We start from the raw sequence: 64,447 nt of genomic DNA, 5'->3' as shown, positions 1-64,447 counted from the left end.
TTCTTGCGGCAGCCTTTACACAGACCGTCATGAGAGTCCGGTCCGTATCCGATCGTAATCCTCCGTACTCCCCTTCCTCACTCAGTCGAGTCAGCCTCGATTCCTTGTAATCTAGTGCTGCCATGTGAATGCTGACTATCCTAAGCACCCTCCTGGCAGCCCACGTAACGGACTACAGCACAGAACACGGACGCGGCATCAATCCACTGTAGTTCCTCCCACGTAGCCATGGAGGACCTTCCGCCTCCGCGTTGTCCTACTGGATACTCACCTAGATCCGAGAAAACTGTCATCAAGCCTTCACGACAACATTCAATACTCCCGTACTTGATAGAATGACAACTTTCTCATTGCCACCATACGAAGAACGTGCCCCCGAGGGCTTAACACAGGGCTGCTTGGCGGGTGAAACTCATCGGTCAGAGTGATGTTTCCGAGCAATAGTGACTCGTCTTTCATTTCCCTCCTCTGGATGACGACTGTTTCTCCGGGAAGTGTGGATGTACACGAATATGGGTGGAACTAGTGGGATCAGAGAAGACGTCCTCTTCCTTTTCATTGCGTGCACTAATGAGGAACCCACAAAACTGCCTTCCCCAGGGTCGCGCCCTATACGTCCTTTCTCTCTCCCTTTCCATCGCTTGCCCGTCGAGTTCGCAGGGTGATCGTTTCTCCCTACCCACCTTACTTCCAAGAGGCTGTCGCTTCTCTTGAATCGCAGATGCTACGAATGAAATAAAACTGCTGCTTCTAATTCTTGTCCCTCCCGTTTCAAAGAAGGATGGCTTTTTCTCTTCTCAAGAGAACCCGTGCGGACTGTTTCCTAGTAAGAAGGCCCAACAGTCTCATAGTGGCGTAGTTTTGTTTGAGGGGACGTTGAAAGAGTTGCGTGTTCCGTTCGACTGGTTTTCCTTTTCTCCTCTTCGTGGATCGTTTCGCATTCATTCATCCATCATCCACCACCAACACATCACCATCCCGTCATTTCCCTCGTTCTCTTCTCATCATCTCCCACCACAACCACGCGATTCGAAGGAGAAAGACAAAAAGAAATCGACGGGTTTCCTTCGCGAAGTCCATCGGTGTTCGATTATTGACTTTTCTTCTACTTTTCTTCGCTTTCCGTATTCTCTCAAGCTCACATCACCACCATCGAGGTGTGTGCAGCACCTATCCCGTTGTGGTCTTCTATCTGACACAAACGCATAAGCGTGTTCTTCGAGAAGTTTCTCCCTCGGCAGTGGTTGTACTGGGTGGTGTGTGATCGTATCCATCGTAGGAAGAACTAGAGAGTCTCCTCTTTTCCTTCTCATATTGTCCTGACGGAGGAGGTTTCGCCGTTTTTTTCAACTGTGTGTGTATCGTCCTTTTGTCGGTTTCCTTTGTGTGTTTGCAGGACCAGGATTGGTTTCTTCTTTCTCTCGCATCCCGAAGAGAAACATTCACACGGCTATCTCTCTTTTCGTGTTGTGTCTCTTAACGCTTTTTCCTCCCCATGCCTGCGTATTACTAGTGGCAAAGCAAGAAAAGAAATGAAAAGGACGACGAGCTGCTATTATTGCTACTCTTGCGGGGCAGAAACTTCCTTCGCACTGTATGACGACACCACTTCATGAACTTTCTTTTCATCCTGAGAAATTTCTTCCTCCCCTCCCCTCTCATAAAAAACAATAATACTCGACTTCAAAACTCACCTCCTTGAAAGCACTGGAATCAATCAAGCTCAAAGCCGTTGGTGTATTTGACCTTAACTCATTTTTCTTCGTTCTCTTCTCTTCTCTGAGTTCTTCACTGAAAGGCACCTGTGCCGTTCTTCACTCGCCTCTTGCAATCTCTCATTACTTCACGTTCTTCTCTTTGCCTTTCCTTCGCTTTCTTCCCCTCTTGCATCATCATATTATTGGTGATTATTTACGGTTGTTTCTTCTCTCTCTCGTGTCGGTTTCTCTTGTCTCTCCTTTTGTCTTCACTTCACTCACCGTCATCTACTCAACAGCCGATAAATTCCTGGTCTCCACATCTCGGCTTTCTTCTCGCCTTCCGTGTACTCGTTTGTCTCTCTCAGTGTCCCTACTAACTCTCTTTTCGACTCTACGGCTCGTTCTTTCTTCTTCATACATCATTTTCTCTTCCTTAAAACAACAGACGTCGCAACGATGGCGGTCCTAGGGATTGATCTAGGCAGCTTGAACAGCGTCATGGCGACAGTCCAGAGAGGGACTGTCTCCGTCGTTACAACTGAGCTCTCAGATCGCGTGACGCCGTCTCTTGTCGGATTCACTGAAGACCAACGTCTTATGGGAGATCATGCTCTTGCTCAGGTCAGTCTTCTTTCTCCCCTCTCTCCGTTTGAAATCTCCAGGGACACCTCGTTAAGTTTTCTTCTTCAAAGTCATACATATGTATATACACACATATATACATATTCATTCCTACATACATACGCACGTCCATATTCATTCACCGTCCGTCCATCTCTTTTCCCCTATCTACTCCTTTCTTATGGGGAAGGTAAACTTCACGAAAAGCCACCCAGAAACGACAAGCAAGGATAGCCTCTTTCTAGCGCATATCGCTTCGTGCCTCTTTCTTCCGTGTGACCGTATACAACTATTTACCATATGCAGTCAGTTTAGTTGAGATGAGTAGACAGAGAGATTCTCACGTACAGTTGGTTTTCTGTGCATGTCCTTACCATCCTTTGTTTCTTTCACTTCTTTCGTTTGTCATCTCATTCCATCTTCACCTCACTGCGTAGTGTACATACACCGCGTTCCGTCATGCTACGAAAAGATGTGGGAAGAAATGCTATTCTTCGTCATCCTGAATCTATTCCAGTCTAATGTTGCCACCTACACTTTCTTGAATCTCCCCTTTGAGAGTGAAGAATCTCTCTCCGTTTCTTCTTGAAGACGAGGGAGAAAAGTCTGCTGACCTTCGGATCCCTTCATCCATTCTTCTTCAATGACGGTAGTATGTTAACTCTAGAACTGTAGGATACGTACAGCCTTACGTCCCTTTGATAGATACACGCATTGATGGATCGGTAGATTTATACATCGATAGAGCTCAGAGGAAGGTTCTGTCTTGGTATTGCTTTACACATGCATATCTTTCTTTCCAGGCTTGTTGATCTTCTTTCCTCGAGCTCCTTGGCTTGCGTCGTGTTCTTAGCATGCAGAAGAAGGGTGTAAAGATGTCTCTCTCTATATATGTATATGAATGAGATGGTTTCTGTTAGTGCGTGTGGATGTGTATAGATTGTGCTATTCGTTTCGTAGCAGTGGGGATCGTATGGGTAGTGTGTATCTACCTTTATATGTGTTTGTGTGTGCGGTGTATGTACAGATGAAAAGTAACGCGAAGAATACTTGTCGATACTTTAAGAATATCCTTGGAGTTGTCCATGATCCCAGCGATTCATCTCTCCAGAAGGAAGTTGGCATGTCGCTTCAAAATATGGCTCCTCTCTCTCCTAACGGTCTCATGGGCTATCAGGTAAAAGACATCTACAGGCACATACACACTATACATACAAATCGACATACATTCTACTATCCAGATATGTGTAGATGTATCTATATATATGCATGTATATATAGTATATACATTTGAATGTCTGTTCCTGTGTGAGTGTTGCCTGGACAGGGAGGGGGAAGGGTGAGAACCTAAGTTGATTGCCTCGAGTGTCGATGCTCCCATCGGTAAAGAAATGATTAGGTCGCCTTCTCTGTCTATCCATGCATTATAATAATACTAGTAATCGCCCTCCTCTTGACATCTTCCTAATCTTGGTTTCTTTGACAAGAGATACAAAAGGCATTGCTTTCCCTTTAGACAGAGGTAGACATCAGCTAGAGACAGATAGATGTTTCCGCCTGTCCGTATCTTTCTTTCTTCCTCCTCTTGTCTTCAATTTCTATCATTCATTCTTCGTCCATTCCGGAGAAAGACATGATGGTGATATCGTGCCTGTCTATCTTCCTTTTTTGACTTCTCTCCTTCTTTTCGCTCTTCTTTTTGTGTTGCTTTCGCAATGAAGATGTATTTTCTTCCTCCTTGCCTCCTTCATCTGTTGTCCGTGTATGTGTGGGGGGGTCTGTTGTATCTAGGTTCAATACCGAGGGAAGGAGATGAAGTTTTCAGCAGAGAGAGTGACAGCCGCTTTTCTGACAAAACTACGTCAAGTAGCTGAAGGAAGTCTTCAGAAAGCGATAAGCGAAATTGTCATTGCATGCCCTTCATGGTTTCGAGATTCTCATAGAACGGCCCTCCTCAATGCCTCGCAGATCGCGGGATTGAAGTGTCTACGCATCATCTCCGACATGGCTGCAAGTAAATCCACATACGACACCTTCTCGTCTTCACTCTCCTGCTCTCTCTCTCTCTATATATATATATTGCTACATCCACATAGATTTGTGTATGTGTGTCTGTAGATGTGTACATGATAACACCTTGTATAGACATACGTGCAGTTGTAGATATCTATACGTAGTTATTTATTAGCAGTACTCTCGCTCTCAGATGGTAGGTAGAAACCTGAGGATACATGATGGAGCAGAGAGAGAAAGAGGTGTCTCACAGACAGCTAAGGTAGACATGTGTGGAGACCAATGAGATGTCTGGGGCGGAGATACAATGTCGATGATTAAGGAAGGTGCATCGATCTGTTTTTTCCTCGAGTTTCTTTCAGCATGAGTAAACGGTAAACACTACGAAAGAGCCACCACTATAGATAGTATCACTATAGATACTGCTTAGTCTTTCAGGGGGATGAGGAGTACGAGAGCAACTCACTTCTTTCCTCTTGCAATGAAGCTCCGCCTAAAAAATCTCGGAGGCTCTCATATCCATCATAACAAAAGCACCATGGGTTGTCTCTCTCTGTCTCTCTTCATTTCGCTGTCTCTGAACATACCTACATGCGTGAATCCATCTATGTATAGATATCTCCGTAGATCAATCGCTAGATGTGTGTCTGTCCGTATCTAGTCTCAGGTCTCTACTCTTTTCGTCCGTCACTGCATATCTGTTCTACGTGTATTATCTCTCAAGGTATCTATCATGTATGTATCTATCTGTATGTCTGTTACGTTCATCGCCATTGTGTGTACCTGTGTGTTTCTGTGTATGTACAGCATGCTTGGACTATGGGATGTATCGTCGCCAGCACTTTTCTCCAGATCATCCTCATATAGCAGCCTTTGTGAATGTAGGGCATTCAACAAGCTCATGTTGTATCGCCGCGTTTTGGTCTGATCGTCTCCGTATATTAGCCGAAGTCTCAGATAACGAGCTGGGAGGTCGAGATATGGACTATGAGATTATGAAGCACTTTGCCTCCGAGTTTGAGAAGAAAACGCAGACCAATCCCTTGGCAACTCTTAAAGCCAGACTGAAGTAAGATGAAAGAGAACAATGAAAAAGAAAGAGAGAAGAGGAAAAGCTGGGGGTACAAGAAAGAAACAAGAAAGAAAAAAAGAGAGAATGAAAGAAGGAAAGAGAGAAAGAAAAAGACGAAAGGTGTCGTGCTCCACCACCCAAGAGCAGCAGTAAAAGATTAGCAGTAGTAGTAGTAGCAGTCACGTCATTGTAGAGGTAGAAAATCGAGCGTGGCGACGGTTCCTTCCTCATGTTGAGAGCTCTTCGGTTTGAGATAGGTCATGTAGAGAGATAGAGGATACCTGTCTGGTTCAGGCCTATCTGATGCTCGTTCTCTTCTATTATTCCCTTCGTTTTCGAAGCTTTACGAAATCGAAGAAGTAGATCTCATATCAGCCCATCTCCCTCTTTCTCTCTCTCTCTAGATCTTGCAGAAGCAGAAAGGTGAAGAGAGAATGTTCTTAACTGTGTTGGTATAGACAGAGAGCTCATACAACAGCCATTCGTCAATGTACATCTCCCGCTACTATCTCCGTGTATCATGTCTCTACATGTTTGCTTGTGTGAAAGGTAATGATGTGAAGAGACTTTGCCTTTTTTCTTCTTTTCTTCGATTCTGTTCTCTTCTTGCTGGGGGATTGTTGCATAGGTTGGAAGACCAGGCAAACAAAGCGAAGAAGATTCTCTCAGCTAATCTGGAGACGGGCTTTCATGTGGAATGTCTAGTGGAAGACCAAGATTGCTCGGGTCTCCTAACTCGTGATGTCTTCGAAGATCTCTGTTCACAAACCCTCGCACCCAAACTTCAGAAACTTCTCCAATCTGCTTTAGAAAAAAGCGGTACAAAACACTATACCATATATATGTATATACGTCTGTATACATCTGTATGCGTATCTACCTTCGTACACCTATACGTATGTGTATATATAGACATCTGCTCTGTCCCTGTCGGTGTATATATCTGTGTATATCCACATCCGGACTGGTAGACTTGGTAGATCCTCGTGTCTTCGTATCATGTCTGAAGGGAAGAATAGAGAGCTTTCTGTTCGATGGAGAGGAGGAGGAGGAGAGAAGAGTAGTCGAGGGTGTTTTCGTGACTTGTAGTGACCTTCCTGGCTGTGTTAACGTCTATCGCGCGATCTCTATGGAAGAAGGGGTCACCGTGTGTGAGCTGTATTTCTCCGTGTATGAAGGAGAATCTCAATGTATGTACTACCTCTCTCTCCGTTTCTAGGTATCTGTCTGCTATGCGAGGAATTCCGATGAAAAGAAAAACTTACATAAATATAGATGTATGCATGCTTGTGTGGCTAGCTGTCTTTCGCTAGACGTGTGTCTGACTATGTAGATAAGTTATGCAGCTTCTGCTGGACAGAATGAAGGAGAGGGCGAAGAATCGTATAGTAGATACATACGCAATCTACGTAGTCATACAGACGTCTAGAGAAAGACAGGTAGCCGCCAATATATATACATCTATACATATGTATTTTTGCGTATGGATATGTGTAGAGGTTATTAAGTATGTATATATGTGTGTGTGTTTGGATAAGGTGATGAGAGGTCTGTTGGTATGTCTCTTCATATCTGTCTATATCTTCGAATATGTGATACTCTAAAAATGTTGTTCTTTTGTGCATGCATGTGTGTATCGATCTCTCTATCTTTACTTCATCTATCTGGCTATACTTTGTCTATCTACCGGGCTATCTTTATCGTTCTATATCTCTCCGTCTTTAGTGTATCTGTTTCTCGGGGTTTCTCAGGTTTGAAATCGAAGGAGGAAGTTGCAAGTGTGGAGATAGCCGGGGGTTGCACTCGTATTCCTTGGGTGCAGCGGTGTATCTCTTCTGTCTTTGGCCTCGACCTCTCACGTACTCTTGCTGGAGATGAAACCGTTGCTAGAGGATGCGCGCTCCAGGTACATCAAAAAAACGTCTCTCTCTCTCCCTCTCTTGGATCCAACATCTCTACGGACAGAGATATATGTGTATTGCCTTGTATCGGTATATCCTTCATACATATATAGCGTATGTATGGAGGTTTGTCGATGCATGTACATGGTTACAGGCTAGGTGTCCAGGGCGCCACAGAAGTAGATTAAAGAAAGATAGATCGATCTGTGGTAAAGGCATGCGCAGTCGTGTATGTTTGTATGGAATCAGTCATGGTAGTAAAGAAATACATACATAAACGTACATGCATAGATCCATATTCAAAACATCTCTATACACGTATATGCTGTCTCTCTTCTTGGGAGTATCCCTGTGTGTGTTCTGTGGATGTATCTCCACCTTCCGATGGTGAATCTTAACATGATCATAACAGTCTTCTTTCTTCCTCTTTTTCATCTTTCTTCTATCTATCTATCTATCTATCTATCTCTGGTTTTCTCCTTTTGCTTCTCTTTCCCGTTTCTTGATCTTTTTTTTCTCACTGTTGTCTTTCCTTGCTCTCCTCCGTCTCTTCTCCTAATGCTTCTCTTTCATTTTTCTTTCTTTTCTTCAGGCAGCGATGGCGTCCGCAAGCTTCCGTGTGAAGGAGTTTGGGTTTGGAGAGAGACTGCAATATCCTATCTGTATCACATGGGATGGAGAGAGAGTAGAAGATCGGCCCTCTGCTGTACAGACACTTACAGGCCAAGGTCACTATATCATTCCTGAAGCAGAAGGGGGAGGTCTGCAAACGCTTTCTTCTTCATCTGGGTCATCTTGCTGCTATATGATTCCACCAGGAGCAGAGACAGATACCATCAGAAAGTTCACGTTCCTTCGATCGTCTTCTTTCACGGTTAAAGCCTCCTATGCTGATCTACCGCCAGGCTCTCCACAAGCACAGTTAGGTAAGGTGTAGATACAAAAGAACCACTGCATGTCTCCCTCTGTGTGTTTTTCTCTGGACTTCTAACGCCATCGCGCAGATTCCTGTGCATATACACATCTTTCTCTCTATATATATGTATATCTATCGCACATAAGTCCTCCTGTCTCTTAGGTGTGTGGTTGATCTGAATCTAGCCATCTTTATGCATGTGTTCATTTGTATGTCATTTTTCCGTGGAAGACTTCTAAACCCTCCGATCTTTTTCTGTTGACCTCTTTGTCATCCGCCGGTCTTCCTCTGTTTGTGTCATTCAGATACATGCCAGATATCGTTAACGAACAAATCATCATCTTCCGGAGATCTCCCTCAAGAAGTTCAGGTGTATGTACACCTGAACTACTATGGGTTACTTCGTTTCGTCCGTGTTTGTGTGAAAGAGAAGAGAGAGGAATTGGTCCCACAGGAACAAGGAGATGCTTCAATGAAACCAGAGGTTCCTTCCTCTCAACAAGAAGGAAGCACAACGAGCAGTACTACGGCTCAAGATTCTTCTTCTACCTCTTCCTCTTCAGCAACAGGCATGGAGGAGAAACACGAACACCCGTCTTCCGAGCCTTGTCATCATCCATCCCAAGGCAAGTCATCTCAATCAGATGGTGGAGATACTTCTGTAGACGCTGTTATGACAGATGCTTCTTCTTCTTCATCCTCTTCTTCTTCACGTGTAGTTGTGAAGAAGATAGATGTTCCTTATCAGATCCAAGAGGCGGCTTGCCGCACCACTGGAATTGAGTTGAGAGACTATCGCGAACAGGAGCTGAATATGGAGAATGACGATCGCGTGGCAAGAGAAAAGCTCGATAAACTCAATGAACTCGAGACCTATCTCTATCAATTCCGCGACCACTTGACTGGCAAATGGAGAGATTTCGCGTCTGACGCAGAAAGAAAAGCGGGAGAAAAACAGTTGGGAGAAGTTCAGACATGGATCGATGATGTCTTGTATGATGTAAGCTCTGTAAGTAAAAGCGCGGTTGTCTCAAAACTTCAAGGTCTTCATGATATCGGCGATAAAATTCAAAGGCGATATGAAGATCATGAAGGCAGACGAGAAGCTGAGCAACACCTACATGCATGCATCTCTGTAAGTTCGTGTGATGATCCCCCCTCTCATCCTCTTGCTTAGTACTCTTTGTATGTCTCTTGCTTCGTAATGACTCTTCTTTCTTTTTTTTCTTAGTATGACGAGGTTCGTCGCGATGGTGGGTATTCGGCTTATACACGGATAAGAGGCGAATAGAACAGTAGAAATGATGACAAGGCGGGGGAAGACTAAGAAATATACCGATACCACCACACCCACGTCTTCGTATATGAAGGAGTAAACGCCAACACACCTGATCCAGTCATACACATGAGACACATACAGACGTATCCATATGGAACTTAAGAGTGACTAGGCCCCTGGGGTGCATCTAGACTGACAAGGTTTGGTCATATACATCCAAATATATACATACATGAACGCGTGTCTGTATGTCCGTGTACATAGAGAGAGTGTGTGTTTAGACGGCGTATGAGAAGAACAAAGAAGAGATAGCCGGAGGTATAGAGATGTCTGGACACGCACGTCGACACCATCAGCAGTGAGGAAGTTAAGCTTGTGTTAGCTAGTCTTTCGATGTCAAGCGGATGATGTATGACCATAGATAAAACGACCCCTCCCTCATTGTCAGATCGAGATGTCTTGAAGTTTCTTTCTTCTTTTTCTCTTCTTCCTCATCTTCTTGAAAGTCTTCGACATCCTAAGAAGAACGCCAAGAAGCCGCGTGTTGCATGCCTATATAGAGAGAGATATGTATTTGTGTAGATATATAGAATTCTATAGATGTATATACATAGATATAGATGTGTGCTGTTCGTGTGTGTATGACTGTGCATATGCGTACACATTTAGTTACGTAGAAAACATCCTGATTAGATACTATGTATATGTATACATGGATGTAGATGTGTGAAGAGAGGTATGCTGTATGTGAGTGTGTATGTATGTGGTAGGCGATTTATTTTGTTTCGATGGCGATGTATGTCGCTTCGACCCTACAAGCTTGCTGTCTGCCTCTCTTTCTTACTTTCTCTGACTTGATTTGAGGACGCCGTATACATTTGTGCATCATGTGTGTGTGTGCTGGTTATTCATCGTTTGTGCATGTCGATTGTCATACAACAGGAAAGTCGATTGTTAGCTCAGAGTAATGATGAAGAGTATGCACATGTCCCTGTTGAAGAGAGAAGGAAAGTACATGACCTCGCCAACCAAACAGAAGCGTGGCTATCTGAGATGGTAAGTTACAGAGCAACACGAGGTAGCTAACTCCCTGAGAGAAACAAAGAAAGATTGTAGTAGCGGTGAATGTATGGAAAAGAGAGAGAGAAGTTTGGAGTTGATGGACTTACGCCCTTCAAACCTTCTCTGCTTTCGTATCTCTCGTCTCCTCGTGTCCGGGACTGCTTCTCAATAAGAGGCGAAGATGACATATAGACAATATACATATTACCGAGTCCTCCTACTCCTCTCTCTTACTACTGTGGTCGTTAGTATAGCTGTCTGTCTACTTCCATGAGAACACCTATCTATCCATCTAATGCCTGCGTCTTCCTATGCGGATGTGCCTATGCATGTACAGTAGATATTGATGGAGTCAGCAAGAGAAGCTATTACGAGCATGAGAGAGGAAGAGGAGAAGGCTACTTCTTTTTTGAACCAAGACACGATATCTTCTTTCTCTCCATACAGACTACGTAGATAGATAGATACACATCTTTGGGACATGTTTCTTTTCTCTTTCGTTCATTCGTTCTTTCTGCGGTACAAAGATTGAAGACAGAAATGAAGAAGCCGTCTTGCCTCTCTTTGTCTTTTTCTTGTTTTCTTCATCTTCTTGTTCTTTAGGTGGCGAAGCAGAGAGATCTGCCTTTATATGTGGACCCCGTTGTAACTGTTCGAGATATGCAGAGGCGTCGCGAGGATCTTCAGTATCTCGTTCATCAGGTTTTCTCTCAGAGACACCACAAGTCATCTAGTAAACATTCTCCTGCAGGAGACGGTAAGGCAAGGAGTGAGGTGGCATCTATATGTCTCTCATAGAGATTCATATCAGTGATGGATGGGTGCCAAGCCTATACGTGTATATATATGTATAGATGTATAGAGACGAAGAAGAGGAAGAGACCCTTGTCGAGTTGCAGCTTTGAATATTGGGTTCCATATGTCTATATAAGTGGGTGCAGATCTGATCTTGTGTACATATATATATATATATATCGCTGCTCTACCCCTAGTACGTCATAATCCAGTATCGATACCTGGAGATATATATCTGTATATACGTAGTATGTATGAGGTATATGCTAGGGAGTGATAGTCTTGGTCCAAGTTTGAATGAGTTTCCTTCACAGCATGAAGAGAGAAACAATGTCGTTTTCTCTGTCCTCGTTATGTTGCCTCCGTCCTCCACTCACGTATCTCCAGATCCCACCACTTCTAGGGTGTACATACACCTGAAAACTGCACATACACCTGATAACTGCGGCTCCTCTCTCTCCTACTATTCTTGCTCTCCGTAGACTCCTCCTCCCTTCTACATCTTGTCTTTGGTTTCTTCCTGCTTCCTTTTTCTCGTTTTATGATAGCGACAATGATAACTCTCCCCAATGATAAGAAGAATACATTTATCCAAATCCATTCTCAGTCGCAGTAGCCGCTCCTAATCATCGGTGTTGTCCATATCTCTTCATTCTTTTTTCTGTTGTTCCTTCTTTCCTCATTCTTCTCTTCCTTTCTTCCTTTCCTCCATCTTTTCTTTCTTTTCGGCTCTTCTTGAAATCTTCTATTCCTGCAGGAAACCGGGGTGGTTCATCGCCGAATGCGAATCCATCCCAAGAAGGGACGAAGAATCCTTCAGGAGGAGCTGCAGGAGAAGAGATCGAAGAAAAGGCGAATATGAGTGGCAGTCAGCAAAACCCCCAGGCCTCGCCGTCGTCTTCTTCAGGGGGGTCTGACGGAGTGAATGATCATCATAATAATACTAGCGGTAGTGGTCAAGAGTATTCTAATTAGAGGTTCCCTCAGTCGTCTTCTCAACAGCAAACACCCGCGTAGGGAGAGAAGGGAGACAGGGCAAGAGGAGACACGACAAGAGATGGAAAGGATGAAAGGAAAGAGATGTGGAGGGGAGGGGATACTAAGAAGAGTCTGTTCGAGAGAAAGAGGAAAAGAAGGGTGAGGGATGAGTAGACTAAAAAGAGAAGGCCGAGAGGAGAGAAGAGTAACTCCCGCCACTATTCCTGTTCCTGCGATACTTACGATGAAGATGAAGAAGATCTGTATGGAATTCTGAAGAAACAGATCGATCAATCTAGAGAGATAGAAGATAGTAGAAAGCGATTGCATGAAAGAAGAGAAAAAAGATAGAAGAGAGGGGGATTTACATAGAGAGGGAAGTGAGTTCTATCATACACATAAATGAATTTGATATGTGTATGTGTATCTGTCTGCATGTGAATGAACGGCTTGTTTTCTTCTTGGTGAGTTGTGTGTGTTCCTCACTACAGCATGTCTATTCTCAATTTGCTTTGCTGTGGTGCCTGTCTTTCTTCTTCTTTTCTCTTTCCTTGTGTCCGGGTCTTCTTTCTTTCGTGGAGAGAGAGACAGGAAGATAGGGATGGAATGAAGAAAGAAGAGTGAGAGAAGAAGAAGAAAGGATTCTTTTCATCTTTCTTTCCTTCTCTCCAGCAGCGTTTCTTCGCTTTTTTTTCCTCACTTTCTCATCTCCATTCATTCATTCTTTCTTCGTTTTCACCCTTCACCTCTCGATTGACGAGAGACAGACAAAGAAAAGGAATATCTCTCTCCTCTTCGTATTCTTACCATACGCGACAAACAACGAGCACATCCGCGCCTTGATAGCGACAAGATGAGGAAAACACCTCTTCTTCACATTGATCTGTCATTCCATACTTCCCGATATATGATACATACATATCTATATACAGGGAAGAGGAGCGTATCTGTATCGTTCCATTGACACATCTTACTCTGTATCTTCTGTTACTGTACACACACAGACACATGCTGTCCACGTGTATTCATACAGATGATTGAAGGATACATAGGTGTGGTGTCTCTCTGTCTTCTGTCTGTGTCTTTAGTATGTCGCTGCGGTGGACGTACACCTGTATGGATGTTGTGTGGAGGGTAGGTGTATGTACACTGCACCCTGGTGGTCGAGGAGTAGTGTGAAGAAGACGAAGATAAACACACTTTAGAGAAGATTCTCGGTGAGAGAGGGAATAGAAAAGAACGATGAAAACCAACAGGATAAAATGAGAATGGTGGTGGACACGTTAGAGTTGAAAATGAATGAATGAGTGAAGAAATCGAATGAATCCAGAGTAGAGAGACAGAAAGTAAGAGAGGGAGAGGCAGAGAAAAACCAAATGGAGAAGAGTACGAGAGATTTCGGGTGTGTTTGTGTGTGTGGAGCTCTTTCTAGTTCGTCATTCATTCTGTTCTGTCTTGTCTTGTTCTCTTCTCTGTTGTGTGATAACTGTGTCTATGGAGTGACTGGCTGTCTGACGAGGTTCTTTTTCTTCTTTCTGATCTGAGGACCATAGGAACGGATGGAATGGAAATTCATCGACAAAACACAAGAGGAAAAGAAGAGGAGAATGCGTTCCTTTCTATCAAAAAGAAGTAAACCTGGTGGTGCCAGTGACGTGATAAAAATGAAAATTAGCAACCATCTATCTATCCTATTTCTTTCGAGGGTTACAATCCCTCACGACATCTGTTGTTCCTTGCTTTCTTAGAGAGTGACAAAGAAGATGATGAAGAGAAGGAACAGGAGGACGGCCTCTTCCTGGTGATGCCCTCGGTAGAGCAGGCGAATGACCCCTCCACTCAAGTAAACCCTCATGACTGCAACAAGTATCACTAGGAGGGACATGCAACGAGCACAAGAGAAAAGAACAAAAGAGACAGGAAAAAAAAAAGTAGAGAGAGAATGCCAGGACACACCTCGACGACTACCAACTTTATTGGCGTGTGTAGATGTATCTGCATGCCCGATGCAGCAGATTACAGGGATAGAAATCATACCTATCACCTATATACACAGATAGATACACGCACACACGTACATAGCTTCATGACAGGGGAGAAGAAAGCAGTCGGCAAAGCGAGAATCCTTTCTTTAGAGCTGTCGGACTTCCCCTGCAGTGGACCGATAGAGAAAGTCTATACATACAGAGAGAAACTTCCCTATGGATGGGATGCATGAAAGAAGTGAAGAAAGAAAGGTTCTTTCTTCTCACCCTGTAGGGATTGTTGAGGAGGATAAAGATGTAGAGATAGATATACCTCCATATACACTCATTCATGGTATATATCTCTTCTTTTTCTTTGACTTGGCGTAGAAGAGGTATTTCTGTCATACACAGGCGACAACAGCCTACTTCGTTAGAGAATCGTGAGAATTATAAGATGATGAGACATGCACCACAGTAGTGAGTATAGTCGTTTTGCACAGTCGATGAAGAAGAGGAAGAATCAAACTATGTCCGTGAAAGGAATTCTTCATTGCAAGGAGATTAAGCATTAGACCCCCGAATAAAATTGATATGACTACGTGGTTGTATTCACAAAAGGATACAAAAAGAAAAGAACGTGTTGGCGTACCAAAGGCTGTAGTGAAGAGGAGAACGAATTCGAGATGACTTGATAGGAATAGAAGCCAGAGACCGATACAAGGCAGACAAAGAGAGATAGGTAAGGAGATAGATGGATGAAAGACAGATACATAGATTATAGATGGATAGAATAAAGACACCTTCACAGATAGAAGGATCTAATGAAATAGAATGATGGATCGGTTCTTTTGCCTGTGGATTGACTGAATGGAGAGCAGCAAAAGGATCGTTTTCCTTGCCTTTTCATCTTGCTAAGCTTTCTCAGCTATTCTCTCTTTCCGTCTTCATTCTTATGGAAAGACAAGAGAAAAGAAAAGGCACCAGGTCTTACACTCAAGTTTGAAGGAGAGAAAGCCAGTTATGAGGGACACACACAGACACCACCACCACAGCATCTCTCATCATCATGTTGATTCTACAGACACCTTATCTACTCTCTATATAAATATATACTTATGTATATGTAATATATACATATAGATACAGATAGCTGGAGACTGAGATAGATGGGTATGTATATGAGTAGGTGAGTAGCTTCTTGCCTCTCTCGCAACACTTGCTACCTTCTTGCTTCCTCATTCCTACAGAGATGTTTATAGCCTTCTCTTTCAATACCTCCCCTCTATCTATCTGGATATCCAAAAGCAAATCTGTTGATTTCTTCTCCTTCGTTGGACTGCAGACCTCTCGGTGACCGTCCATTTCTCTCTGCTTGTAACTTTGCATCTACATATCTATTTTTACGGAGATGAAGATGTGGATGTCTATGCACTGGAGAGTATCTCGGCAATTAACCATGAAGGAACAAAATAAACAGGCAGTCAGTTTAGTCAACTTAGAAATCGTAGACTATGATTGGCTTCGTCCTTCGCTGCCCGTTCAAGCTCAACTGAGCTTCTCGGGCGAATGACAGTAGCTTAGTCCTGTTAACTAAAAGTACCATTCTTTAAGCCGCCATCCAGCGAGTTGCCTTTCGCCAGCCCGTCGTCCGAGAATTCGCTAGGATTTTACGTCTGCAGTTCAAGGTATCCCAGTACAGGCTAGCAGTACGTCAGTGCGCCTCGCTGGTGCCAGTAACAGATGAGAATCGGGGGTTCTCTGGAAGTGCCCACACTTCAAGAGAACCCCCGATTTTCTTCCACGCGGCTGTGCACGTGACGGCGCCGCACAATGGTGAAGTCAATACTTGAAAAAGTCCGGCATGTTGCGTAGCCACTGGGTAATAGTCTCGTCATGACTGTGAAATGGGCCGTTAATGCCCGGAGTAGAATGTGTAGGCAGGCAGGCAGAAATAGACGACATAAAGCCGTCCCCGTAGGTGCCCCGGAGTCAAACAAAAAGAAGCGCTAGACAGCGGCGCGCCTCACTGAGTCAAGTTGCCATGCGCTATCCCGGAAGCATGTTGCGCCGCTAACAGTCTCCCGCAGAATCTTTCATGGCGTCCAAAATGCCTCGACTAGCGTCCTCCAGGCCGTTCGACGGGAGCGGACCGTCAACTCCTGAAAGCAGGACCGTACCCACAAGAGAGGTTACAAGACATTGAGGTCCCAGAAGGGAAAGGAAACCGCCACACCAGTCACATGGTGTCCGGGGTTCAGCGTAGAGCTGTCATACGGGCAGGACAGTCGGACTTACTGCTTCGCCCTCCAGCGCACGTTGTGAAGCCTTTACACTTGTCGGCACACTTGCTCTCGGCTTCCAGACGAAGCTCTTGCTGAAGGGATACAATAAAAAAACAAATGGACGAGGAGTCCGAGAACAATTCAATGCACACCGGTCTCGGGGTGCAGCGCAGCGATTCAAGCACAAGCACGTTTCAGCTCGAAATCCCTTTCATTCTTACCTTATCAATGCATATCCACCTAGGTTCGGTGTTTCCAGAGACGGCTTCGTACCGCGCAATGGTTCCAGGACGAACGTCGTTGCAGTAGTCGTTGGCGGAAGCCTGCCGGGCAGAGCAAAACGTCTTGGTCGCCGACCCAATCAGCGTGGGCAGCTGCTTCCACGTAGTGTGCTCAACCGATTGCACTCCCTTAACCCCACCCTGGCACCTCAGTTCCTTGCCACAGTCGTCAATACACACTGAGGACGCCCCCCTAAAGTCCAATTCTGACAAGCTGTAACATCTCCATTCGGCCTTCTCCTGAGAGCCAGCCCTGCCTTTGTCCTTCCGCGCGACAGCCACCTTGCCGCAGAAGGACTTATGCCCGCTCTTGCAGTTACGGTCAAATTGCCTCTGACACTCGTCGTCGAGCATTGCCTGAGCCTTGCTGCGCTTCGTGTTTTGCAGTAGATTCTCGTCAGTGACGCAGACAGGAGGGTTGATTGGTGTTGGGATACACAACGAGTCACAGGGCGCTCTCTGATTTGTGAACGCCTTCTGCAAGTCCGCTTCCCTTGTAAAATGCTCCTTTGTAAGATCTCCTTGTGTCTCTGCAAGCGCAAACCCCGTTTGACAAAGACAGCGAAAAAGACCGGCTCATGGGTGTTCGTCTCACCAGGCTTTCAATGTCTGCTTGCACCACACCTCTTCCGTCGCAGCAGTCGCGCGCAGAGGCTTCGCCTTTACTACTAGTTACGATGTGGTTTCCTTCCTGAAATGCGGCCTTAGCTGCTAGGAAAGGAAGCGTCGTGGGCGATGACTTACCAGAGCGACCGCCAGGACACAGTCGTTCACCGCCGCAGTTGTCCTTGCATATACCTGACGCCTCGTATGTCAAGCTTGCCTGAAGAAGGATACGGACAACCGCAAGTAACAACAGCTGGCACAGGTGATATCCCCCGTCTGGGTGCGTGACACATGGGACATATCTCTCGAATCGAAACAAAACGTACCCTCTCATAGCATCTCCATTGACTAGTCTCTTGTCCAGCTCTCCCGGTATCTTTTCGTGCAACAGCCCCCTTGGACACGCTGTCGCAGAACTTGTCTCCTGCGGCCTGGATCGGGCTACAGTACTTGGGCACCGCTTTTTGGATGAAGTTGGCGATGTCGCTTTCAGCTGTTGAGTGTGAAGTTGTCTTCGAGTTTATGACTCCAATGCAAGGGAAGTAATGTCCGCAATCGTCAACACATTGGACTTCGCGCCCTCCTGGATTCAAGCTTTCTTTCGAATAGCAACGCCATTGATTTGTCTGCTGAGAGGTAATCCCCTTGCCGTAGCGAGCAAGTGCTGTCTTGTCGCAGAAAGCCTTCTTGCCGCCTGAACACAACTTCTTGTAATGGCTATTGCACCAGGAGTCCAGTTCCGACTGAATGTGGACACGCGTGCTCCTACTTTCTCGACTTGCTCTTCGAAAGAGATGCCGCTTGGTGCGACTAGGGCTGCACAACATCGAAACAGCAATGAAATTCTCGAGGCCATAGTCAGTCCCCCCTTACGAACGGGCGTGAGTCACTAACAGCGGTCCGCCTGGAAGGATCGAGTGAAGTTATGGTAAGTGCCCGTTCACTCTGTTTCACGCCTTCTTTTCCTGCACCCTGTGGCTACTTTAGAAGTTACGCAGTCGAGATCATCCGCCTGAGTGGCTTGGCAGATAACTCCAGACTCTCGCGGTTTCTGTGTCCAGGACGTACCTCTCTCGGCAGGTCCATTCCGCAAACCCTCAACTCCTGTCAGAAGGAGAGGTGCTAGTAGCGAGCAGACAACCACAGGCTTCATGACGGATAGTCCACTTCGACAAACTCAACGAAACGGGCCGCTGCTCTCCCTTTTCCTGGTTAGAAGTCGGCTTGACTCCCCTGGCAGAGCACTCCTGGTAAGCGCCTGCCGTGTGTCAGCTACGGTCCGTGTTCGGGCTTAAGGAGATGCTGAAACACACAGGGAAGTAAGATGAAGGCCGGGCGGGAAATGACGTGTGAAAGAACAGAATGGAAGTGACAGAAGCATGAGGCTCAATGCCAGTCTGAAACACCACGGTCTGACTCTGACCGGGAACAGGCGGCGGTCGGAAGTCAGGCGAGCACACGTGCACGACCCATGGGGCTTTTGCGGGTGTGGTCGAACCTTCAAGAGGGCTTTTCACTTTGGCTTTGCACCGAGTTTGCCCGGCGTACTCTATCGGCCAGGATGACGGCGTCCTCCAGTGTGAAGCCTCATTTCTTTTTGAAGAGCGCTGGACATTGCTTCGTGGGTAGCCGCATCACAGCCATGCCGAAATGCAGCTGGATGCCCGGGATCTTCGACTCGGTTGAACTTTCTTGTCACTCCACTAAGAACAAGGAGCTGAAAGCGCAGGCGCCTCGGTCCAGCCGAGGGTAAGAGAGACCTACCCGTGCACCCGTTCAAGTGCCATGTTACTGCGCGAATCTGGACTAGAGCAGACATTGCGCTTGTACTCCAAGGTGGAGAGTCGGGACTGATTTGGCAGCTGCCCATGTTTTCGGCTTTGCATCGCGTATCGTCCTTACGAGTACAGGGAATAGGGGCTCAGACGACTGCGCCCAAAGTCCCATCGCACCGGGAGAGAGCGAGCCCGCGAGTTTCTCAGTGCATCCTGCCTTTACCAAAAAACTGACGAACAAGCCGACGTGGTGCCTCACTAATGACGACCTTACACCGTCCGCTAGCATCTATGAAGGGTACCAAGTGCCGTGCTATGCCGAGCGACTCGATCGCGCTCCTGTAAGCAGAACCTTCCACTCCGGATGTCATACTGAGAGGTCCCTTCCGGAAAAGTGAGGTGTCACTCACCGTGTATCGAACTGTCTCGACTACACCAAACTATTAGGTCGGCCAACTTGTTAGAGCTGGAGTCTAACGGTATGCCGGACTCCGTGCAACAATGGTCAAGTCGCTCTTTCCTAGGGCGGCGACACTAGAAACTCAAGATTCCGCAACGTTGGCCCCCCTCGGTTTCTCCCGTTAGTCTTTTTTGTGAAGTGGCCACGCAGAAAACGTGTATCCGCCACGAAGTCTCCGATGCGCGGACCGAAACGAGAACTGACTGTAAACAAACGAGAGTCCGCGCTCTCCGCACGTGTCTTCACACTGTTTCCGAATCATCACACCCTTCGACCTCCCGACCAATACAGAACACAAACGATGAAAGAAAAAAAAACATCCCCCAGGGCAACAAGTTCGTCTGCTCTCTCTATTCCTAACGTACGCGAGAGGCAAAACAGGAAGCAACAAACGTGCGGCTCGCTTCACCAAGTACCGCAACAAACTTGCTTTCTCCTTCCCGTTCTGCTCTTCCCGATCTTCCCTTTTTCTTTTCTCCGGAAAACAGGACGTTCCGCTTCTTGCGCAAGGCGATAGATAAACTCGAACTCCCTCTCTCTTTTCCGCCTCGGCCGCCCCTCCGGGTGGCCTCTGCTTTTCACCACCGTCCTCGGGGTGGCTGCTCTGGCTTCTCTATCACTCTCTTCCTGCTGCTCCCCTACTCTTTGTCCGGTAGCGTCGTCCACCAGCCCGCTTTTCTTCACGCTATATAATTCTACGGGTCAGGGCGCCTGCTTCCTGACACTACATCGCTCCCAGTAAATTCTCTACCACTTGACTTGGCACATCGCCACTCGGCGATGTGGTTCACTCTTTGACATAAAGATGTGGCGTGAACGAGCTTCTGTACACGGAGGAAAGAAAACACACAAACCCTCAAAGTTGTTGTTGGGCTCGTACAGAGTGGCCGCCTAACCTCTGCAATTTCTTCTACTTACCCAGCGGCACCCGTACGAAGACGCCACTTATACTCATGTACCATCTAGCTGTTGTCAGTGCGCAAGCCTTGTTGGTGTCATCACCGCACATTACACTCCAGTGGTTCAAAGATTTCCTTCCTCGATGCACAGTCCATTTCTTCGAGACAGCTACTGTGTCACCACCTTGTACTGTCGTCCCGAGTTTACAAGAAAACAGCGTATGCGCAGCATCCTTGTGCCAGTTTGAGAAGATAACCAGTCTCTGCTCGAGCAAGCAAGTCTTCCGGACTAACGACCGAAGAAGCTAGGTCAGTCCCAATGCTCTTCCCTGCTTTTTGGCAGCGTGCGCGTATTTCCATACTTTTTGTTTACAGTCCTCCACCAGAACACACTCTTCTCTCTTGCTCGGCGGTGCTTCTGACCAATGGAGTCAGGGAACACGCACGAGGGTACGGTTGGACTTCTCTTCTTGTTATCCTTCATCGCCTATCACTCGGAATGAGGACGTCTCCCCCGTATCGCTGTTCTGGTTTACTCGCATCGGTTGCGCCGATGCTTGATCCTTCTACCACTAGGGTCACTTTGACTACCGCGATAACCAAACTGAGACTGTGCGCCTACCGCCCCCACTTGACTGGAGGCTTTCTTGTACTCTTGTTCCTCCGTGTTGCTTTTCGCCGTAGTAGGCTGAGACTATCAGTATTGTTCGTTGCTACACTATCAGCCTAACTGTCAACACGACATCCATTGCTATTTCTCTCTTCTTTTTCGTCACTGTCTACCACCACTGATATCCTGAACGGCAGGTTGACGGCGGCTTCTTCTACGCATACGGTCATAATCGATAATAACGTTGGTGTGAAACTCAACGCCCACTCGAATATCAGTTGGCTTTCAAGACATGGATGGTGGGCAGCCGCCCTCCCCCTGCCCCCCTTTGGTTCCTCAGACCTGGTGGGTACTCATACCGTGTTCACTAATCCCGGCCCCTCCCCCCCCCGCGGCAACCTATTATGGCAAACCCTCCATTTCTGGTAGGTTGTGTGTATTCCGGACAACATGGCAGAGGGAGAAAAGGAACAAAGGGAAAAAGGGGTTCGTCTTCATGGGATTTGTCCGTCTCTTGCCAAGAGTGACTGGAACAGTCATCAAGCGTGTGCGATCCACTGGGGTGTACGTACAGCTGGGGTGTGATTTGAACCCTTCTCTGATGTGACGTAGAGGTAGCAGGTGGTTTCCGTTGAAGGAGTGTTCGGAACCAGGAGGACACTATGCATAGAAAAGTCAAGGTCAGGGCGACTTGTTCCCGTCTCTCGTTCTACTTCTTTTCTGTCTCTCTGCCCTACTGCTCTTTCTTCATCCTTACTACTGCCAGGCACACGTCAGTCCTACAGGTCTCTTCTTCCACTGCTACCTCCCCTTTCGTCTTGACGTGAATGGGATGGACGTGGTGGATGTTCATCCATCCGCCTCGCTCAGCCGACAACAGGCTGCGGCTCCATCCATCCAGGCGAGAGTTCCTGGGTCTTTCTCGCAGCTTTTTCCTTCATTCTCTCTCTCGTGTGTGGTCACAGGAGTGTCGTAGCTTAGAGCTCGACATCTTCCTGGACTAACGATACTCCATCCTTTCTCCCCAAATTCTCTTTCTGTCTATCTAAATTCCTCCCCTTGTACCCGCCTCACACCCCTCCTCTCCCTTCCTGCCTCCTCCCCCCCTCCTTCCTTTGTTTCAAATTCTTCACGTCAGCAACTCATGTAGTTTCGCTTACGCTCATCACCGGCCACCACGATATACGTGATCCGGATGGTTTCTTTTCCTTATGCCGACTTCGAGGATTGGTCGCCCTACTGACTTTTGCTGTCTCCTTCAATTTCTGCGGCATTGTACTCATCAACATAGTTTCTTTTACCAGCCAAGGTATTCTTACGCTTTTGCGTAGTCGAGTTTCAGATCAGGGTGATATGCCCAAGTCACCTGAAGATGGTGAAGATCAGCTCCGGTGTGTATACACAAACAGATCGTCGTAAGAGCGAGGGCTCGTTTTTTTCATCTAGGTATACGCCGTCTCGTGGAAGAGTTGCAGCGATTCTCGTATGACGCAGTAGGTAGAAAGAAAGGAAGGTTCTTCTTCACTCACGGAGTTGCCTTGCTTCTCCGATTTTTTTCTCTTATTGAAAGAACAACGGCTTGACGTGCGGTTCCGTCCAGCCATATACATATCTACATGTAAACTTGTATGTATATATATTCCTGTATATCCGTAGGTACTGTCAACTGTATACGTGTGCACGTATGTGCACGTCTACGTGGACGTTATACACATCTATACATTTTTAGAGGTTCTCCGATATGAATGATCGATGCCTGGATTTCCTTTGCCTGTTCGAGAAGAAGATTTCACGAGTCTTTTACACAGAGACGTGACGGGTTTCTTTGATGAGAATCCTTGCAGAGACTTCTCTTTGTCCTTCAATTCCCGCCTCCGATCCCTCTCTCCATTTTTCTTCTTTCCTTGAAGACGCAAATTACTCATCACACAGCGCCATCAGCCTTCTTTATATCTGAGAAAGGAAAACCGGGAGGTATGCCTTTCATTCTCTTTCTTGTGTCTTATTCCAAGAGAACACCGGTTTATTTCGCAACGATTCTCACAAGAAACTTTCAGCTCTCTTTCTTTTGAGAACATCTTTCTTCTTCTGTATCCTTCCTCCTCTCTACTACTATCTTTATCATCCTGTATTGATAAGTCCTTTCTGTCTCCTTTGCATCGTCTCAGCTTCTCTCTCATCCCTCTCTTTTATAGCCTATTTTTCTTCTGTCTCTTTACCTATCTGTCACGCACTCTGTCTCCTTTTTCATCACGATGGATCTAACACGACGGTCCACTGGTTCCTCTTCAGTTATCGCTGCGGCAAGTGACAGCGCAAGAAGCACAGACGAAAATTTTTCTTCTCGGTCTCCTTCACCTCTTCCTTCCTCTTCTTCTCATCAGCATCAAGATCCTCAGCTTCAAGATTCTCATCTCCTTCTTCTCCCCCGTCCCTCTTCATCTTCTTCTTCTACTGCATGCCATCATCCACCCCAGCATCTCCTCCCCGCTATCCCATCTCACTCTTCATGCAATCCTTCAGCACGTGGGACCTCTCATCACCATACAACTTCGCATCATCTCCCTCAGCATACCGCTCATCCTCATCCTTCTTCTTCTTCCTCTTCTTCGTCGCATCACTTCGACTATCCTCCAACGGCTGCTCCTGCGGTCTCAACATTGTCGGCCTCATCTTCCGCATCATCGAGAGGTCTTGATGCTCCTCCGCATCCGACGTCAAATCGATCCTGTTCATCTTCTTCTTCATCCTCTTCATCTTCTTCTTCAACCTATCTCAGACCCAGTATCCTTGTTCCTGTGCGGCGTACGTACCTAGATGAAGTTCCCGAAGATTTGAAATGCCCTATATGCTTTGACAGCGCAGTGAGTTGTCAGACACCTTGCTCGCATTGTTTCTGCTATACATGCATAAGCAGTCACATCAACAATCGACTTCGACAGCAGCAATCCGTCAACTGCCCTCTCTGCCGAACTCCCGTCACCTCCAGTAATCTCATAGGCGTTCCTGGAGATCGCATTGCAAGGGTCAGTCCACCCACTGGAAAAGAAACAAAAGAGATAGAAAGATAGAAAGAAAAGCCAGCGCAACAAAGAAAGAAAGAAAGAGAAAGCGGAGCAAAGAGAAGGCGTTGTGTTTCTGTGGTTCTCAGGAATGATCTTGTCAACTTTGTGGGGGCATGTCATCACTCTTGAAGTTTTGATCGAATCTTCTTCCATGGCATTTCAAAGGGTTTTCTCGAGAGAGAGAGTCTTGGTTGATCTCTAGCTAAAATATCTAGATCGATATTTATGTCTATATAGGTATGCTTAAAAGTATCTAGCCGTCTGTATAGAAGCTCATATGCTGACGAGAGAAGAGACTGCTCTCCTTTCCTTCTTGGAGTCTACGATTCTTGGATGAAGTCTTGGTGAGAGCATGTAATCTACCATCTCAGCCCCCTCTCGGCTCTCTGTGCTTTTCCTGTACAATGGGTAGTTGAAGAAGAAGAAGAGAAGGAAGAGATTCACTCCCTTACTAGTGTGTACGATACATACGCCTGCAAGACCTCTTTGTATGAGGATCTTAAGCTCTCTCTGTACCTTCTATGCCCCCCTCTTTTCATTCTCTCTATGTAGATAGAGAAACGTAGCAGTAGTCTGAGAAAATCGACACTCTCTCTGCGAATCGATTCTCCATAAATCTCTATTCATGCTCTCATAAGTTTTTCTCTCTCTTTTGACATCTCTCTCCATCTATGTTTTGCACTGAGGCTTCTTCATCTCTTATCTCTCTTTCATCTCTTCTTCGATTTTCGATACATGGAATGGATAGATACATCAGAGATCGCCTTTTCGTGAGCTCTCTGTCTCGCTATATCTATCTTGTATATACAGAGACCTAAGGACATCCATTCAATGGTCTATATCTGTATATATACGTTTACAAACGAATTATCACTATGCCTGCTTGATACCATTCATAGACATGTATGCGTGTAGCGGTGTATCGACACCTGGGAGATAGCACGATCTTCATACACAGGGACCTTGATCATGCGATCTGCACCGTCATCTTCATCGGATTCCTTTCCATCTCGAAAGAACACAAAACACCATCTCCTTTTCTTCTCTCTCGGTCTCTTCTCTCGCTTTTCTTTCTTTCGTTCTTTCACATCCCTAAACCGTCAATACCTCATCCTTGTTGTCTCTCTTTCTTTTCTCCCTACAAGCAGTAGATCTTCTTTTCATCTTCTTTCTTTCGTTCTTTGACTCTTTCTTTCTCTCTTTTTCTTTCTTGTGCATTTGATTTGCCTCCAGGTGAAGTCTCTTCGCGTTACCTGTGTAGGGACAGTTAGTGGGTGTACAGTCACGGGGACTCTCAGCCAAGTTGAAAAGCATGAAAAGATCTGTCCCAATGTCTTAATCTTCTGTAGCTATCGAGATCGAGGCTGCATCGCACCTCTTATCAGACGAGAGGTAAGAAGAAGAAGAGTTGAAAGAAGCATTCAGGTGTCTCTTGTGACCGTAGAGAAAAAAATCCTATAGAAGAAGAAAACAGGAGACAGACTCTCTCTCTTTCTTCTTTCTCTTTTTCTTTCTCTCCATTCATCGTTGTTATTCTTACTATGGGTGAGGAGGTCTGTTTCATCTCCCCGTAGTTGATCGTGGATGTGAGGGAGGAGGAATAGAAAGGAAAAGAGAAGAAGGACAAGAGAGAAATTGCTTTCTTCTCTCCTGGTGGAAAGACCAGTTTCAAACCGAATTGAGAGAGCTCTTTCTCTGTGTTTCTTCACCCATCCTTGTTCTCATACTTTCGTCGAGGTTCCGTTCATCTACTTCCGGTTGATTCGTCGGGATTGACCCCGAGGAGCTATTTAGCTGCATGTGTGTGTATGTACACCTCACATAGAGAGTGGTCTCGTAGACATGACCCGATGTATTTGTGCTTCTCTCAGTGACAATTCGGATTCTGTCTCGTGTGAAGACAAATGGATCAAAGTAGCGTGAGAATGTTTCCTTTTCTTTCGGAGCTTTCAGTGCTTGGATTTCATTCTTCTCGTCTTCTTCGGAAATGGATTAAGATCAACTCCGAGACAGATAGAGAGAGAGGGAGATTGAGAGAGTTAGATAGATAGATAGATAGACGGATCTATTGTGTTGCTTCCTCTCTTTTCTCTCAACACCCTTCTCACATACGTATCATTGTACCCCTCATTGAATTCCTCTCTGACTATTCTCTTTCTTCTTCTTCCTCTTCTTCTTTGTGTCCCTTCTCTCTTCCTGTGCTTCTGTTTCTCTAAAAAGAAGAACCAGATGGTCTCTTGGCAGGATGAGATGAGGAGAGCTTTCTTTCTTTCTTTCTTCTTCATCTTCTTCCTCTCTTTCTCGCCTGTTGTCTTTCTTCCTAGGCCTCTCTTCACGAGAATCGCTGTCGATTCAATCCCGTTGTTCGTACATGTAGATACCATTTCTCTGGGTGTAAAGTGCGAGGAACTGAAGAACTTCTTCTTCTTCACGAACCTCGATGCAGGTATGAAAAAGCAAATCGATTCATTCCTTCTTCCTCGACACCCAGGTGTAGATAAAAGTCGATTCATCTATCACGCATATACCATCCAAACATATCAGTTCACTGGCTCATTCCTTCCTTTTTCTCTCTTCGTCGTCGTCTTCTCTTTTCTCCTTTCTTCCTTTCTTTTGTTTCTCTCTTTCTCTCTCTCTCTCTTTTCCTTTTTCTCAGTTTCAACGATCTTGTGTATGTTTTCTGTCCCTAGTGGTCTTTCTTTTCTTTCCTCTTTCTTGTGTCTAACACGCGTTTTCATAACTCTCTAATCTTGTATAAATCTTCTCACATCTTTTCTTCGTTCTTCTCTCTCAACTGTCTTCTGTCCCTCTCCTCCACCTCCTCCCTCTCTACACATCTTTCTTCTTCTCTCCTTTTCCTTCTCTCCCTCTTTCTCACTCTCTCTGTATATTTGTCTTTCTCTTCTCTCTTCCTTTCTCTATCTGTATGTCTCGCTGCTCTCCAAGCTCTTTCTGTCCTCTCTCCGTCTCTCTCTCTCTCAACCTCTTGATCTTTCTGCCTTGTCTCTTTCTTTCTTTCTTTCTCTTTTTCTCAGGTATCGCAATATGGAGAAGTTCGTGCCTTGTCCCCATGCGAAGACAGCAGGTTGCGGCCTTTTGATTAAGAAGAAGTATCGCGAAAAGCACAGTGAGTGCTGCGTCTTCAAGATTCTCTACGATCGCGAACAGAGGCGAAAAGAAAAAGAACTGAAAGGAAAGGATCAGGAGCAGCAGGAGAAGAAGAGAGGAGAAGAAGAAAAGAAAGTCTACGAAGGCGCCCAAGATCTTCATGAGGCTCCTCGTCATGACGGGGACAGTGACGAAGGAGGCCGTGAACGGAAAAGGTGTAAAGTAGAAGGCAAAGACGCGAAGAATAAAGAAGGAGGAGAAAAGGAAGAACATCGAAGTAAGAATTCTTCTTCTTCGTCATCTTCTCACTCCCCTGGGGATTCGCGGGGAAGTAGAGAGGAAGGTAGGACAGAAGCAGAGGAAGAGAGAGAGAAGAACAACAAAGAGAATGAGTATCGAGATGAGAACGTTATGAACCAGAGAGCAACTGAAGATAGACAGGACAAAGAAAAAGGAGTTGATAAGAATAAGAAGAAAGGAGCCGAACAAGGTGAAGAGGAAGAAGAAGAAAAGGTCTACACGTTTCAAGTGTCTTTTGAATGGAGAGAGAGAGATAAAAAGATCTCCTATGAGGAGCTAAAAGAAAAACTTAAGAGAATTCTACCGAACGTGATCAAAGTTGAAGACAGTCGACTCTTTGGAGAATTTTGTGCTGTCATAGACAAGTAAGATCCTCATCCACCCGAACGTTATCATCTTCTTCTTCAATCTTCTCTCTCTTTTCTTTCTTTCTCTCTTTCTTTCTTCTCTTGTCTTTTGTCTTCTCTTTCCTGAGAATTGCGGGGCTGAGAGATCGTAGATAGAACTCTTTCGGCAAGAGGGGGTGTGTGTCTATCTTGAAGAAGAACTGAAGGGGATGAATGAAATTCTCATAGAAATTTCTCTCTCTATCATCTTCTCTTTTTTTCTTTCTTTCTCTTATTCATCTTATCAAAGAAAGCGAGTTTCTGCTTTACGGGGTTGTCTTCTTTTCCTCTTCACTAGACATAAGCATGTATGGATATATGTCTATAGACGCAGATAGCGATGTGTCTCAGTTCTTCATCTTCTTCTCTTCTTCTATACAATTTCATTTTCCTCTCTTCTTTCTTTCTCTCTCTCTCTCTTCTGTCTTTCTTTCCTTTCAGAATTCCTGCGTCGGGCTTACGTTCGATAGGCATGTCGGCAGATCCGCAGGTCAGTCGGGATTTTCTTGATCTTAATCTAAGGCTCAAAGGTATGACGGTCTATTCTCCTCCATAAGAAAAACAGTAAGTACGAAAGCTCAGGCAACAACACCTGATAAATAGAAATGAAGAAGAAGAAAGTCAAGTTATGAGAGAAAGATCATTCTTCGTCTCATCGTCATCCTTCTCTTGACAAATCCATAACGAGTAGAGAATTCAAATGTAGAGAGTCTTCTCTCTCTCTCTCTCTCTGTCGCTTTCTCTCTCTCTCTCTCGTTCTCTGGCTCTTACTTCTTCTCGCTCTACATAACTCTGGATCTGATCCTTTCTGTGGTTTTTCTTGTGAAGAGATCTATTCTTTCTCTTTCTTTCTCTTCTCCTTCCTTCTTTAATACTAGCCACGTGAAAAGGCGAAGAGGTTTGAACGAGAGGGGAAAGAAAGATGCGGAGAGCAAGAGAAAGATGAGAAAGAAGGGATGGAGAAGAAGAATCGCGAATCTGAGAGAGAAGTCAAAACAAGAGACACATGTTGGGTTACTTGCGGAACACGAGACCGACTTGAAAGGATCTTCTCGTGATAAAGAGAACAGAGAAAGAGATACTCTCTTCTCTAGACCAAGATAAGTAAAGACGGAGATAGCTCCATAAGTATTGAAAACTTCTTGTGAAGATTTTAAAGAGAAAGGCAGAGATAGCGAGATTCGTATCATTCATTCCTTCAGCTTGCTACCTGACCCCCATGCATCAGCCAAGCAGACATCTACTTCTCCTAGACCTTTCCGTCTTATGTACGGAGAGAGAATGCATTTCTGTCCATCTTTCCTTCTTTCAAGCTGACTTGAGTCAAAGAGCGAAGATCTTCTTCTCACATGTAGGTTCTCCTCGAAAGGTTCTTTCTTTCCTTCTCGACAACCACACCATTGGACGGCAGAAAGAGAAGGAGAGAACAAGAACGAATCAAAGAAAGTGTTCGTTTCGTAGAAGAGACCAGTCACGAATAGACTGGGCGTTTTTTTGTATCCTGTGGAAACAAAGATGAAGAAGGAGCGAAGAGACAGAATGAAATAGATTCATTCGTCTTTCTTTCCATCTCGAGATCTCGAAGATTTTGTCCATCGAAGAAGAAAGGGAAAAGGAAGAGAATGAAGGAAAGAATAGAATGAGAGAGTAGGAATAGAGGAGCCTTCATACATTCCTAGTCTCTCTCTGTATTGCTTCTCTCGAATCAGCTGCTAGGAGGACTCGAATCTGAAGGGTTTACTTTCTATCGCAGTGTGATCTTCTATCCCACCTACTTATTCCTCTGTTGCAGTACAGCATGCTAAAAAGGGTATAGGTTCTCCGCAAGACCTCGATACACATGTTGTGTATACCGAGGTCTTGCGGAGAAATATACATCCAGCTTGAAGAGAGAAAGAGACAGAGCGCCCTCGGCGAGTACGTACATGTATATGTACACGCGCGCAGCCTTGAATGAGTAATACTACGGGGATCAGCATAGACATCAAAGTATACGTGAAGTGCATGTCGACACAGTGAGAAGATACATAAAGAAATATCTGAAGAATGTCTGGAAGTGCCTTTCAGCATGTATGTTTTGTATGAGAACTTGTAAAAAAAGTGCTTTCAAAGTGAAGCTTTTCACCAAGCTTTTTGATGTACGTTGTGCGAGGTGTATCTTGAGGTGGCTCGGGTGTACGTACACCCGAAAGCTTTTCCTTTCATCCCCAACAACAGCGCCGGAAATCCAGGCGCTTTTTTTATTAATATTCCATCCTCATATTCTGGTTGTTTGGACCGAAGTGTTTCCTTCATATAACCGGTGAATCTCTTTTTTGTGACTAGCTTCTTTTCATGCTTTGATTTGGTGTATCATGAGGTTGTTGAGGTGTCCATACACCTGAAAGATTCTCTTTTTTTTCGCACTCCACCGCAGCGCCGTCAGACTAGGCGCTTTTTGTTTTGCTTGCTTTTTCGCTCGTGTTTGTTTTGCCTTTCTTTTTCGAAGAGAAGTGTTTTTGTCGCACGGGACTGATAAGTCAGAGATGGGAAGCAGTTGATGTTCCCTGAAATGTTGCATTAGGGGAAGTTGTGTTCTCTTTTTTCTCTATCATTTCAGTCGCTTTATTCACCTCCGCAAACGGATATTCTTGTGAAGACAGTCTCACTACTCTTTCTTTCTCTCTTTCTTTGTTAGTCAGCGGTTCTTTTCCTTCATTGAAGTGTCTCCTTTCATGATAGTCTTCCCTCTTGCATGGTGACTATGGTTGAAGTTATCTCTGCTACATAAATCTAGATATTTCTCCACAGTCCGTAAGTATATGTGTATGCATGCATATCTCACATGCATTGAGTAGATGGAGGTGTAAGGAAGTGAACTGCTCGAGTGGTGGGGTCTATAGGGACTCGGACGTAGATAGATGTCGATCCGATGAGAGATCTCTTTTGGCTTTTTTTCCTTCCCGGGGGGGAAAAGAGGAATCTTTGTTTTCGCTTCAAAGTTCATGCGCAAGTGTTCTTATGTCGAAAGACGACGTCCCTACTTTATAAGCCCAATTCGCTATTTCCTTCTTTGCTTTGATCTCTATCGCTCCCTTTCTATATCTTTATGTATGTATACATTTCTATACATATATATATGTATATATATCCATACATATACTCGTCGTATATACCATATCTATGTATATATGTCGGATTGCTCAGTGACTCCGTCTGTAGTACACAATAGGGATAAAGCGAGGATAACTCGCAGAGTATAAGGTGTATGTACACTTGGTGTCAAATGAGCGTTGAACATACCTCCGTCCGTGGCTCGTTATATGCGTGTTTTTCTTCTAGTTGGATAAATCCCTTCCTTTCCTGTTATTTCTGCGGCAGGGATTTGGCACAAGAAGACAGAGATTTCACTTGCGATTTCTTTAAAGATTTATTAGAGTGAAGGTTTTCTCGTGGAAGATTTTGCCGCATGCGATAACTCGGCACAGGGGGATCATTCCCATGTATATACATGCATATGTATGTATATTCGTGTGTACAGGGAGACTTATGCATGTCTATGTTGAGTGGAGAGAGTGTGTATAAAGCGGGATGTTGTTTCTCGTACTAAAATTTAGGTGTATATACACCGTCACCCATTGGATCTGTGTATGCTGGAGATATTTTATAAATGAGGGATCTAGCTCGTTTGTGTCTCTCTTCTCTAAATTCTTGTTTTTTCCTCTCTCCTCGTCCGTACGCGGGCTCATGTCGAAAGAACACTTCAATGGTGAGGAAGAACAAGTGCATTTTTACTTTCTCTGGAGTCTCGGTAACAAAAAGAGGATGTCTCGCTCAAATCTCTTGCGGATCTCTGCCTGACATGGTGAAGATCGAAAAAAGGGGCATCTCTGTTCAACTGATACACTTTTTCTGATCTTCCTTCGAAGAAGATAAAACAATTGTGACAGAATCTTCTTGATCTCTTACTATGAAAGAATGCACTTTGTACACAGAGCCACGGAAACAGATTCCTTCTGAAACCAGGTGTACGTACACGCGACGCACCTCTCTTATCACATCGGTTGTGGACTCTGTAGAAACGAGTGTCTCCGTTGGTGAGATGGAGCTAGATGGAAGAGCGATAAAGGGGATGACCGACCGGCTCTCTACCCAGCCATCTGACGCACAAAACTTCTTGAGGAGCGTCTCCACATACACCAAGAATAACAGTGTAAGAAGAATGAAGGCTCCTTCTAATTCCCATCTCCGTCGTTTCTCAAAGTTTGTATGCAGATGCATACTGAAAGAACATTCATGTGGACGTGACGGTGTTTCTGGTGTGCATGTACACCGTAGAGATGAAAAGAGAAACAAAGCCAGCATCCTTCGTGTTACCGGTTGAAAAGTATACTGAGAGCTCTCGAAACCGAAGAGACACGTCAGCAGCCGTCTCCTCATGTAGACGTCAAGGCTTCTAAATGTCCTCTCATTCTCTTTCTCCTGCTTCTTACCTTGTCTCCTTATCTTCATTTTGAAGATGCTTTCACGGACAAAGGCTCATGCGTCGTTCCTTACTTCTATTCTCATCTCCATCTACCTGGCTATCTGTCTCTCCCTTCTTTGTTCCTTCTTCCCGAGGCTTCTCATCCATGACTTGAGGGGGGGGGGCACTTGAGTTCTGAAGATATCTGATCATGTTTATCTTCTTCTTCTTCCTTTGTTACGTCACTGTACAACAAATGCCATCCACTCTGACGTCTACACCGTTACTAGGGCATGCTCCTCTTTCTCTCTCTCTACTTCCATACACGTGAAATGCGAGACTGCAGAAAGTTCTGATGCACATACACCTGGCCTATTCACCTGGACCGCAACGGTGCATAAACAGCTATGCTGCGTCATATATATAGATATATACATGTATATGTATGTATGTAGGTGAGCTGTGCGTATCTAGATAGCTCAGATGAAGAAGTACGGGAGACACGAAAAGATTCCGAGGATATTCTTTTCTTTTCTTCGTCATGGTCTGAATCAAGACGTGGAAAAGAGCTGGACTGCCGAAATCTCCAAGCTTAGAAAACGCTCTCTTTATGTCTCTCTCCTTAGTGTCAGTCGTCTCGCTGTTCTTATAGTCTCGATCTTCAACATCTCATTTCGATCCCTCCTTCGCCCAGACACATGACGATGCTTGACGGCTTACACCCTCTCCTACTCCAACTACTACTCCACCCTCCTACTGACTGGCTGCTTTCTTCTCTTTCAAAAAGCCTTGCTTGTTTCTTTTTCTTTTCTGGGTGATCTTCTTCAATCTTTCTAACGCCCCATCTTACTTTCTTCTAATGTTTTCCAGACCTTAAGACAACATCTTTCTGTTCTTTTCTCATTCTCTTCCTTCCTCTTTCCCCGTAGGAGCCGGGATACTCGAATCCACGCCCTCCCCAGACATCTATCGCTTCTTTCTCTAGGGCAGCGTGCTTTCTTTCGCCCGTACTGACTTCTCTCTTCGCTCCGTTCAGTAATCTTTCTCTTTTTCTCCTCTTTTTTCTATCTGCTCTTTCATCTTTTACTCTTTCGCTCTTCCTTCGTTTCTATCTTTCTTTCTTCTCGTCTTTGACTCTGTCTCTTTCTTTCCTTCGGCACAATGGGGTCTGTGGTGATTCCTGCGCGTTTTCTTGACGGTAAGCACAAGAAGAGGACAGTCTTCTTTTCATCTTCTCATCCCCCTTTCTTCTTCTTTTTCTTATTTCTCTTCTTCATAACATCTCGAGAGATCATCTTATTTGTTCTCCGGTCTTATCCTTCAACACACATGGGTGGATGGATGGACGGCAGGGGGGAGAAAGAGAAAGAAAGAGGTCTTTCTTCTTTTTTTCTTTCTTTGCAAATTAGATTCCTTCTTTTTCCTCTCTCCTTTTCATGAAGAGACTAGCCGTTTCCTTGTAGCTGATCGTTGCAATCCTTCTTTCTTTTGGTTCAGCAGATAGAAAGAGATAGGAATGCGCTCATCTTTACACCTTCCCTTACTTCCTGTCGACAGGAGCCGGTTGGAGAGCGGCCCATCTAGTAGATACTCTTTTATGACAACGACGGGAGATTAAATCAAGACAGAATCTGTCTCGTAGAGATTGTGCTATCTTTGGCTGTCTGTCTCTTTACTTCTACGGGAATGGATATGTCGTAGGGTGTCTATGTGCCTACTTCATTGTTCCTGTAGAGATATGTGTGTGTCTACCTCGGTAGTAAGCAACTCTCTCTCTGTCTCTGTTTCTTTTTCTCTTGTCTCTTCCTGTGTCTATCCCTAAGTGCTTATTCTACTTGTCTGTCTGAAACCTTACAGCGATTCTTCTCTATATTCATGTCCATGCTATGTGCTTCACATGCATCTGAATCCAATACACATACTTACTGATATGTATAGATGCATATATATACACTTAGAGGTCTCCTTTGGCGATGGGTGTGTTCTTGACCTCACCCCTTTGTCGATCATGCATCTGTGTCCTTCCTTCATTCATCTTTCTTCTTTCCTCTCTCACCTTTCTTTCTTTCTATCTCGTTCTTCTCTCTCTTCGTATCTTTCTTCTTCCTTCCTTCTCTCCTGCCTCGCCCACTGCCGCTTTCTTTCGCAGCGGCAGTCATGGCCTTATTTGCTATGGTCCTATCCGCCTTGATGCTCTACATGTTCGGCGAGTTTTGGAACTTCTCTCAAGACCCAAGATTCAGCCAATGGAAGATAGGATTCTTCATGCAGAAACTCTTTCCTTTCAAGGTAACGAAAGAAGAGAAAGAACAAAGAATGGAGACATCTCTCGGTATTCTACGGCTCGTCTTGCACGTATAGAGACCATCCATGCTTAGTTCCTCTGTGCACTCTTGTATTTCTCTCTCTGCCTCTGTTTCTGTTGGTGTCTTGCCTTTCCTCTTTTCTTCATGTTCGTGTCTGCGTTCCTTCTCTTCTTCTTTGTCTCCATGGTGATTTGGATGAACATCGTTACAGAGGTGTATAGAGAGACGTAGATGTAGATCGACAGATCAGCATACAGGTGGTCTATCCACATGTACATGTATATGTCTATCTACGTATGTGGGTCTGTGTACTTTGTGTGGAAAGGTAGGCGAGATACGCTAGATGTGTGGAGGGAGAAGGCAGATGTCTTTTCTCCGACGGAGACGATGCCTGCGAATCTCTCTCTTTAGGTATCATGCACATGCCAAGAAACAAGACAAACAACTTGGAGACGTTCTCTTTCTCTCTTTCTCGCTATGAATAGATTTGTGTAAGTGTCTGCTTGTTCATATGATAGAAGTATATAGCTGTAAGCCTCCTGCATGCGTCTATTCGTTCTGCAGTGAGATCGTCTGTCCGAGGTAGATACACAGACATATTTTTCTTTTCCAGGTATATCCGCATACAAATTTTCATAGTTATATCCATACATATATGTGTATACATGTTGCTTCTCCTTCTGAATCATATCCAAGTATTTCTATACACTTGCGTATATGTTGCTTCTCTTTCTACATCATATCTATATGCTTCCTGATCTTAAGAGATAAGACTTCGGCCAAAGAAATCTAGTCATTTCCCATTAGATGTTAGGTCGCATATGAATGACTGCCCATTCTCCTGTACATACACTCCACTGAAGAGTATTGGGAATGTCGTTTATCCTTGCTCTCTTCCAGTGTACATCTACGCCATATCTTTATTTTCATAATGGATCCTTCTTCAGTTCTTTTTCTGTTGCATGTTTCTCAGAGAAACTTCGATTTCAACTTGACGCATATTCTTCTCTTAACTGTGTGCGTCTTGCTGCTGAGTATCAGGTAAATAACGTCAACCACCCAGTGTACATACACCACAGAGCTCGTCTTCGTCTTTTCTCTTCGTCTCTTGGTTTCTTCTTTTCTTTCTTTCTTTTCAATTTCTTTCTTCGCTCTTCTTCCGTTCAAGAAAACTCCTCACATCTAGATGGCTATTTCACACCTCGCCATTTCTCTTCTCATCCAGCGCTTTCTCTCGCTGCATGCGTAGCCGAGTATATGTTCTGTTCAGATACATACCTGCCGTTGTGTGCCTCTATATAAGCGTGGAGGATGCATGTACCGTATAACACCAGCCCAGCTGAACATGGGCATAAGTATATATATATATATATATATGGATGTATACATAATGTATATGATAGGCAGTTCGATGCATATGTATATATATATATATCTATCTATGCCGGGGTGTGTCTCTGTCTTAATATAGATCTGTATGTGTGTTTGTCTAGCTCTATCTTGGTAAGAAGGAAGATGTATTCCCTCTAGGCCTTATCTTTCTTTCTTTCTGTCTCGCCCTATAGGCCGGACTACGAGCTCTACCCAAGTGCGCAGCAGCAGTCTTGTAGACACGCTCATGGCGAGTGTGACCAAAGAGGATCCTGCAGTAGTGACGGCTCTCACCAGCATCGACATCGAGATGATTCTCCTCAGGTCGATGCTGCTGACAATCGAGGGGCAACCAGCCGCTCCAAGAAAGCACACTAGAAACTCAAGAGAACGAAAGATAATCTCATTTACAGAATGAAAGGAGAAAGAAAGGAAGGCTTTTTTCTTCCCTTTTGCCTTCCTTCTTTACACCAGATCTCATGGAGAAAAGAAAAGTCACGAGAGGTTTTCTCCTCGTTATTCTCCCCTGTCTTCTTCGTGCATATAGCTCTGGTATATAGACAAAAATGTGTACACGTGCCTCCTCTCTCTAGAGGTATATGCACCTACACATACATACATATATACAGGTGCATGCAGGAATATATGTGTATATCTCGATACATGTTCGTCAGACCGGGAAAGGAGTATATTCGCTGAAAACGCCTGTAGGGTGAGGGAAGTTGTGTACTGTATGTGAATCTCTTCATTCTTCCGTAATCTCCTGGATTGTTCGGGGCCTCGTGGAGGCTTCAGGGCCTTCTCTTCTTATCGTCTTTTTCTTTCTTTTACACACCGGCTGCTCGGATGCATCTATCTCTCTATCTTTTTCTGTCTACTCTCTCCGCTTTTCTCTTAAGACGCGAAGGATCAAAGAAACACCAGCAGGAGGTTCACCCGGAGAAACCGCCGAAGAGTTAGTACGAAGATACTCTGTCTAACGGTCTTCCCGTCATGTTCATTAAACTATCTTCGCACCATCATAGAAGAGAATGAAAAGAAGGAAGGAGAGTATAGTATACTTATACTGTTCGCTGTGTGGAGGCGGGAGGGCATGCAGAGAATACAGCGAGCTATACAGAAAACTCACATATCAGGCATGCACCTATGTATATATAGAGATACACACAGTCTGTCTGTATGTACCTAGTCTATGCATGTATCCACATACTCTAAATGTTTAGGTAGAGACTTTACATATATGTACATACAGTGTATTGACCGATCACAGAGAGATTCATAAAGAAAGCGGGCCCATAGGTCTCGCATACTCTATTGGTCCAGAGTTGATTGAAGTTCTAGAGGAGACAGAGAGGCGAGAAAGGAGCTAGAGAAAGAGCGAATCGTCAAGAAGAGAAAAGAGAATTTTGGAGGAAGCTCTAAAGTCTTCCGCTTCTTGCAAACCATAATGGATCTTTACTCTAAGAAAAATGAGGAAGAAGAGAGAAAGACCCACTACGGCGTCTGCTTCCTATACAGAAGGCAGAGTCACGCGGTGTACGCACAGCAGGGTATCTAGTCTCGGGTTGAACAGACTGATGTATCCATTCCGAAAGAGACATTTCGCGAAGAAAGACGATTTCTCTGCCTTTTTTTCGATACACTTTAACACCCGACGGTTTGAAGTCTTACTGTAGATCGAGGAGCTCTTTATCCATTCCCCTTGTAGGACAAGGACATGTACAAGCATGGCTCTCTTAATAAAGCGTTGATGGTGTATATACACCTCATAAAACGTGTTAACACACATGGACATGCTATTTGTCAGTCGATACATAAATCTACACACATAGATGGAGGTGTGTGCAGCGATCATACAACGAAGAGGAGATAGATTATTCTGTGGAGGTAAAATGTCTTTTTTTTCATTCTTTGACGAATGAAGGATCAAAGCCATACAAAGCTGTAGACGACAAAAAGAGAGAAGAGAATAGCGCCTAACCAGATAGATATGTATGTATGTATGGAGCCCTAGTCTGAACTCACATACGTCATACACATGCACCTGCATACGTGTATCGCCACATATGTAGACAGGCAGATGATATCCATACACACCCCTTAGTATCTTTGTTTCTGTTATGCGTGAAGACACCCCAAAAAGAAGGGAATTTACGACGTTTTTTCTCGAGAAGAGAAAGAGAAAAGTCTTCATGCCTAACACCTGACAAAAGACCTGTCATCACTCGCCTTGCTTCTGTTCATCTTCTTGTTTCAGAGGAGACTGAACCTCCTTTCTTTTCTTCTTGCTCTTCTTGTTCTCCTCTTTTCTCGTCTTCCTCCCTAGCTAGCCCTCTCTTCTTTATCTTCTTTTTCTTAGCATTCTTTCAGCTCTTCTCTTAACATCTTCCACCGTCAATTGCTTCTTCTTTTTCCATACCTCTCCTTCTTCTTCTCCTGAGCTACCACCACTCCTGCTGCTACTTTCTTCGTCATCGAGCTCACTTGACTCTTCTGTCTCTTCATCTTCCTCTTCGTCTCTCTGGTCTTCTTGTGAAGAAGAAGAAGAGCATAGCGAATGAAGGAAAAGAATCGCTGAAGTGAGGAGAAGAAGGAAGAAAGAAAAAAAACCAAATAAGATACGAATAAAGTTCGGCCAGGATTCATTAGCTTCACGGTAAGTCTGTCGTAGCCATTTCTTGAAATGTCTCTTCATTCTTGCTACCAATCTGAAGAATCCTTGTGAATGCTCTTCTTCTTCTTCATCTTCTCCTTCTATCTGGCCACGGATTTCTCTCTTTCTTAAAAGATCGAGACCTTCAAACAGATTGTCGATGGTTAGTCTTCTTCGATCTCGATAGAACTTCGGTGGAGATAAAGAAGGAGAAGGATAAGAAGAAGAAGAATCTTTCTGTTCATCTCCTCTGTCGTTTTCAGAGAGGATGAATGAGAAGTCGTCTTCTTTTCCTTGGTCATAGCTTCTTTCTCCTCTCCTCTCACGGTTGGATGAAGGCGGAAAAGGATCGAGACCTATAACAGCAGGAAGATCTTCAGGTGTATATACACCGTAAGAGTCTCTTAGTGAATTGGAAAACAGTAAACCATCCACTATTCCTATCACGAAATCCATGCCTCTTTCGTCTTCTTCTTCTATTGTTTCATCATCGTCTTCTTGTGTCTTTTCATTCACGCATTCCGCTGCTTCTCTTCTTTCTCCTTTGAAGAGCTTCTCTTCTCTCATCTCTCCAGCATGCCTTTCCACATCTCCTCCTATAGATGCCTGACACATCTCTTTCTTGTTTCTCTCAGGAGAATCTTTCTCATTCATATCTTCACTCGAAATTGCCTTTCTCCTAGCATTCTGAAGAGAAGATGAAAGATGTTTACGATACTGCTGAGAATTCACAAACCTCGTAACTTTCATGATCTTCCAGACCTTCTCAAAGTAAAGAAGTGCACTCAGTTCATTCTCATCTGTAGGCATCCAAGAAAGATCTTCTTCTCTCTCTTCTTCTTCTTTATCTGTTGTCCTTCCCTTCTTCTCATCGCCTTCATTATAGGCAAACAGAGAATTGCGTAGAACCAAATCGTCTTCTTCTATCATCTCTCTAGGCAACTCTCTTCTTCTATTCTTGTCGATCTTTCTCTCTTCTTCTTCTCCTTTCTCAGACACATGCAATCGAGCGGTAGAATGTCTTTGTGTAGAAAGATTCTCTCCGACTCGTCCGTCTATCTTTCTTTGTTTCAATTCTTTTAGCCATTTTCCTCTCTTCAATCTCTCTAAAGATCTGACCAATACACTTGATAGACTCACAAAATTCTGCTTGCCTAGCCACGTGAGTATCGAAGTATCGATGGCTATAAGAATCAGAAATCGAGGAGACGTCGATGATCGAAGCTTCGTAAAACTCTCCTGATTCACCCAAGGAAAAACTGGAACTCTATAGTAGTCTAAGAAAGCAATCAAAGAAGAAGAAAAAAGAGAAGAAGAAGAAGAAGAAAGAGGAGAAGAAGAAAGAGGAGTGAGATAAAATGTGGGACTGAGAACCGAGCTGAGTTCTTCAAAGAAATAGGAGCACAGTCGATTCCGACGTCGATGCTGTTGGAGTGAAGAGTGAAGTAAGTGAGTTTTGAAGTGATCTCGAGCGATCTGTTCGACAATCGATTTGAAGGCCTTCAGTCGATTTGTCTGTCTTTGATAGAATCTCTCTCTTGCTCTCTCACCCTGACGTCGTCTTTCTTCCTCTTCTTCTTCTCCGCCTTCGTGGGATCCGACAGGCTGAAAAGATGTGATAAGTAAAGGAGAGAAGAAGGGAGATTCATGGGTTGTCCTATCAGGCTCTAGGGCGCATCTTCGCATTTCCATAGAAATTTCTTTTAAGAGAGACGAAGAGGAAGCAGGAGTTTCTACATCGTTGATATGAGAGATTAATTCTTCTTCAATGTCTCTATAGACACTCGAGATCTGAGATAAACATACGCTTGGATCATATGAGTAGAAAAAGAGATGTTCATATCGATTCTTCACGGCTGCATCGATGAAGATCTCAATCGATTCTCTCACTTGCTCAATATCGATACTCATGGAACTCTGAGCTGCATGAGAATCTTCTTCAGATTTCTCTTGTCTGTTTTCTGAACTTGTCGATAAAGACGAAGATGAAGAAGAAGAAGAGGGTGGTAAGGATGAAGAGGAAGATGTGCTGAGTTTTCTTCTGTGGGACTCGATGATCTGAGGGAGATCGATGCACATAACAAAGGAGACACTCGACGTGACAATCGGAGGAGAATAGAGTAGAACATCTAACTCGTTTGTCCCTAGAATCTCTCTCACAGGTGTATTGCGAAAGTAATTTTCTATCCAGCTTAATACATCATTCTTTTTCGTCTTCTTGTCTTCTCCCTCCTCTTCAATTCTCTTTCCCGAAGTAAAGTCGTAAGAAGACATTGAAGAGGATCTCTCATGGACTGTCGCTTTCAAAAGGAAATCGACAATCGATTCAGATGTCCGCGGTCGATGAGGTGAGAACTTTTCTAGAAAGAAAGGTGTCTCCCTCGACGAAGTACTCTTATAAGGTTCTGTATCTTTCTTTTCTTGTGAAGATAGCATGGAGATAAGAGAAGATCTATCTTTCACATTGTTTTGCAGAAGGAAAGAAAACGTGTCAATAGAAAGAAGAAGGAGAGTCGGGTATCGATCAATGCTAAAGTTCTTCTGACAGATAGCTCTACTTCTTTCATCTTGAAAACAATCGAACCTTACGAAGAGAATATTAGCATAGAGATGTCCGGTGTGACTTTTCATTAATCTTTCTTCTTCTTCTCTAAATTTTCTCTTCATCGTTAGCACATCTTGTTTCCCTTGAATATATGTCTGCTCTAAAGAGGATATCTCTCTCTCATTCTCGATTTCTTCTTCTGTTCTTTTCTCTCCTTCTTGGCGACTTCTTTCTCCATCGTCCTTTGTGTTGGGATCCTTCTTGACTTGATAATTCATAAGATTCTTCTCGAGAAGATCAGCTCTTTCTTCGAGGTGCTTAATGTCTCTTTCATGCTGAAGACGCAGAGAAGAAATCACACTTTCTCGTGCATCTCGTATCTGTTTGATCCGGTGTCTATACACCTGAGATGCATGCACGAACGGTGTATACAGAGCCCGACAATGATGACACCAAGGCGCTGTGAAAGCAATGAATATCAACTTGGAAGATAAAGATGAACTTGAAGAGACTCCTTTCTCATTTTCTGAAGAAAGATAGGAAATCCACGAAGGCAAATTCTCTAGAAAAGATGCGTCCAAGTCTATCACACTACCATCTTCCTCCTTGCGTGTCTTTACAGAAGAAGAAGCAGAGACAAACAAGATAGAAGAAGAAGAGAGAGAGGAAAGCAGATAGGGATGATAATGCTGGCTCGAAGAGAGAGATGAAGAAGAGGAAGAAACGAAGAGAAACTCTTATAAGTTCGTAAAAGTTTTACGACCTGTTCTGACTTGAAACAGACACAGCGAGAAGAAACGCAAGAGACGTATATGCTTCCAGTCGTTCTGCTCTCATACAGGATATAAGAATCATCTTATCTCTACCGACATTTCTCTACGCGATCATCATTCTGCTATAGCTTCCTTCCAAAACATACAGATGCACGTACAGCTGCAGACCACTCCAAGCTCACTCTCCACGATATAGACCCGCACCCCGCAAACTTCGTCATCTCATCCACCTATCTACCGTCGATCTATCTATCTATCTTTGATCGATCTATCTATCTATCTTTGATCGACCTATCTATCTATCTTTGATCGACCTATCTATCTATCTATCTTTGATCGACCTATCTATCTATCTTTGATCGATCGATCTATCTACCTTTAATCGATCTACTATCTATCTCTTTTTACCTTCAAGGCACCTCGACCATGATAGGATGCTGCAGCGGATCCGCACGGATACTTATCCGAGGCATGACACTCCCTGAGAAGAAAGAAGGAAAATTCACCCGTCATCTCCCTTCATGGAAAACATCCTATTCAAAGAAAAACCACATCTCTGTCTCTTGGTGTCTCCAAACCAATAGACACATATACCACCAAAGAACACGCCGATACGCACATACACGTGTATATATGCTTAGACAGATATACATAGAGAGAGACGATGCAGGGCGAGAGCTTCAGACCATATATACACTCCGTCTTTTGCTTTTCCTGGTCAGAAGAACTTTGAGACAAACAACGAGAGACGCTGTGCTGCTCTCTTGAATATCACAGAGATGTGAAGGGTTATATACGGATATACCCTTTGACGTGGGAGATGCGGCAATTCCCAAGAGAAGTGCAGTTCTGCATAAAGGCAATGAAAGAGCTGTAAAGTCTAAACTCTAGGACTACTTCTAGTCCTACTATCACCCTGAGACAGCGACGACATGAATGCTTGGCAGAAGTCTCAGTCTCTTTGGAGCACACGCACATATACAGATGAAAGAGACTTATATATCTATCTACCTACCTTTAATCTATCTATCTGTCCTTAATCTATCTGTCTATCTTTATCTAACTATACTGTTGGGCAGGCGCCATGGCACACATATCTGCTTGACGGACATACGGTTTCATAGAGACATACACGTACGGGTGTGTGTTGCACTATACATACACGTATACACATGAGTACATCTACACTTGTACATATTTGCTCAGTCTACGAGAAACGACATACCGGTTCGTGTCGGTATCTTCGAACTCTGTCCAGAAGTTTGTATGGACGAAAGTATGAGAAAGGAAAGCGAGGCATTCAACAAGATTCACGAAGGCATTCTCTTCATCCGAGTCTTTCGCTAAAAAGAAGAAACGAAGAGGAAAAGAAACACAGAAGGAGAACAGCACACGAAGCCTGACGTACATACAGTCTAGAAGAATAGAGAAAGCCGACAGGGTGGTCGAATGAATAGGTTAATAGAGAAAGCTTACATACATCTCCCTTTCCTCGTCTGAAACAAACGGAGTGCTTTGTTTCTCTTCCCGTGCGCTGAATAAATATACCTCTTCTAAAAGATGATACAGCGATATATGAATAGCCCTCATGTGCAGATGAACATATGCACGAATAGACAGACATACACGTACACGTCGATGCGGGAAGCCACGGCAAAACCTAACGTTCCGTTCTCTGAATGCATACGTAGTGTTTTGATTGATACCATCCCTTCTCCCAGCCTGACGATGATACATCCCCAGAATACAGTCTTGTATACACCACGACAGAGTTGACAATCCTTACGGCACTTTCTATAAGTTCTATGACAAGCCTCCCCTCCCTGAAATCTCCTTTCAGCATACATATATAGATGTATATATATATATACATATATATAGAGACAGAAACGAAACAAGACCGTCTGATCCATCATATCCGCATGTATCGGCAGTATTGAGAAGAAAGTGCCATGCGACTCATTCGGATAGGCGCAAACAGGAGTCCTGTTTTGCACTAGTACCCGTTATGACCAGTGCAGAATTCATTCTTCCATACGACCCATATAACCTACCTATCTATATCTACATATATACTTACATACATAGACATGTATGAATATGTAGTAGAGATACTGACGCAGCGATTGCTTGATGAGTGTATCAAAATCAAGAAAGCAACGTGAAAGCGTCTTCTCTTTCTTACAAGAAGTATTGCAGAACTCTTTGAATCCTTTATGAGCTTGGACAGCGCAGGAGATATCCTTGTGTATCGCCGCGGCAACTTCGGTAGACTGTAGAAGTCCCCGGTAAGTAACAGGGGCTGGTGCCTTGGCTAAGAAACTCTCTATCTGTGGCCGTGAAATAACCTGAAAAAAGAGCCCAGGAAAATAATAAATCAAACAAAAGAAAAAGTGGGTCACGACAGAGCCTGAAAGCAACTTACATGCACACGTACCGTCGAGTGCACATACACCCCGATCAAGTGTACATACATCCCAACCAGGTGTACATGCACTCCAGTCACGTGTACATACACCCCAATCAAGTGTACGTACACCCCAAAACAACACGGATTTCCTCCGGACTATGTGATGCACATCTCAAACAAGAGGACCAACTCCCAGTATGCCAACCCGAGCCGCGTTGTGACCTTCAAAAGGAACATTCCTACTACACATCCATCTACGGAACGGGAAGCATAATGAAAGTCCGATAGAATAATAGTAGTCATCACACTCGTCTATAACGTCTACTGTGTCGCGACCCAGTAGAGGTGTGTAACCTCGAGACGGTTTGTCTTTTGCCTCGCTGTATCCAGTACCGTGCTTAGAAAGGAGAAAAAGAACAATAAAGGAAATTGATGGCTCTGTTTCTGCCAAGGAGCGAGTGTTGCAAGAGACAAAAGAGAAAGATTCCCTGTCTTCTCGGCAAGCTCAAGTTAGCGACAGCTTCCGTATTCCCAACAGAAAAGATCAAAAGAGAGATGAAGCAAAGAACCTTCTCCGACAGAAACTACAACGGCATGGGTAGGATAAGAAGAAATTTTCTTTAACGATCTGCAAAGTAGACATACGTCTATAGGCAGAAAGGCCCCATACACATGTGGAAGCGCGCACAGGAAGACAGACGAGCAGACGCTTTCTCTCCCTCGATCACGATATCGATCCATCTGTATACAGAAAGATATATAGAGAGAGATATCTATATATCTATATATAGATATATATAGATGTATGCGTATACTCTCTATATATACATATATATCTATATATAGATAGAGGGAAAGACGGAAAGAAAGTGTCACTAAGACCGGCAGAAGGAAGATAATGTTTTCGGAGAGGAAAGGAAGACGACGTGAGGAACAAAAGAAGAAGAAACGAGTCGTTTCTATCCCTGGAGAGAGAGAAATCTCCTTTTTCTTCGAACTTACTTTTTCAAATGGTGTATCTCCAGGATAAGTACAGTCCCCTTCGGAGTATAAAGGCGAGGGCATAGGTTCTTCCTTCTCATCATCGTCAGATAACTTCAGCTCCATCTGAACCCCATTCAAAGCTGTCTGTTGTCCTCTATGACTTAGTGCCGATACAGGAAATACCTTGATAGGAAAAGACTTGAAAGAAAACGTCGCATCTTCTACAACATTAAGCAGGTGTACATACACCAGACATAGACCTGTCACCATCACCATCATCATGGAGATAGGCCGACGGCCTTTCGTGAACGGCATATGCATGCCATTCCTTAAGATGGGATCTATCCCTCCCATCATGAAATAGAAAGGTTGCTGTGAGGAAAGGAAGGAGAATGAAAAGGTAAGAAGAAGATTTGTGAAGTCTCCGAGTGGCGAAGAACAACAACTCCCTACGGCGCAAGAAGGACAGCTTATAAGATGAGAAATAGAGGAAAAGAAGAGAGAAGCGAATGAAAAGAAAGTCTGATGTCTGTGAGAAAGAGAAAGAGAGGATCTGGTCTTTCGTAGGATGCACGTTCCGGCAAATGTGGTGGTGTCAAAAGGAAATCCTACAAACAATCAGGTGTATGTACACCTGAGACAAGCCATCTTCGACGCAGCGGGAATCACCCCTCGGCAAAACTTTCTCCCTTTCTGAAATTCTTCACCTGTAACGATCCAGTGAGAAGACCGTCATATCTCTCAAAGAAAACAGGTGAAAAGAAGAAGGAAAAATCGAAGAGAAGGAAAAGCGCCTTTAACAGTAACGCAATATCTTACACTCTCTCCTTATCGAACTTGGGGCCTAGAGAAAAAGAAAAGCGAAGAAGATTACCAGAATCCCTAGTTCTCAGCTGATGTAGAGGAAGAGACAAGAGGCTTTAAATGAAATAGATCTTCCTTGGAATGGAGAGAAATGGTTAAAAGAAAACGAAGAAGGAGAGAAACCTTCAGACAAGACCAAGGTAATCGACAGTTGATGAACGGGGAAGCGACCCAAGTATCGACGCTTCTTCCGTGCAGAAGAAGAAAGACAGGAAGAGAGAGATTGGCCCGACTGAGACGATACAATAAGTAGATAAGCTAGTAGAAAAAAAGACTTCTCTGAGGTGAACGCCCGGTACAAACGATGCGAATGACGGGTAGGAAGAAAAGAGCTAAATGAATGACTGAAACAGAGGAATCAGAACCTGCGGAAATAGCGGAGTGAAAAGGGTGAAGGAGAAAACGAGGAAGGGGAAAATGACCAGAACTGTCTAAACACTCGAAGATGAAATGCATGAAAAACGGGGGAAATCAAAAATCTGGACGGAGCAAAGAGAGTTCTTGATCACTATGAAAGAAGAGGAACTTAAAGCTGCCGAAATCTTGCTCAGGTGTACATACACCCGACGATAAGGTCAAGACTTCATCCAAATCTCCGGGAAACACCCTTTGAGGACTTGAAATCTAAAAGAGAGATGTTGCTTTTTCCTCGAAGTTTATCTTTCATGCAAAAAGGGGAAATTGTCCCTTCTCTTTGTCATGTTCTTTTTATCGCCACAACAGCCACAACCACGACCACCAAGCAAGCTAGCATCGATATGGACAAACAAATATCTCCTATCTCCCTCCGTATCGCGGTATCGACAGTGAGTACGACCTTTCGTCGATTTGTCTCCCATGTAATCCTACAGCTCCCTCTAGAGAAAACAAACCTTCTCCGAAACTCCACATCTCTCACATAACGAAACCGTAGGAATATACCATTCACTATACACCCGACTTTCATACTGAATATCTTGACTTTCATCTCCTCATAGTCCGTCGCTGATCTTTCTTCCTCTTGGTCTACTCCACGGGCTCGGCTTATATACGCAGAATGTAGCTAGCCAATGAAACCACAATTCCTTCGCACTACGTCACGTCGGCCACCACCACCGCATGTTGTCGCGATGGTTGATTGGCTTTTTTTCGAAACAGCCCGGGATAGGGACGAAGAAAGAGAAGAAGGACGGAGGTCAGGAGGAAGGACAAGAGGTGTAGGGGAAGCGACGGAGAGAAGAGCTAGCTGTTTGCTTCGGTGGCTATCGGAGTAGTAGTGGGTATGTGAGTTCATGGACGTAAAAGGGTTGCTGGGGTTCTTATCAAGCGAAGAGACGAGAGTGTTATCAATCATGTCCGTTCTGTTTTTCTTGTCGCTTTTTCCGTTCACCTTCTGCTTTCTTTTATACCTTCCTTTCATTGATGAAGATCTCCTTTTGGTCTTCTATGGATACTTTTCCTCCTTTAAGGTGAGAGGAACAGAGAGCCATATTTGCTATCGTACACCTCCAGGGAGCTCACAACTACCCTCGCAAGATAACTATCCACCAATACGTGGCTGGTAGTAATCGTAGTAGTAGGGCTGCTACACACATACCACCATGATGATCAACTTCGATGCTACTCCCTCCGATGAAATGTCGATTGTCTTTTTTTTGAGTTGGTAGACTTTTTCTTTCCTCTCACCCTCTTCATCTCTCTTTTGCTTTCCGGATAAGCGCATTTGAAGAAAGAAGATGAGGTGTGTCGCCTTTCCTTTTGAAATTTTCACGCATGAGCTTTCCTCTCGAGTCTGTGTGCGGTGAGGTGTATCGATCGACCGACTGGTCGCAATCGACCTAGCGACAAGTCTTCGGGGAGAGGGACGGAGCTCACTCATAACACGACTACACGAGAAACAAGCAAGTCCTCCAAAGAGAACTTTTATTCCTTCCTTTTTTCTTTCTCTCTTTCTCTCTTTCTTTTCTCCTTTCCTCCCTTGTTCTCTTCACTGAAGTGTTTGTCTCTTGTTCATCCAGTTTCTTGTGTCGTTTATCTTCCCCCCCCTTGCATTTCTCTTCATTTCCATCGAAGAGGATCTCATTGTAAAAGGAGACAAGAGGAGGAGAAAGAAGAAAAACAAGGCGGAGAGGCGAGAGAAAAACGCCTCTTCTTCCTTTCATTGAGACACATCTAGGCAAGGCAACTCGCGACGACCCTATGAAGAAAAGCATAAAGGAGAGGGCTAGCTTTGATCGTCAGGTCCTCTCTGCTCGTGTGAAGGAGGAGTGGAATTGAGAAGGAGAGGAAGAAGTTTTTTGTCTTTCAATAAGTATAAAAGATAAAGTGAAGAAGAGGAGTTCACGACGTGTAACGACACCATCGCTATCATACGATTACCAAGCAGCCGCACGACAACACTCCGGGTGTATGTACACCTGGAGAGCCAAGAAGATTTTTTCACTCGAGCGTCGTTTTCCTCCTTCTCCTTTTTCTCCCGTTTTCCCTTTCCTCCCTCTTTCTTCCTTCTGTCTCTCCTGTGGACGTTTCTCCCTTCAAGACTTGTCTTTTTCTTTCTCATTCCCTCCTCCTTCCTTTTCTTTGCCTATCTTCATTCCATCGTATCATATCAAGCGAAGGTCGTCTGTACAGCATACATATAGAGAGGAAGAGATATAGGAGAACATATCTCTTTTCATATCTCTCTTGACCTCGTAAACTTCTTTTTTCTGTTGTCGGTGTTATATCTCCTTTTCTTTCGTCGTCTTCTTTCATCTTCTTTTTCATTACTTCATTCATCTTCCCTTTTCTTCCCTGTCCACGATGTCGACGGCATCTATTTTCCCCTTTTCCTTTATCTTCTTTTTCTTCTGTCTCTTTCGTTCTTCCTTTGCTGCTTCTTATCCGTATGTCAAGCAAGATGACAACTTCCTTCTATCCCTTCTGTCTCCACCTGAAATTTCCTCATCGTCGTCTTCTTCTTCTTCTCCCTCCTCGGGAACCCCACCTAACTTTTCTTCCGCTATTCCTTCTTCTTCTTCCTTTCCTCCTCATTCCTCTCCCTCATCAACGCCTAGCAAAGAACCCAAGTCTTCTTCTTCAAAGAACATCGATAAGAAGACAAGCGGCTTGCGCGTCGACTCTGTTGATCCTCTCCATGCAATCGACGCTTCTTCGTGTCTGAAGAAAGGCAACTGCTCTTCTTCTTCTTTCTCTTCTTCCTTTTCTCCCAAGGATCACGAAGAAAGAGATGACTCGGCTTTTTCTGGAGATGTAACCTCCGACGTGTTGGTCTCGTATCGTTTCTCAGGAGCAGGAGGAGGAGGAGGAGGAGAAGAAGAAGAAGCAAACAAGAAGTTCCATCAAGAGAAGGATCCTCTTCTTTATCTTTTTCGCAAGACAGATCGAAATGACGATGGCTTGATTGATTCGGATGAGCTTCTTCCTCTCTTAAACGTCATCTTCAAGAAGTCGGGGAAGTCTCTGCACAGGGAAGAAGAAGAAGATGATGATGTTTCCTCTTCTTCCTCTTCGTCTTCTCCCTTCTCTTCTTTCTCCGCCGCCACGACGGGGAGAGAAGAAGAGAGAGAGACTGTTCAGCGTCCTTCGAAGCTCTCTCCTTTCTCTTCTTTAGATCGAAGATTTTCGTCAGAGATTCTCGAGTACTTCGACCTCGATGTAGACGGAGCCTTACATGAAGGCGAATTCTTCACCCTCTTTACGAACTTTCAGAGCTCGGAAAGCTATATGAACACTTCTCTTTATCTTCTCTTCTTATCACATCAATATGAAAAGAGAGTAAGACCGGCAAGAGGAGAAGAAGAAGAAGAACGAGGCGATCTTCTTTCCTTTCTGCCTTCGGACATGTCTTCTTCTTTCTCTCTTTTCAATGAAGGAGCTTCGATGGGTGATGCCGCTTCTTCTTCGTCAACGAAGAGGAACAGAGATAGAAGACAAGGAAGAAGAAGTGAGGAGGAGGAGGAAGAAGAGTTTATCGTTGATCTCTTACAAGGTTTCTTTCCGACTCTTTCTCTTTCTCCCGAGAAAAGAGACCACCATCTTCATGAAGAAGAAGAAGAGTTGGCTCGCGTTTCTCAGCATGAACAAGAAGATCCTAGAAGGAGAGTCAGAAAAGAAGAAGAAGCTTTTCGCTCCAGTCATCGACGGAGTAGGAGAAACCGGCCATCAATATATCGATCTAAGATGTCGTACAAGGCGATACACACAGCTATAAGAGAGATTCATGAAGAGCAGATTTCTCTTTTAAAAATGGAGATATCTCATGCACTTAGGGCCCATCTTCCTTTCCTCTCAGAAATATCTCTTTATCGTCTCTTTCATGATAGTCAAAGACATCTCTTTCTCGATCTACTTGTCCCGTCGTCGTCTTCTTCTTCTTCTACAGAGGATCTTTCTATCTCGCTAGCTCCTGGCGCAGAAGAGAGAGTCAGACAGATTCTCTTTCCTTCTTCTTCTCCTCTCAAGGCTGGGGAGCATCGGGAGAGAAAGGAGAACCCCAAGACAACTCCTCAGGAAGAAGAAGAAGGAGAAAAGCTGAATAAGGCCGAGAGAAAGAAAGAAGAAGATGTCGTTATCTCTGTTGTCTTATCGAAGATGAAGGAAGTTGAGCTGTTTCGTCGATTGCTAGATATCGATATGGATGGACGTCTGCATGCATGCGATCTCGACGATGATGCCTTTTTCGATTTGAATGAAGTCGCTTTTCTCTTAGAGAAAGAAGATCTCCATATCAATTCTTCGCTCCTCTTTTCTTTCTTTGATAAAGATAGTGATCGATCCCTTTCCATCGAAGAAACAAGAAATCTGGCGGCGACCATCACGTCATGGTCGATCATCGATGGAGCCTCGGGACAACCGATTCAGCAGGGGACAGGATACCTCCCAAACACAGGAGAAAAGAATGTCTACTACCATCAAGAGAAGAAGAAGAAGACGAAACCGCGGATGTCTCCGGAGAAAGGAGAGATGAAAGATCGACAAGAGCAGGAGGAGAAGAAAAGAAGAAAAGAAGAAGAGCAACAGCATGTATGTGCTTTCTGTTGGATTGTCGATAGTAATAAAGATCGGGTGGTGGACTTCGAAGAGTTCAAGTTCTTCCTACAGAATGAGAATCTAACTTCTGTCTTAACACATCACTTACTTAAGAAAAATCGAGATATCATTCAGATGTAATCCCCATTCACCCTTCTCAAGATTTGATCTCTCAATCTTCTTCTTTCTCTTGCTCGCTGCCGAGAGATGAAGTGTGCTTACATGTGGCACGCATGGCCTTCTCCAAAGAGGAGAAGAAGAAGGCGAGAGAAAGCTAGTCCCGCTGTTGGACTCAGTAAGATACGTGTTTAGAGATACATGCTAGAGGATGTATCTCTAAACACGTATCTTACTGTGTGTCTATCTAGATATATCTGCAGAGAGAGAGAGAGAAATCAATTGAAGATACATGTCCACCTGTAGATCTATTTAGCTGTATACGCATGAAAATAGGGCTGTGGAGTATGAGGTGTGTGTATAGGTGTCTGTCTCTTTTCATCCTTTCATTTCGTCTTTGACTGAAGTGAAAAGAAGGCAAGTGAAGCTTGTGATATAAGGCGAAGGGGGGAGAAGAAGAGAAGGAAAACTCCTCATGATCATGATCTGTACCTAATCAAGTAGAATTTTCATTCCTTTCTCGGGCCGTCGTGGTTCGTTTCTCAAGGAAAGACGTGTTGCAACATGTGTCGAGTCTTTTGATCCTTGTCTTTCCGACCGTAGGCGGAGATGTTTCTCTCATACGGTATATGATATGTCTAACCTTTCCTTTCTCTCTCTCTCTGTACATGTGTATGTATATACGATGTCTAACATCTCTGTTTGTATCGAAAGATACTTGTCTCTGTGTAGACAAAGAGACTGCTCTGGACGGTTATGACTACGCCACATGCGTGTGTGTATAGGCCGTTCCATACATACGATAGTAGTAGGGGGCTGTATGTACACCTGTTCATACAAGGGAGATCTCTTCTCTCTTTTTCCCTTTCGTTACGGTTCTTCTTCTGTTTGTAAACCCGATCACTTTTGACTTGTTCATGGGAGAAAAGAAGAAGGAGAACGAAAAGGTTGTCTACTCATCATCTTCATTCATTCCCTGTCTTCAACTGTCTTTTTCATGTGTGTTTTCTTCCTTTCTGTAACCCATGCATCACAAGTTGTCTTGGTTAAAGTACGAGAATCGTGTAGATTAACAGCCCTAGTAAATGCTGGGGATTCCTCTCTCTCTTTCTTTTCAGCAGTCGCTTCTCCTTGGAGTTGTACAGGAAATATCTCTCTGTCTCTCTTACCATCATATTCACAAGTGGTCAAGGGGAGTAGACAGGGGAGACGGGTTGTCTTCAGACATCTCACTTGGTCTACATATGTCTATAAATATATATATATATGTATTTGTATAAACATCTGTAGATATATACATACCTATTCATGAATATATATGTGTACGTATCTCGACTCGCATGTACAATGTGGTTTAATGTTGAAAAGAGATAAGCGAAGAAGCTATTTCCTTCTGCTCTTCATTATTACATAGACACATACGTGTATGCGATGTATATAGTCAGTCATGCACACATATATACATATATATATATATGCATGTATCTTTGTAGACATATGTATGTGTATATACATGTGTATGTGTGCGTCCGGGTGTGGTAAGAGTGTGATGGCTCTTCCATGGGAGTTGTTTGCTTGTTTAGCGAGATCTACTTCTTCTTTTTCTTCTTCCTCTTATCTCAATCCTTTTTTATCGGGGGGATGAACGTCTTCCCTGAGAATGTACTAAGAAAGAGAGGTAGAAGAAGAAGAAGACACGTCTGATAGTCGGAGTGCATGTGCACACGGTTGGTCTGCACTTGGAAAAAGAGGAGATAGGGGGGGGAGGATAGATGGGACTTCTTGTAAGTGAGGTAACAGTTTTATACATCAATCTTTAACGCTCTGAACTCTTGTTGAAGAGAAAGAGAAAGGAGATAAGGAAAAGGCTTCATGATGTGTTTTCATTGGTAGTACTTTGTTCTCCTTCTTCTTTTTTATCATTACCTTCTCCATCGTTATCTCCCCATGGATATCCCATGGATCGTCTTTTCAAGATGAAAGTAAAAGAAGACTTCTTTATATCAAGAGGTGAACCGTTTCTTCTGTATCGTGAAGATGAAGAAGAAGCAGAAGGAAGAGAAAGATTCGCAGAAAGGAAGAAAGGAGCTTTTTCTCTCAGACGGAGAAGGAAGCTTTCTCTCCTACAGATGGAGGGCGAAGGAAAGATAGCGAGAGAGGTAGTTGTTCATGAGAACGGCCAGGGGAAAACGTCACCTCTGATCGTCATGTGTGTAGCTAGCTAGTCATGTCTCCAGCTGCGTACTGATGTCTCCAGCTAGCCACCGATGTAAGTGTAGTGCTACCTAGCCATGTCAGATGTTACTAACTGAGGACAAAGGATTGTGTCAAGACGGTTAAAAAAGTTGAGAAAACGAGGAGAAAAAAGAAGAGCGAAGAGAAAAAGAGAAAAGAATGAAGTATGAAAGAGAAACAAGGGCTTCAAAACACAGGGAGGGGTTGTTGATACACCCCCACGAGAGCTCAAGCCTAACCACTCCAGAAGACAGACAGACCGATTTCTGTAAAAGAGTTAGACGTGAACTCGACAATCTCAAGCTCAACACACGAAATACTTCCTTAGAGAAAGAGCTAAGGAGACGGGGAGAGGGAATCTTAGGTAAGAGCTTCACAAGCAATAGTGAGGAAGTCTGCAAAAGAAAGAAAGAGGCAGAAGTAGATATTTGGTTATTTGGTCTTCCGTATCTGTCCATCTATGAAAGAGAATGAAGAAGAAGTCTAAGTGTTCATACATACGACACGTTGCCTTTCTTTTATGCTTTGTTTCTTTGCACTTCACGCGGTCGAAAGGCAAGCTTGTTCTCGAGTGTGCACCACGAAAAGATGTCAGTTTAGACTTTTTCCTTGTTTCTTTCTTTCCGTAGAAGCTCCTCATCTGCCTGAGTATCCCTTTGATTAGAAGAAGAGAGAGGAATCAAGAAGTTCCAGTAAAAAAAGTGATAGAAGGGATACCGTGGTTGGAGAGGAGTTGGCTAGACCTTCGTCTTTGTAAGATATCTCTCTTTAGTCATCAGAGTGTGATAAGAAAATCGGACGATGTGAAAAGAAGATGACACCTCTCTTTTTTTCTTCCTCGAAGCCTCTCTCACTCCCGGTTCATGAAGCGCAACTTCACAGCATCGGGAAGGCTTACTACTTCTTGCGAAATATGACTTCTAGGAAATCCTTTTGTTGAGAGGACAAGTAGAGATTGAAGGGAGAGGAATGATTTTCTTTCCCTATGAATGAAACAAGAGATACGCTACACACACAACGCTCTTCATATCTTCTCATCATCAGAGAATTGAGAGATTTGCCACGTTTATTGCATTGCCCGTTTGAACAACAACGACAAGCTCTTGAAGGCAGAATGTCGAAAGACGACTGGCTATGCTCTTTTTGTTCTCTCTTGCGGGATAATTAACTTCTTTCTTTTAAAGCTCTCATGCGAGAATCGAGGGCCGCATCACTCATTCCTAGTTTTTCTCTTCTCATGCTCTAAGTGTCTATTCATCCAACCGCAATAGGAAGGTTGCAGCCGATGTTGGCTGGGAACTCGTCCGTCGATAGGAGAGGAGGAGGGCGTTGCCTTTGAACAGCGATTCTCCTGACGTGCAAAAGTGAGAGATTTACGAGTGGGTTGTAATGGAGATCCCTCCTGAAGTCCGATTTGACCTTTTCACACAAATCGTTATGAAGAAGTGCAAACAGCATCAGCCGGAGAAGCCCAGCATCGTTAACGTGCAAATGAAGGGCAACGATGCGAGTAGATCAACAGAGTAGCTCGCTTCACGTCTCTGGATTCTATGGCAACCAACTTCAAGAACTTAGTTCTCCAGTTTTTAATTCCTTAAGCTAGGTGGTCGTTACTCCTAGTCGTCCTGACTACCGGAGGTACTGCCACAGCTAGGGGTTCCTCGCAAGGCGACGAGGACGCCCTTTAAGTCTAAACGATCTTCATGCACTCGTATGGTTTTTCCATGCATTGCATTCCAGAAAGTGTCAAAAGCTTCGAAAACATGGTGGAAGCCGCACGTCGTCGACAAAGGACAGGAAGGAGTCGTGACGGTTGGTGAGTTCTTTGAAATCCGGGAATGCATGGAAGAGATCCTCAGATGTTGTGAAGATTTGGAGAAAGCGATGCCATCATGCAGCCTGTTCACTTCTCTTTTTCAGGAAAAACTTATCCTTGCATATATGAGATGGATGATCTCTCGGTGAATCGACATCCGTCTCACCCATTTGTCATCTCTCCTGATCGCTTCGATTTTGCGAACACTGGAAGTGCTACTTGTCATGGCAGTTCCGGTGTCCGGATGAGAGGAAGCCCGGGAGGTTGATTCGGACTTACTTGTCAAATCAAATCCCAAGTCTGTTTATTTTCTTTTCTCGAGTTTCCCATCTTCGTCATGCTCATTCCATCGTGAGAAGAAGAGATCGAAGAGCACACGGCACATGCAATGAGGCTCGCTATGTGGGTGTGTGTCCCAAGGAAAGATTTTTGAGAATCTCTTCGTCTCTTTAGTGAACATACGGTAATAAGGCAAAGAAGGAAATAGAAAACAAGTCGAGAAAAAAACAGGGATAGAAGAGAACAACCGCGGTACCGGCTGGGATCGAACCAGCGACCTTGTGGTTAACAGCCACACGCTCTAACCGACTGAGCTACGGAACCTGATGAAGGTAATAGTGAAGAAAGAGACATCGTGGAGATGTCTGCCCAACTAAAGAGATAGAGAGAAAGGAAGCGCGAAAGGAAGAAATTCCAAAGGAAGACGTCTCCAGATACGACCACAAGACGACTTGAGAAGCACAGCACTGGTGCTTTTCATACAGACTGATTCTTCTTCGAATGCTGCTTTCTTAGTTGGAGAGCAAGATAGGGATCGAAGATTCCAGATGTCCTTCTGTAAGCAGCGTCTTCTTCCTCTTCGCTGACTGACACAGACGGAAGGAACGTCCTCGCTTCTTTCATAGGGGTCCTGAGGGATGGCTAGCTAGGTATGCTCAAGACGAATCTTCTCTTTAGTCATTTATTCAATCTCTTTACCATCAACAACTCTCTTCTCATAGAAATCAGGCGGACATCTAAAAAAACTGTATTAGATCGCAGCTAGCTGTCTAGCTGTCTATCTACCTACGACTTTAATTAGTGAGAGTCTCTTCACATTTCGACGTATCAGCGAATAGCACGAAGACTGCTCAGATTCGCTCCTCTTTCTCTGTTTATGCTCTATGATAGAATTGAGTTATCCATCGTATAAAAGGAAGAAGATCCTCGAGGCTTAGTATACACCCTCGTATGGTCTTTACGTCTCTCAACCTATAATAATTGTCGCCCCTTGAACTAACTACCGGGAGAAGGACTTCCTCTTTGATTCTTGTTGCCTTCCTCTCTTTCATCATCTTCTCTCTTCCTTCACCTTCTCTCTAAGACCATACTACATCTCTTCTTTTCTACAGAAAGAAAGAAGAACTGTACTCCGTCGATGTCTCTCGAGGCGTCCAGATAAGACAGCACGATGTTGCGGAGACGCGTGCTGGCCATTTCCTACATCTCCTTGATCTCTCTCTAACGAGGGTTATTGTGCCGTTTCACCCAATACAATCCATGAGACCCAGAGAAGATTCTCTTTTCCTATCTCTCTCTTTCCTAATGTCTTTCTAAGAATATCGACTCCCCTTCCGACAAGCAAGAGAGAGACATCGCACTAGATGGCGGAACACGAAAGGGGGATGTGTTTACGGCTTCTATACCCGTGCAAATCTTTTCTTTCTTCTTCTTCCTCAGAGATGCTCGTATGTAGGAATGTCTATGTATCTCTCGATATGTGTTGAGGTGTGTACTTAAGTATTATGTCTAAAACTGTATGTATGGATAGTCGCTATAACGCAAAGGAACAAGTAGCTCTCTAGAGTGTCATACGACAAAATATATTTCTTCTTACTTCGACAAGACGTCCTCTTTAAGGAACGACCGCCTGTCTCCTCTCTCCTCGCCTACACCGTCAAGAAAATCTTTCTCTTTCTTCTATGGAAGAAGAAGGAAAGAAAGTAGTCTTAGTAGGTTTAATAGCCAGCATCAACCACAAAGAGTTCCCCCTTACTATCGATTGATACATGAAGACAACATATGTGAACATCACGCACCCCAGATCATGGAGAAGCTACATATGATCTTCATCGACAGATGGAAATCTCAAGCCTTGATGAGTCCGTCTTCTTTCCTAGTATATACACAGAAGCTCTACTCTAGATCATTCCCCAGGAAAGATCTTCAACGAATTAGCGCCAAACGACTAGCAGGTCCCCGCTACCCAAGGCGAGTATACAGATATGTATATATACGCAATGTACATATACAATGACCACAACACGTGTAACCCACATCTAGTATGTATATGTATGTACGTATGTATCTCACATGTAGACAGGCATCGATCTCTCTATATAGCTCATATGTATGTGCATGTGGTGAAGACCACAGCCACTCTTTTGACATCTCAACATGAAAATAGACGCGACGAAAGGGGGGAGTTGATGATCCGGCGCAGACAAAGAGCTACAAATGAATAATAAGAGGTGCAGGGGTCTGAATGAATACAGCCAAGTTAAACGTGATAAATCCAGACAACAGCGACAGCAAGGAATGATATAGTAATAGCAGTCATACTAAAAGCGCTACCACATCACTCTCGAGAGACTCTCCATTCCTTCCCCCCTAAGAAGAAGAGACAAGACGACGACGGACGGACACTGAAGAAGGGAAGGGCGTAGGCACAGATTCAAGCGATATGTGTTTACGAACAGAAAAAGAAGAAAGAGAGATCGAAGAGAAAAAGAACAAACGAAAAGACTGCAAAGAGTCCGTCTATCCATTGCTTCCACATCAACTCCTACCTCTCTCTCTCTCTTCCTCTCTCTCTCTTTCAAGAAAACAAGAAAAGACACGCTAAATACAACAAGACGCTATATAGAGGCTATGTCATATCAAAGTATCTTTTCCACATCATTCGCCCCGTGTTCTCATGTCTCACACAGGTAAAGCATCTTCACATACACTCCGACATTCCTGATACTACACTTCTTTTAATTTTCTTTCTTCTTATCTTTTATACCCGTCTCCTCTTCTCCGTTGTATCTCTCCTTTTTTGGCTCTTCTTTCTCTCTCGCCGGTCTAAAAGGAATGAAGCTGAATATCTATAGATTCACATTCTCGGGAGTATACACATCGCGTTTTAGAGAAAAGCTTTCTTCCCTTCATTTCGATGTCTCCGGTGCTAGTCCGAGCTGAGACGCACGACGAGCTTCTCTCTCTTGTCTGTATAGCAAACACCCGCACACGCAAAACAAGGCAGCAGTGGAGCCTTGGGGGGAGAAGAAGATAGGAAGAGATCTTCATCCTCATGATCCATCAAAAGCAGACGTGCATGAGAGAAGAGATCGACACAAAAAGAAACCTTCTCCTTGCAAAACTTCTTTTTACTCCTACTGTTGTAGAAAGAGACAGACAAACTAGACAGGGAGAGAGAAAGAGAGAGAAGTGACTGCGAATCATGTAGAGAGTCCCTATCTCCTACTCTCTCTGACTCGTTTCTCTATCACTCTGTTCTCTTGTCTTTCTTTCTTCGTTGCTTGGAACGAGAGAGAGAGATGTATGAAGAGACGGAGAGAGAGAAAGAAAGAGAACAAAGGGGAAGCAAGTGGATGAAAGATGAGAAGGACTATCGCCGTGAATGTCTTCAAAGAGATCAGATAGAAAACTTGACCCTAGACAGAAAGGTGTAGACAAACCCCTGGAGAAATACGTGTGTATGTATGGAGCAGTTCTTTATGTAGGAGACAAGGAAAGATAAGGGAAGCAAACGAGAAAGACAGAAAAGAAAATGTGTCTGCTTATGTTTATCAGGGTGAGATCTAAACTCCTAACTGCTTCCTACTGACAAGTCCGTGTAGGCAGAAGGAGTGAATTAAATCAACATCCTCATGCTTATCTATCCACGTATACGTATCTATATACAACATATATGATGAAGAGAACCTACACATTCTCTTTCTTCTTCCGCTGCTGAGTCAAATAGCCCCTATGTATATACGCCTAGGCAAACGATACGAATAGGCAAATATCTACATATCTACAGATATACATACAAACAAACATCTACTTAGTACATCTCTTCTGTTACATCTTAACTACCAGACATTCTTCTATTCATTCCACTACATACACTACAAAAAATCTACAGAGAAATTCTCTAAACGAATCTCCCCATCACACTCTGTAGACACAGCTAGGTAGCTAGATTTGTGTCTAGACACATTCCGTCTACATTTTCTACCACGAGAGAGACGAAGACACGTTCTTCAACCATCGAAGCCATACAGAAAGAGAAAGCCCGATCGTACACATGTATCTCCACAGTCAGCTACCTCTGACCGAAGTATTCTTCACTAGGAGAAAAGAAAGAGTGAGAGGACGACCGCAGAATCTCTCTACCCGACAGTTTCCTCTCTCAAGGTAGGCACTACCGACGTAGACATGGCCGGTGTGTCAGTGTGAGGCGAGAGTATGCGAATCACTATATGATGAGAGATACGAAGATAAATAGAGAGAGAGATGTTTTTTCTTCCTATTCTCCATTTTCACCTTCTCACTACTTACGCTTTTTTCTTGAATTCGTTCAAGTCTACATCTCCTAGGAGCTTCACTGCGCCAGGCATAGGAAGGCCTCCCGGTCTGTAGAGAGATAAGCAGAAAGACCGACACAGACAAGCACACACGCACATGATGACAGCACCGCCCAGCTCCGTCAACCTTTCCTGTGAAGCCATAGAGGCCTACATACGTTTCTCTTCTCTTTCACATCGTGAGAGGATGCTGCGACTGTGCAAGTCCTCGAGACGAAAGAGCTAAAGAGAAGAATAGATCCTCGATGAAGAAACGATCTTCTTTCTTACTTGAGAGAGATACTCGAGAGCCGAGTATGTGACGACAGAAAGATCTGTTCTTCCTATTTCCTAGGAATCTCTCCTTTACAGCACTCGTGCCAAGAATGTAAATACACACAACAATTGGTCATTAAAAGAACGCAGGGGAGGCATGGACAGATCTACAGTTAGGTGGTCTGTATGGACATCAATCAACTACATAGAGAACGTGACCATGTATACAGATGGAAAGCTCACGCACTGGTCCTACAAAGAAAAGTGTGAAAAGACAACCCTTTCCTCCCTTCTCCTCCTAGCCCTCCCTCCTCGATGTTCGTCCTCCACACTCTACTGCTTGAGTCCTTCTCCTTATATAGACTAACGATAGACACAGATAGATAGAAACATCCTCACACCCTTGAGAAGCGCATAGCTAGCTATACATATATTATGTATATCTATGGATTGATGTCTGTATGTGTGCCGTGATAATGCGAGAGATACCTCTGAGAGAGAGGAGATTTAAGCGAAGGTGCAGGGGGCTTCTCTTCTTCCGGCTTGGTTTCTTCTGTTTTGGAGTCAGCAGTCTCTTCCACTTGTTCACTTGCTCCTTCTTGTTCTCCCCCTTCTTCTGCGTCTTGTTGTTCTCCTCCTTCTCCTTGTTCTCCCCCTTCTTCTTGCTCTCCATCTCCTTGGGCCTCTACGACTTCTTCTCCCTCTCTCTCTGCTTCGGCGATGCCACCTGCTTCTTCAATTGTCCTGATACGTCACAGTCCATATCCATCAGCACCTGCTACCTTGTACACGAGTGCATATCAAGAGGCTCATCCCTACCTACCTATCGTTATGCCAACAATCTTCCCGACGATGGCCCTGTATACAAGCGAAGATATCTACCCGGTCTCTCGATCTATTCAGCTGTGTTTGTCTATCTTTGTCCTATCTGTCTATCCTTGAACTGACCGTCTTTGGTCTGTCGCGGCGTATATGTGAAGATGTACAGAGCATGACATATATATGTACGGGTGTGGTTGAAGAGCTGACAAAATAGATGAGTAGAAAAGACGTACATGGCCTATCTACCTCAGGCTCTTCGCACACTTATATCAACAAGTAGACATGTAGCAGGGCCTCTCTCTAGAAATGCACACGCCGAGACGCGTACAAGTATACATATGTGTAGATGTGTATGTATATATGAATATGTACGTATAATGGACATGACTGTGTACATGTATATGTATGCACATATGTATACGTACGTCTATATGGACATAAATCTATATCTTAATAAAGAGAAAGAGAAGGAAAGAAACTCACCCCATGGCTATCTCTTGAGCGCACGGTTCATCGGGAACCTCCTCCATCGTCCGGACTCTCTCTGACAATCTGAGAAGAAAAACAAGAAAAGATCGCCAAATCCGATTCCAACAACTGACTGCATGCGCGCATGCAAAGATATCTCACAGAAAGGGAGGAGGAAAGGTATTAGTGATATGTATAATAAGCGATCGTTGGATACATGCTATCAGACTTTTGAGAGAGAAAGACAGAGACCCTAGCTTTGACAAGAATAATGCAGAAAAAGAAAAAACGAGAAGACACGAGAGGAGGAAAGAACGAGAGAGATGAGGCGAAACGACTATGTTGTGGAAATAACAAAAGGGAAGAAAAAAGAGGAAGAGAGGGTCATCTGGAGAGACACATCTCCGGCCATTTAAAGAAAACGGAGAAAATCAGTAAAAAAGGCAGCTCCTCCGAGTGATAGAAGGAGAGAAACACCACAAAAGACATCCTCTGTTCTAATCATTCAACTGGTGACGAAAAAGATCGGTCTTACCTGAATAGTTACCTATGATTGAGCAGAGCGTGTGACTGACTGCTAGGTACTGGAGTGTATGTACAGCGAGTTGGGGGTAGGTGTATATACACTCCAAACACAGGGGGAGGTGTACGTACACCCAAAACAACGAACAGCAACGGGAGATCACGACACTTTCCTGTGGGTAAAGAAACAGATGTACAGGCAGACAAATATTACTACCATTCCCTGGAGAGAAAAAACTTCACTCGTTAAGAGAGGCCTTTCAAAAAATCACACCATGCATGACTACGGGAAAGTGCACGTTTGTCCGTCTCTCCCTTCAGCTGTACACACCTGCGGTGTACGTACACCTGGAAAAAGAGATACACCTCTTCTTTCACCACAGAAACTGTGAACACCGTACTGTTACTACTGCTGCGAATATCGCGACCACTATGCACTCGATGACATAAGGACACAAGATCTAGCTAACGTCAACGAACTATCGACAACTTCCCTTCCGTTCTCGTAATCATCGAGAACTGCCCTTCTTTCTGGGGACAACCCAGCGGGCCTTCTTTTTCTTCTCTATCTCATTCATGTCTACATACAGCCCCAGCCTACTGAGAAAGAAAGAGAAAGAGTTTCCCAAAGAAAGAGAGCGCATAATTCTTTTTGCTTGGAAGCTTCCTACCCTTCTGACATTGTGTTAAAAACAAGAAATCCCTGATGGATTACAAGATGCACTTCCTAAGTTGGGACTTCTCCTCCTCCTCCTTGTGGGCGATCTCTACAAGTGGCAGGAACCAGCTAGGAATTTTCGGAAAGGCCTAGGCCGAGAAGAGAAAGGAAAGATTGCAAGAAGACCCGATAACGAAAGAGACTGAAAGGGAGGGGGAGGAGAGAAACCAAAAGAAACGGGCGGTGACTGGGGGTGTGGTTGAACGACAGAAATTGAGTGAAGGGATGGGACAAGGTAGGATCGATTGTATCTCAGGAAATCGAGATCTCGATGGCTAGCTGGTGAGGGAGACAAAATGAAGCGGGGAGAAGAAGGTGAATGGAGAATAAGGCTCTTTTCTTCGCCTATGAAATGAAAAGGGCGACAGAGCCCCTTGTTTTCCGAGTCAGCAAGAGAACAAGAAAAGAAAAGAAAGAATTACGGCGGCACTTCTTTCTTCTTCCCCCAACCTCCTCCTCGTCATCACAGAGAACGCGGCGCACCGACAACACCGGGAAGGCAAGAAATAAGAACGACGGAGAGGAGTTTAGTAGTGGTAGGAGTAGTAGTAGTTGTAGTAGATTTCTCCCTCTCAATCTTTCTACGTCATTCACATCCACTCGGGGAGAAAGAGGGAGAGAATGAGGCAACCAGTCTCCTCCGATCCAATCACGGAATAACTGCTAGAGATCGACTTGAGCCTCTCATCACGCAAGCTTTTGACTAAAAGAAATGAAGTTACGCACGAGAGAATGTAAGATGAAACGAATTCTTTCTACCAGATGAAGATGAGCTTTCTTCTGACGATGAGCAAACAAGCTAGCTATCTAAGCAGAAGAAAAAGAACTCTCGCTCCCCTCTCGGCTCTCTCTCCCCCACCCTCCCATCTCCGGCTACTAGGGCTTTCCTTCTCTCTCTCTCTCCACACGATCCGACCCTTCTCATGCTATTCCCGCGATCGAGGTGCCACGGGTAGGTGGTTCGGCATGCCTGGCTTGGCTGCTCCCCCCTACCTACCTGGCCCTGCAAGCATGCGGTCGTCTCAATGAGTTCTGCCTGATAGGAGTAGAACATCTAGAAGAGGAGATGTTCGATCGGGACTAACACGCCATATCTCTTCTCTTTCCCTGCGTCTCTCTCTCTTCTTCTCCCTCCGCCCGGCCCTGATTGAGATGAGTAGTAGAGAGAGGAGGGAGGGGCCGCCCGGTGTAGGAGGTAAGAGGGGGAGAGGCTCATGACCGATGTAGGCGGAGAGGAAGCGGGGTGAAGGAACGAACCTTTCTTCGTCTCTCCGTCTCGCGCATTTCCGAGTCACCGGCTTGCTCTCCCATTCTTTCTCGCAAGAAGAGAAGGCGAGACACAAAAAAACTCGTTTTCCTCTCTTCTTATCCTCTCTCTTAAGGCTTCTTCTCCATCTGTTTCTCCCCCTCTCTAACGAGCGAGAAGAAAGGGAGAGGCACAA

At 44.4% G+C, this 64,447-nt stretch overlaps 7 protein-coding genes across 7 annotated transcripts; 4 read left to right on the top strand and 3 right to left on the bottom strand.

The window, feature by feature from the left end:
- The first annotated feature begins 1,103 nt into the window (after positions 1–1,103).
- CSUI_001370 (uncharacterized protein) lies at positions 1,104–13,915 on the top strand. The gene is made up of 11 exons (XM_068061576.1): positions 1,104–2,321; positions 3,349–3,498; positions 4,113–4,335; positions 5,142–5,403; positions 6,035–6,225; positions 7,158–7,312; positions 7,900–8,233; positions 8,529–9,358; positions 10,445–10,558; positions 11,168–11,321; positions 12,117–13,915. The coding sequence occupies exons 1-11, from the start codon at positions 2,157–2,159 to the stop codon at positions 12,332–12,334; spliced, it is 2,796 nt and encodes a 931-aa protein (XP_067926453.1). The 5' UTR covers positions 1,104–2,156; the 3' UTR covers positions 12,335–13,915.
- A 2,459-nt stretch (positions 13,916–16,374) lies between these two features.
- Positions 16,375–18,289, bottom strand: CSUI_001369 (microneme protein 13; the record flags this gene model as incomplete). The annotated part of the gene is made up of 5 exons (XM_068061575.1): positions 16,375–16,463; positions 16,600–16,678; positions 16,808–17,397; positions 17,612–17,690; positions 17,800–18,289. Coding segments are annotated over 5 exons (1,326 nt in total), but the record flags the coding sequence as incomplete, so codon positions are not given.
- Positions 18,290–21,646: 3,357 nt separating this feature from the next.
- Positions 21,647–31,152, top strand: CSUI_001368 (zinc finger (c3hc4 type ring finger)). Its single transcript, XM_068061574.1, has 5 exons — positions 21,647–24,243; positions 25,516–25,674; positions 26,607–26,728; positions 27,318–28,055; positions 28,518–31,152. The coding sequence occupies exons 1-5, from the start codon at positions 23,473–23,475 to the stop codon at positions 28,630–28,632; spliced, it is 1,905 nt and encodes a 634-aa protein (XP_067926451.1). The 5' UTR covers positions 21,647–23,472; the 3' UTR covers positions 28,633–31,152.
- A 1,004-nt stretch (positions 31,153–32,156) lies between these two features.
- On the top strand, positions 32,157–37,034 carry CSUI_001367 (uncharacterized protein). Its single transcript, XM_068061573.1, has 5 exons — positions 32,157–32,268; positions 33,450–33,718; positions 34,670–34,809; positions 35,800–35,867; positions 36,392–37,034. The coding sequence occupies exons 2-5, from the start codon at positions 33,682–33,684 to the stop codon at positions 36,573–36,575; spliced, it is 429 nt and encodes a 142-aa protein (XP_067926450.1). The 5' UTR covers positions 32,157–32,268; positions 33,450–33,681; the 3' UTR covers positions 36,576–37,034.
- Positions 37,035–38,538: 1,504 nt separating this feature from the next.
- Positions 38,539–47,628, bottom strand: CSUI_001366 (chitinase-like protein clp1; the record flags this gene model as incomplete). The annotated part of the gene is made up of 5 exons (XM_068061572.1): positions 45,581–47,628; positions 44,354–44,516; positions 43,394–43,511; positions 42,577–42,649; positions 38,539–42,009 (listed from the first exon to the last, which is right to left on the bottom strand). Exons 1-5 carry the CDS (start codon positions 45,917–45,919, stop codon positions 38,539–38,541), a joined length of 4,164 nt encoding a protein of 1,387 aa, XP_067926449.1. The 5' UTR covers positions 45,920–47,628.
- CSUI_001365 (ef hand domain-containing protein) lies at positions 47,413–53,574 on the top strand. Its single transcript, XM_068061571.1, has 2 exons — positions 47,413–47,874; positions 48,402–53,574. Exon 2 carries the CDS (start codon positions 49,208–49,210, stop codon positions 51,575–51,577), a length of 2,370 nt encoding a protein of 789 aa, XP_067926448.1. The 5' UTR covers positions 47,413–47,874; positions 48,402–49,207; the 3' UTR covers positions 51,578–53,574.
- A 3,999-nt stretch (positions 53,575–57,573) lies between these two features.
- On the bottom strand, positions 57,574–64,398 carry CSUI_001364 (uncharacterized protein). Its single transcript, XM_068061570.1, has 5 exons — positions 62,959–64,398; positions 61,781–61,849; positions 60,965–61,219; positions 60,195–60,269; positions 57,574–58,853 (listed from the first exon to the last, which is right to left on the bottom strand). Exons 1-5 carry the CDS (start codon positions 62,967–62,969, stop codon positions 58,793–58,795), a joined length of 471 nt encoding a protein of 156 aa, XP_067926447.1. The 5' UTR covers positions 62,970–64,398; the 3' UTR covers positions 57,574–58,792.
- Positions 64,399–64,447: the final 49 nt, after the last annotated feature.

This window comes from Cystoisospora suis (assembly GCF_002600585.1).
Source record: "Cystoisospora suis strain Wien I chromosome Unknown contig_542, whole genome shotgun sequence".
Taxonomy (NCBI): Eukaryota; Apicomplexa; class Conoidasida; order Eucoccidiorida; family Sarcocystidae; genus Cystoisospora; species Cystoisospora suis.
This window is presented reverse-complemented; position numbering and strand designations above follow the sequence as displayed.

Coding starts and splice junctions, on each gene's coding strand:
- CSUI_001364 (XM_068061570.1), bottom strand. Junction 61,220..61,780: donor GCTCAAGAGATAGCCATGGG/GTGAGTTTCTTT, acceptor GTGACGTATCAG/GACAATTGAAGAAGCAGGTG. Junction 60,270..60,964: donor AAATCTCCTCTCTCTCAGAG/GTATCTCTCGCA, acceptor ATCTCTCTACAG/ACCGGGAGGCCTTCCTATGC.
- CSUI_001368 (XM_068061574.1), top strand. CDS start 23,473: ATGGATCTAACACGACGGTCCACTGGTTCCTCTTCAGTTATCGCTGCG. Junction 25,675..26,606: donor CACCTCTTATCAGACGAGAG/GTAAGAAGAAGA, acceptor CTTTCTTCCTAG/GCCTCTCTTCACGAGAATCG. Junction 26,729..27,317: donor CTTCACGAACCTCGATGCAG/GTATGAAAAAGC, acceptor TCTTTTTCTCAG/GTATCGCAATATGGAGAAGT.
- CSUI_001365 (XM_068061571.1), top strand. CDS start 49,208: ATGTCGACGGCATCTATTTTCCCCTTTTCCTTTATCTTCTTTTTCTTC.
- CSUI_001367 (XM_068061573.1), top strand. CDS start 33,682: ATGGGGTCTGTGGTGATTCCTGCGCGTTTTCTTGACG. Junction 33,719..34,669: donor TCCTGCGCGTTTTCTTGACG/GTAAGCACAAGA, acceptor TTTCTTTCGCAG/CGGCAGTCATGGCCTTATTT. Junction 35,868..36,391: donor GTCTTGCTGCTGAGTATCAG/GTAAATAACGTC, acceptor CTCGCCCTATAG/GCCGGACTACGAGCTCTACC.
- CSUI_001370 (XM_068061576.1), top strand. CDS start 2,157: ATGGCGGTCCTAGGGATTGATCTAGGCAGCTTGAACAGCGTCATGGCG. Junction 4,336..5,141: donor CATCTCCGACATGGCTGCAA/GTAAATCCACAT, acceptor GTGTATGTACAG/CATGCTTGGACTATGGGATG. Junction 11,322..12,116: donor ACATTCTCCTGCAGGAGACG/GTAAGGCAAGGA, acceptor CTATTCCTGCAG/GAAACCGGGGTGGTTCATCG.